General features: G+C 38.1%; 2 protein-coding genes across 2 annotated transcripts; one reads left to right on the top strand and one right to left on the bottom strand.

Moving 5' to 3' along the window:
* Positions 1–11,870: 11,870 nt before the first annotated feature.
* LOC111907147 (UDP-D-apiose/UDP-D-xylose synthase 2-like) lies at positions 11,871–13,689 on the bottom strand. The gene is made up of 7 exons (XM_023902947.3): positions 13,396–13,689; positions 12,969–13,061; positions 12,720–12,827; positions 12,513–12,627; positions 12,285–12,418; positions 12,092–12,193; positions 11,871–12,013 (listed from the first exon to the last, which is right to left on the bottom strand). Exons 1-7 carry the CDS (start codon positions 13,672–13,674, stop codon positions 11,891–11,893), a joined length of 954 nt encoding a protein of 317 aa, XP_023758715.1. The 5' UTR covers positions 13,675–13,689; the 3' UTR covers positions 11,871–11,890.
* A 19,008-nt stretch (positions 13,690–32,697) lies between these two features.
* Positions 32,698–35,220, top strand: LOC111907145 (F-box protein PP2-A15). Its single transcript, XM_023902946.2, has 3 exons — positions 32,698–33,283; positions 33,581–33,699; positions 34,488–35,220. Exons 1-3 carry the CDS (start codon positions 32,972–32,974, stop codon positions 34,948–34,950), a joined length of 894 nt encoding a protein of 297 aa, XP_023758714.1. The 5' UTR covers positions 32,698–32,971; the 3' UTR covers positions 34,951–35,220.
* Positions 35,221–72,089: the final 36,869 nt, after the last annotated feature.

Here is a 72,089-nt window from a genome sequence, read left to right as displayed (position 1 = left end):
CAAATCACACCCTTATGGTTTTATTAATTAATTAAAGTGTATAATTAAAAGTGATTTAATAAACCCATAAAGTTTTGGTTCACATTTAATTAAATTAAAAGTATATTTTTACTAAGTTAAACCACCTAGTATTTTAAAAGTGTAAAATACACCCTATACTATATATAACATTAAAAGTCTAATATTATATATATGTATGAGTAAACAGTCAGTCTTACCGTTAGTAGGCCTCATTCACGAAGCTGGTCTATAAGGGGTGTTTAAGGAAATTGCCTATAAAATGGCGATTGAATGGGTATCCACTCTTACCCACCGCACTCTTGACTAGTGGAGGGTCGTTAGCCGAACGGGTAGGATAGGACAGAAACCTTCCATTATAAGTATAATGAAGTACAAAGTAACTAAATGTTTTTTTTTTAAATTCCCAAATCATAGTTACTTTAGGAAAAATGTGAAATTGTATGCTAACCCATGGAATTACACTTCGTACCCTTGTCAAACGTTAGTGGAGCGTGTGTGGTTAACCGGCACACTAATTTGGGGATGACATTGGTAGCGAAGGGTGACTCGATGTTTGTCATACATCAATGGAGCGTGTGTGGCTAACCGGCACATTGATTAGGTGATTGTAGCATTGGGTGCACCACGTGATTCGTATGGTTATTCACACCTTGTTTGTGATCCTCGGCATCCCAGTCACAAATAGTAGGGCATAATCGAGATTAAACATGCCATTGAAAAGTTCAATGAATCTCAAAAGATCTAGGAGTTTCAATTCATTTAAAACTTAAACTTCTTTTTCGTTTTTCATGGTGGAAATTGGTAAATCGTCATTTACCTACCTTCAAATATTCTGCAACTAGATTACGGCATCCCTCTTCTAGGTTGTAGAGTATTGTGTTGGATCCTAGCTTGGTGTTTCATTTGGGTGTTACATCAAGAATTCTAATCAACATAACTTGAATTTTCTCCCGTTTTGTAGATGTCTGAATCTTACAATGGTCTTCCCAAATCCCATGGAACAAGTTTTCCAAATGAAGATGACGTTCCGAGATACGATCAAGGAAATGAGAGTCATGCTTCACTTCCTCCACCTCCTCTAATTGTTCTCCCTAACCCACAAGTTCAAAGTCTTGAAAAATTCAAGCTCACTCAAGCCCTTTTGGCAAGTAAACACGAAGATGGGAAACCTGTGTGTGCACACGTCTTAGAGATGAAGTCACACATTGATAGGTTAAGCATGTTGGGTGTCAAGATTTCAAGCGAGTTGGCTGCTGACTGGGTTCTTCAGTCACTTCCTGAATCATATAGTGAGTTCGTTAGAGAATACTATATGATGGATTACGACGTGACCCTTATTGATCTCACCTATTTGCTTATAGCTGCTGAATCAGCAATGATTTGGCGTGTTAATCAAGCAAACTTGTCTGGTGAATCAAACTCCCAAACTTCAATGGACACTGGCAACATTGGAAGTGCAGAAAGAACTAAGTCTGTGATTGTCCGATGTGCTGTGCCAAAGGAGTCCATTTGCTTTTATTGCCAAGAGAAGGGGCATTGGAGACGAAGCTGCCCTAACTACCTGAGAGATCTAAGAGATGTGAGAGTCAAGACGTTTGGCTCTACTTCAGGTAAAATCCATTATCTAACTCTTTTAAGTTCCTATTCTAGATTCTTAATACATGATGTGATAAGATTGCATTTTGATGTTTTGTAGGATCGAAGAAAAGAGAGGAAGCTTAAGGGAAGAAGTGAGCTGAATCTGATCGTGAAGAAATGGATTTCGATGGCATTACTTGAAGATTGGATTCTTGAGCTACTACTTGGAGTTAGAATAGATTGTTAAGAAATATGTAATAACATAGTTTTTCAATTGAGTTGAATTGTAAGGACAAAATTTTTCCGCAATAAAATGAATTTTGACTTTATCTTATTTATTTATCCTTGCAATGGCATGTATGAAAGAATTAATGTTTGAATGTTTCTATTATTAGCAATAATGGATTTGATTCTTAATTGTGTTATTTGTGGAAATGTCAAAATTTTACCAAATAGGGAGAGTTTCTCATCACCCAAGTTTCAATTGGACAGAAACTTGGAATCATGCAATGTGCATTGTATGATGAATGAAAAACTTTCACATTTCGGAAACTTAGACTAATTCTTTGTCAAAGTGTCAATTGAAGGACTAGGAGATCGAGTACACTAGGTCGTACGTTGATCAAGTCTACCACAAGAGTGACAAAGATATTCGTCATGATTTACTAAAGTTTAGTAAATATGGTTATACTTATAAGATTAAGTATAATTCTAAGTTGATTGAAAGAGTTTCAATGAATAGTAGAACGAATAAAGAAGAATCAAGTAGGCAGAAAGATAAAAGTTTCTCTATTCTAAGAAGAAGGGAGAGTACCTTTTATTGTGTTTTATGATAAGTCTTTATGATTAAGAACCATGTCTCAATTGATCCTCTAAGTGAGTCTTAGTGCAATTGCATGTCTAAGAAGATGAATCGAGAATTGTAGAAATGGTTAAATCAATACGTCTATCATACTTCGTTCCAATATCAAGTCTTAGAGTCAAGATTGTGACATTGAGTGAAAAAGTCTTAAGTAGGTTTATAACACTCATCAAATGTGGAACTTGGAAAAGTTTTCTTATTCTTGCACATTTGAAATTGGTAAGTTGTACTGTCTTGGATAAGACAAAGACCAACTAGGACCAATTATATGAAGTGTTTTGTCTTGATAAGAACTACACTGACTCTTAAATATTTGCTTTGTTAAGAAATGTTTCTTGACAAGAGAATCTTATATATCAAGGAGTCAGTGGGAGTCTTGATGGTCTTGAAAGGTTTCAAGAACAAATCAAGAATAAACCTTATCGATCATCACTAGCACACGACTTGAGGTTTACAACCTATCGTGCTGACATTATTTTGTTTCTATGCCATTCCAATTGAGTTAATTGTGTATGTGAGTTCTATGAGTTCTCATTTGAATGCATACTAGAGCCTTAGTTGATGGAAAGTACATTGATATGTAAGGACAAATTACTAAACTACTTGGAAGACATGGTGGGCACTCATGTTACCATAGGGCAATAAATCAAGATTAAGAAAGTTCAATCCATATGAGTTTGGATTTGTCGCAAACCTTGGTTTTGGCAAATTCACATGGATAGGAACTCATACACCATAAAATCTAAGTGTCATAAGATTCCCTCCTTCATGAAAATGACTGTGAGGAAATACTTTCACTAAGAGAGGTTTTAAGAAGATAGCAATTGTGAAAATTGTATTCTCACATTCGATTATGGTTACGGCATCCCTTTCCATAGTTCGAATTGTGAGATTTGGCAATTAGTTTGAACATTTGGAACTTAGTAACATAAATTCTAGATTGTTTAAACACACATATGAGCTATCTAAGGCAAAAGTGTATAAGTTTAAGAAGCTTAGATAAAGGCTTATCGAAGCATCTGGTATTAGAAATATGAATTTCAGAAATTCAATAGGCATTGTTTTTCTGGAAGTTCATTTGTTTTCTGAATACATGTCAAGGCTAGTGGGAGCATAAGTGTTGTGCTTATATGATAATCATCATGATAGTGGGAGCATAAGTGTTATGATTATTATGGAAAGTATTGCAAGTTAGCAATATTAATTCTAGAAAAACAAAGATTCAATTTGCAAAGTTGCATGGGTTGAAAAGTTGTTTTGCTACAATTAAGGGAGAGAATATTATACTCCATTTCAAAATCTAAAGCTTAGATTAAGAAATTTTAATAGTTTCAGTCAAAGGATACATTGTGAGTTCTTAAAATTCGATTATGATTACGGCATCCCTCTTCATAGTTCGAATTATGAGAACATGACACATAAAATATTATGGCAAAAGATTGGTAAAGTATCATACCTTTATGTGAGACATTATGCATCGTGTCCCATACACTTCGGGTATAGGATCGATTGCAAATGCTATAATAATTTACCATTCTAAAATTTTCTAAATGTCTAGCGCATTAAGAGGGAAAAAGGACTAGAATTGGTTTTGACTAAAATAATTAAACAACTATCAAAGGATGATCCAAAGTTCGCTGAGGATTGGTCGCATGTGAGTAGTTGGAAGTATGGTATTGGATGGACCATATCGACATTATAATGAATAGATAAGATTCTATTAAGAATGAGTTGTCATATGGCAAATGTGGAAATGTTTCCATATTGGGAGTTGGATATTAAGAATCTATGTCTAGATTAGAAACTTTTATGCAAGAAGCATGTTCAAAGGAATGTACTTTGAATGTGAGACTTCGCGTCTATAGAATTGTCTTGTAACAATTTCTAAGTAAATACTTTGTAATTTCATTAGCCAAGTCTTGGTGACTTTTGTGCTATGACTTTACGAAAGGATCGTTGCGTAAAATGTTAGAATCTAGCATATTCTAGTAGTGAAAGAACCTTGTGTTCTTACACTAACCATGGGGATTGAGGAATTGTGAAATAAGAATCATTGGAAAAGTTTACAATTGTTCTATTTCACAAAGCATGGACCATAGGAAACAAAGTGTGCATGCTTAGAGCATGGGACAATTGTTGTTGTAATTCAAGTAATGAGTTGATTATCTGAAACATTAAACAATAATAATGAGTAATCAATATGGTGGTTAAATAGAAGTGTTTTATTTACTCTCACAAGTTTGAGGCCATATAGGATTAAGTATTATTGTTATGTTTCAATTTGCATGTTTTGACTTCCATAATAACTAGGTTATTCAAACATCCACAGTCGGTCATACGTTGGAAGTAAGTATGAAGGAAGACTGTCATGAATCTGTCTGTAGATTGTCTGAAGTGTTTAGACATGGCACAAGTTTGCTGCAGAGTTCATGAGTGCTTTGATAAGATTAGAGTATTGGATTAAACCCACGCTCACTTGGATCACTTCATGGTTTTATTACGAGTGATTAGTGAGACGATAATATTGTATATTCTTGAAACCGAGACGTGTGAGTTGTTATTTGTTGGTCGGTTACACATTGATAATAAGTAAACGCACCAGTAACTTGGTGTTATAAAACTTATTGTTGTGTGTGATTCGATTAATAAATGCAAGCGAGCATATGAGTCGAAGTTTATCCATTCCTTTTACCCAAAGTAGGATAAAAGCGATATCTATGGGCCTCTCGATGATTTAGTGATGACACCTAAGCGCTTGGCCAAGCCGGGACTAAGTTGATGTGTTCAATTGTAGTCTGTTATCAATCGTCTAAAGTCGGAAGTCGGGAAACAGTATAGAGAGAATGATTGAAATTCATGTCTTTTGTCTATACGATATCTTGAGAATGGAGGAATATATAATCCCTTATCTAGAGGACACGCTATCTGATAAGATCAGAGTTGGCAGCGGCTTTTGAAAGCTACAATTGCTGATCAGGTTCTGAAGTCATACGGAAAATAGTTATTAGACTTATCCAAGTGGGAGACTGTTGGATTAGTGTCTAAGTCCATAACTATTTTGGTATGTACTTGACCCGATTATGAGCATGGTCCTTTTGGGTTGCCTTCACCATAGCAATATGTAGGATGATTTAAGGAGAGAAAGGTTTAAATATGATTTATTAATATATTATGAGAATAATATATTAAAGGAGAAATCATATTGTTTAATTAATATTAGTCAAGAATTAATTGTTAATTAATTTTGTGGCTAAAAGAGATTAATTAAACTTAGGGGACTGAAGTTGTAATTATAAGATAATTATAATTGGGCTATGGATCACCTAATAATATATAGGTTGGACGAATTCTATGGGAAGCCCATTAGAAATCGTCCAAGGGATATGTTTAAGGAGTCCATGGGCTGCTTAGGGCCTAAGCAGTCAAATTAGGGTTTCCTAGTTGTAAACCCTAATAGCCTACATGTATATAAAGGGCCCCTATGCCCCAAAAACGTGGACAAGTCTTCCATTAGGGTTTCTAGTCGTTTTTGGGCAGCCTCTCTTCTTCTCCTCTTCATCCAAGTTGTATATGGTGTTTGTGACTCCATTAGAGGTGCAACACTTGAGGCACTAAGCTATCTAAGGCCAATCCAAGCAAGGAATTGATTGTTATTACTATATAACAATTAAAGGTAATTCTATAAACCCTAATTCAGTTTATAATATGTTAGATCTAAGGTTATTAGTCTTGGATTCAAAGCATGTACAATAGAGAAACCTAGATCCAAGCATTAGGGTTTGTATGAGCACATAGGATTGTTCTTATGCATAAAACCCATCACTACTATCCCAGACAGATGGCATGACATATCAGAAAAAGAGTGAGTCTCATGTATAAAAGGAGGGGCCAATACTACTCTGATCAGGTAATGTTTTTAACATTCAATGCAACCCCTTTTGGGTCAAAGAAATTTAGAGAAAGAAGGGCCAATAATACTCTTATCAGGTAATGTTTTTAACAATTTCTTTGTTCTAATTTTTACTAATATTGTCTCTATTGGTATTAATTACACTTACAGGAAGAACTGGAGGGACTTACTTCTAATTACCCTAATCGCTTCAAAGTTTACTATGTATTAAATCAGGTAGGTATTATTCTTATGATAAACAAATCAATCATAGTAGGTTGTTGTTTGTTGCATTGAATTAAACCTAATAATTTTTGGGTTTATTATAAAATATAAATTAAAATAAAGGGCTTGGTTTTGTATTTGTGAAGCCACCGGAGGGATGGACAGGTGGCGTTGGGTTTGTATGAAAAAAAATGATCCAAGACCATTTACCTGCACCTTCATCTGATATCAAGGTATCTTATTCTAATTCTACTCCTTTCATTCAAACATGTTTTCAAATATTTATTCAACAGTGGTAAAAAAGGCTAAAATACATATTATGTGTTTGTTGTGTGAAAAGATTTTACGATGTGGACCACCACCAATGAACAAGGCGATGGCTGCTCATCTTGAAGCTTTGGGATATGAATCAGATATGATATTCCAATTTTAAATTCAAAACCTCCTATTCAGAATTTGAGATTTGAGATTCTGTTTGTTGGATTTGGGATTTTGTTAGCCAGAAGTGTGATGTTAGTTATGTGATGAATTCAAACTAATCTTATTTGTAAGTAAGTTTATTTATTAGTTTTGGACTTGAGCTTAAAATATTCTAAATTACTTTTTACATGTGTACGCATATTGCCAGCTGGAAGCGGTATGGGTGTTATGTGTGGGATGACTAGAGGCATCAAGATGGCAAGACCCCCCTCTTCCTCCATCATGAATTCCACCACTGGTTTGTTGACTTCCAGTACACCAACACCAACACCAACACCTGCTGAAGGAAACTCCATGTTGAGATCACGTGAGGCTATGCATATGATTCGGGTGAGTTTCAGTTTATGTTATCTTTCACTTTATGTTTTATTATTTTTCACTTTTGAATTTGCATTTGAGTTTCAGTTTGCATTCGAGTTTCAGTTTTCTTCTTTCAGCAACCTTCCAAAATCCCTTTAGCCAAATAAAGAACAACAAGAAGCTTTACGCCCTTGGTTTATGCAGTGTTTTGGTAGGATGGGATAGTGTAAGGAATTGAATCGTTCATTCCCCACAAACAAGTTCAGCAAGTTAAACTACCAAGTTTAAATGAGTCATTTTCTGTTGTCTATTTGTGGTTTTAAACTTAAACTGTTGAGCATTCTTGTTTTTATGAGTAGTTTCATATCATGTTATGTACTTGTTAATCTTGAATCCTATTCTGCAATTATTATGTGTTAATTAAATGCTTTTGTACATTTGTAGATACCTCCCTGGACCATATGACATGTCAGTTTTGGACATTGCATACACAATCTACACAAAGTTTGAAGAATGTCCAAGTGTAATGTCCTCAATATATAAGGTATTTACTTCTCATTTGGATCGAAGTTACATTGGAAATCCTATTCAATTATGGATCTTCCAAGTCTAGCTGTAGGTATATGTTTTTTCTTAATGAATAATGTAATCATATGTATGAATATGAAATAAAGTGTGTTATTTAGTATGTAATAATCATGTATAGGGAGAAAACTTCTATTGATTTGTTTTATCTTTTTCCATGGATCGATTATTTGTATGATATTAAATTTTATGCAATGGATTGTATTTTTTGTATATAGTATCTTATTTTTTGTTATGAGACATTAAATGCAAATTTAATTTGAAAATTAGTAAATCTATAAATAATGTTATTTTTTAACATTTAAAGTTACAATACGCAAAAATATGTGTCATCTTCATTTATGACATGGCCTTTCTTGACAGGGGCTTCCTTGATACGCATTGCGTGTCATTAACACACGCGTCGTAAGGTTACGACGTGCGAATGCGTGTCGTCTTCCTTTATGACAGGGCCTTCCTTGATACGCATTGCGTGTCGTAAACGCGTGTCATAAGTGCGCGTCGTAAATTAGCGTCGTAAATGTGTGTCGTGTATAGACGATGCGCAAAAGCGCGTCGTCTCTCTTTATGACAGGGCCTTCCTTGACGCGCATTTGCGCGTCGTCTGAGCCTTTTACGACGCGCAATGAGCGTCATAAAAGGCTGTTTTTCTAGTAGTGAGGAATTGAAGTGAGGATTGCTTGTTACTACTAGCTAACAAGAAAGCTATTCATCTAACCCTAATATGATTAGATTTCGATTTTATATCCTAGAATTAGGGTTCTTGCTTTGGAAAATTAATTTTTATGTATAAATTGAGAAAAACCTAGATCCAAAGCAAATAGGGTTGCATGTGCACATAAAAATGTTGTAATGCTCAAAACCATTTGGTGGTATCAGAGCTTAGGGTCTTTTTCTGTTATATGTGATGCAATTGTAATTTGTTCAAAGTTGAATCGAAATCGTTTTGCTCACTGTCTGTTGAACTCGACGAGTCCAAAGATAAACTTGACGAGTTGGACCAACTCGATGAGTCCATGCCCTAACTCGACGAGTTGATTCGTCTGTTGGCAGATTTTTTAGATTTCAGACCTAAATAAGATAAGGATCATTACCTTAAATTGTTTTAACTATTTAAAATTGAATTTTTTTTGATATGGTAATGAATATCCTCATCTAATTAAAACATAATGATCAAATTTTAAGATAATGCTCAAAATTATATGATTAGTTTAATTATTTAAAATTTGATCTAGAAGTTTTGAAAAGTTTTAAAATTTGCCCTCAAGTTTTCGCATTCAAAATTTGATTAAAAGTTTTAATTTTGAAATAATAAATTCTAAAACCCTAGTGTTTTAAAAGTTTAAAATACAACCCTTATACTATTATAATATTAAAAGATTGATATGTATATATATGTATAAGATGAATCAGTCTTACCGTTAGTAGGCCTCATTCACTAAGTTGGTCTATAAGGGGTGTTTAAGGAAGCGGCCTATAAAATGACCACCATTGGGTATCCACTCTTATCCACTGCACTCTTGACTATTGGAGGGTCGTTAGCTGAACGGTTAGGATATGACATTAAGTCTCTCATTAATAAGTATAATGATTCACTACAAGAAAAAAGGCCTTTTACGACGCTCATTGCGCGTCGTAAAACGCTCAGACGACGCGCAAATGCGTGTCAAGGAAGGCCCTGTCATAAAGAGAGACGACGCGCTTTTGCGCGTCGTCTATAGACGACGCGCATTTACGACGCGCGGTTACAACACGCAATGCGTATCAAGGAAGGCCCTGTCATAAAGGAAGACGACACGCATTCGCGTGTCGTAACCTTACGACGCGCGTGTTAATGACACGCAATGCGTATCAAGAAAGCCCCTGTCAAGAAAGGCCATGTCATAAATGAAGATGACACACATTTTTGCGTATCGTAATTTTAAATGTTTAAAAAAATATTTTTTTATAGATTTACTAATTTTCAAATTAAATTTGCATTTAATGCATCATAATAGAAAATAAAATATCATATACAAAAAATATGATCCATTTCATAAAATTTAATGTCATACAAAAATAGAATCCATTGCATAATATTTTATTACAAATTTGACATTTTTTTGTTTCCGTACTTTGACAATTTGTGCTGCTGCTGATTCCGGAGCCAATCCGCGACTGCATTCCAGAGCTGATTCAGTGGAAAGAGTATCCCAGACTCCATCACTTGAAATTACAAGCCGCCCACAAGCAGAAGATAGCTGAAGATCATGAATAAATAAAATTTGTTAATAAAAAGAGGAATAAATTGAGTTTAATTACTAAACACCAACATTCAAACCAATTAATGAAAGTTAAAGCATCTAAATAATATAGCATGGGATGCAAATATATCATGCATCGTACAAACAATGAAGATTTTTAGTTTCTGGAAGATTATTGACATCATTGGGATTAAGAGTTTTCTTTGCTTATTCGTTGCACCTCATATGTTTCCATCACATTTGAAGGATTATAATGCTACATAGCTCTATTAAAGATGCTACAATATCTCTCTATTGTTATGCATGAAATCAAGACATATGATCTTCTAATACTAGAAAACAAGAGCTATTCGGAATAATAAAGCTACATACCTGAGTTTGCAAGAGGTATCGCAAGGTGCTGCCGACTCAAAACCAAGCAGCCTTAGGCACTTATCAAGGACTGAACTGAGGATGCACATCTGATAGAAAAAAGATAAAAATATAATTACAAGGATTAATAAAAGTTATTCGGAAGCCAACAATGAGAACCAAATTTATTTAAAAAAAAAAGGAGATAGAGAAAGAGAGAGACTACTTGCATCTAGCCTCTAAAAATGTGCTTTGTGTGACCATCACCCGGATCAGCACCAATCTGGATCTTTTGATCTGAGGCTCTGTTATGTGTCTCGCTTAAGACATCCAGATAATCTGAATGCTTCTTCTCAGTTTGAAACTGCAATAATTGAGATACATTTCATTTAGAGGGGATAGATAAAGAAAATATGAATGACCATCAATTTATCAGTAATCAAAGGGGACGGTTCTCTTCAGCAGAAAGATAGAGCCTTTGATAGATCCTAGTGAATCAGTTACTAAGGAATGTGACATGTAGATTGGATTGGTAAACCAAAAGGTAACAGTGTCACTGCAGGGTTTTGCATTTTCTTGAGACTCAAAAGGGCAGTGATGTCTTATTCTAGGTTGATTGTTAAAAAAATTAATATGGAATACCTAATATGGAAACAGTAAAAAAATTAATAGTAAAAAAGTGGACTCTTATTCTACTAGGTTGATTGTTAAAAAAGTATATACGTCTCCAGGGGTATCAAGAAGTGGCTGCTAATTGGTGGAGCCAACAATTGGCTCGGGAATATGATCTTCTAGGTAAGCATACCTACACAAAAGTTAAATTACTTTTTAGCCCTTGTGGTTAATTGATAACACACACAGATGCAGGATGAAATAAAGAGAAGGAATAACATACCTTTTTTCAAATACAACAAGTGTAGAAGATTCATAACTCTCAAAGTGATGCTTTGAGTTAGGAGGTAGGTAAGCAAACGAGTCTACCTACAGTTCAATGACAAATATTAACTTGTCATTTTCATTCTACATTTAAAATTAATTCTTATTAGGACATTCTACTTTTAAACCTACCAATCTAGCAATTTTTTCAAAGAATATAATTTATAATTTTTTTGTGGAAAGTACATTGTTATTTCTTGAATACAAGATGTTACAAAACTTACCTTTGCAGCCATACATGAATCAATTATTTTCTTAGCTTCAGAAAAAACGTGAAACAAAAAGCTTATGTTCCATATTAATACTAAAAGAAAAAAAGGCTTTGATTATTTGAAGGGAAAAATGCATACATCAATGAGGCCCACACACCCTGCGTATGCAATAAAATGGAATGTTAGGACTTAGGACAGGACCAAACTTTTACTTTCCCAAAATACCCTTTTCACTAACCTTGGTCATCATTTCAGCTAGCTGCCTCACTGTAACTTCATTATTGGGGTTTCCAACATTGAAGATATGACCATTAGCTCTAGCAGGATTCTCCTGTGAAGAAAATAGTCAAGAATGAGATTCATCTTTGATTGAAATTAAGAGTGTTGTAATAACTAATAAGTAACATACAATCATCAAAAGAACAGCTTCAATGGCATCCTTGATATAGACAAAGGTCCTTTGAGATTCACCACCATCAACTAGCTTCAAAGGCTCACGTCTGAGAAGATTCTGTGAAACAAAAGAATCCATTTTTTAAGTCCAGATAACGATTAAATTGAGTAATTAAATAGATAAAATTCAGTGATATGGTGAAACATACATTGCTAAAGCAAGCAAGAACCCTGGGAACACCTTCACTGGGACCATCAATCCCTGGAATGAAATCCATCCTAGGGCCCATCCAGTTGAAAGGTCTAACAATGGTGAATTCAAGGCCATTTTCAGCACCCTCAGCTGCAAAGAAAGCCAAAGTCATGAGAGGAGAATTCCATGGTGATTGGTGAATTCAATCATTTAATGAGAGATGAGAAAAAGAATGTGTTTATACCATAGATTAGCCTCTCGATCAATTGTTTTGCGCATGCATAAGACCACCTTTGTTTCTCAATTGGGCCAAAAATGCAAGGGGATGTATCTTCTTTAAGGATATAGTAAGCAGGATCCTGTAAATTGTTATGATCAAAGAAAAAAAAGGAGTTAATAAGTAAGTATTGATTAAATAATGCAGATACCTACTTTAAATCTGAATTCTTACCTGTCGCAAGGGGCTATCTTGGGGAAGATAGCTACCAATGGTTTTCCCGTATACTTCACAAGTGGAGAAGTGAATGAGCCGCTTGTTATTCTCTGAACAGTACTTAACCTAAAGGATGAAGATAAGATTGACGATTTATAAATCATAGAATTGGTTGAAATTATCGAGTATCAGAAACAGTAGAAGAGTTTATAATATAGAAGAAATGAAAAATATGTCGAATCAACGATACAGAAACGTGAATCATACCACAGGGAGAGCGTCGATGAAATTACTGTAGATCGTATCAAGAGGACGCGTATTGTAGTCCGCCGGTGTGCAGATCGCGGCTAGATTTACTGTCTACATCAACAAAAATAAAATAAAATGAAATCAATCATTCGGACGAATACGTGTTATTGAATACTATCTCCGCAAAGTACTAGCAGCCATCAACATGTTCTAATGGATTCTTTCAGTACTTTACGCTTCAAGCATGGAACACGCACAATATCTTTGACCAGATTCTAGAGGTATTCAAGTAACAGCTTAACGAAATTCACATCCTAAATTCCTCACTCTTACATTGAAGAAGATGAAAATGCAGATCCAAGAGGATTAATAACACAAAATAAAATCAAGGATTGAAAACAAAAAATAAATTAAACAAATCTAGAAATGCAATTGAAGGTTTTACCAGATCGGAGCACTTGATAAGACCTTCGAGGCGCGAATCATTCTTAATGTTGAGGCGGTGGAACTGGATGCGACCAGCCCAAGGAAGGGAATCCGGCCCCTCGAGAAGGTGTTTGATTTTGTCATTGTAAACGTCCACCGCCAAGACAGTGTGCGGCGTCTCCGTCAACAATTTCTCACACAAGTGTGAGCCAATGAATCCACCGGCACCAATCATGCATATTGTGAACGGATTTATCGTATTTCCGTCCAGATCTACCCTCGCCGACGATGCCGCCATGCTAAATCTCCGGGGATGAGTAGCTTTTTGCTAGATTTTCTCTCGATGGACTGTATATGATCGGATATGGCGTCGTCGGTGATGGAGGAAGGTATTTAAAGCAGTGAGAAAAAAGAGGGAGAAAGATTTACGCAGGAGTAGTTCTTCTTCCTTGACGATTTAACCGGAGGAGGAGCAGGATCATAAATCGACAATCTCTATGCTTCTATAACCTTCCTACGCTCCTCCGATTTCTTCTCAATAGCAGTGAAGACATTATCATTACCAGCGACAACGGATCCGTTTGGAAGCGCCTTCGGTTGAGGCACCTGCTGCTTAGGCTGATTCTTCCTGTTCTTCTTAGCGTAAGTAACCTTCTGCCATCCTTGATTGTTGTTGTTGTCTTCAGAAATATTGTTGGATTTGAACTCCATTTCGGGAATTGGATTAGAGAAGAAGATAGGGATAGATTCGGAGAAAGGGAGAGATGATCAGAGCGCTGATTTGGTATTTGATTGAGAGAGAGAGAGAGAGAGAGAGAGAGAGATAAGAACGATTGAAAGAAGGTAGAGGAGAGCATGGCGGGGTTTTTAATTTTTTCAGAATTTCATTTCCCCCTTTCCCCCAGAACGCGCGTTCCATTAAAAAATATAAAGCGACATCCTTAGACGACGCGCATTTTATTATAGGTGCCCTCCGTGTTTTTTTTAGACACTAATTTAAGGGCGCGCAATAATGCGTGTCTTCTATCCTTAAAATTTTTTGAAGAGATGACATTTTTCTAATGTCACTCTCCTTTGCGTAACATAGATCAATGAGCGTCGTATTTTGCGCGTCGTAAAAGGCCTTTTTTCTTGTAGTGATTATAATAAAGTAACTAAATGTTTTTATAAATTCCCAATCTTAGTTACTTTAGAAAAAATGTGAAAATGATGCTAGTCCATGAAATTGCACTTTGTGCCTTGCCAAGTCGATAATGGAGCGTGTATGGTTAACCGGAACACTAAATTGGACTAACAAGAGTGGCAACGGGTAGCTGAAGAATTACCATAGATCAATGGAGCGTGTGTGGTTAAACAGAACATTGATTAGGTGGTAAACGACATCGAGAGTGTCAGGCTAATTTGCATGGTTATTCACACCTTGTTTGTGATCTTCGGTATCCCAGTCACAAACTTGAAGGGCATAATCAAGATTAAGTATGCCATTGAAAAGTTCAATGATTCTTAAAAGAATATAGGAATTTCATTTCATTTAAAACCTAATTCTTGATTTTGTTTTTTGTGGTGGAATTGGTAAATTGTCATGTACCTACCTTCAAATAATTTGCAATTGGATTACGGCATCCCTCTTCCGAATTATGAATAATTGTGTTGGGTCCTAGCCTTAATATTTCATTTGGGTGTTATATTAAAGATTCATTATCTAATCAAAACTTTGTTCCTTTTCTGCTTTCAGATGTCTGGCACAAACAACGCTTTTGGCTCGAACTCCAACTCCTCAAGCTCCTTTTCTCTTATGAAAATTTGTGCAAGGATCGCCTTCGATGGATCCAATTTAAATAATTAGATTCGGAACATTCAAATGGCCTTGCGATACGAGGAGAAAGAATATGTCCTCGACAAAGAACTCAAAGAGATAGATGAAACCAAAGCTAATGTTGAACGAATAGCTGAGTATAGGGCTCACAAAAAGGATGTGACAAAGGTGTCATGTATTACGGTAGTCAGTATGACTCCTAAGCTGCAGCAACTCTACAAAGACTACTGGCCTTACGAGATGTGCCAAGATTTGATGGAAAAGTACCATCAAAGTGTGCGTCAAGAAAGGGACAAGATTGTCATGTCGCTGATAACAACCAAGATGAAAGATGGAGAGTCCATCATGAGCCACTTGCAAAGGATGCAAAGGTATGTGGATCGTTTGTTCAAGTTGAATGTCAACTTTGACGAAGAGTTGGCAGTTGATATAATCCTACACTCTTTACCTCCTTGTTATGATCAGTTCAAAATGACTTATCATATGAACAAGGAGGAAGTCACTTTGAGCAAACTTCAAGGTTTGTTGAGAACTTTTGAAAGTGGACTTAAAGGAAAAGCTATTGAGTCCACCCCCACTGTTGCTGCCTCGGTCCTTGCTATAGGACATGGAAAAGGGAAAAATAGGAAAGCTCCCTCTAAGAGCCACAAGGGAAAGTCCCATGATGGATCTTCTTCAAATGGATCCAAAAGTAAAGCTTGTTCTGCCACTCCCTCATCTGATCCTAAAGAAGCAACGTGCTTCTATTGTCACGAGAAGGGGCATTGGAAACGAAGCTGCCCAAAATACTTGCAGGACATCAAGGATGGGAAGATAAATCCCTCCTTCGCATGTATTTATACTATTCTATCTAATAACTAATCACATGCTAGTTCTTAGGTCCTTGATACAGGATGTAGTTTTCACATTTGTTTTGATTTGCAGGGCTAAGAAGAAATAAGGATGTGGAGCATGGGAAAATGAACCTGATAATGGGCAATAGGAAATTGTCGCCTGTCACCAAAATCGGGATTTATTCTTTAGTGCTTAGTAGTGGGTTAGGATTAGAATTGAATGGTTGTTGCTACTCGTCAGAGATGATAAGGAATATTATTTCTTTTCATGGCTTGTACAGACAAGGTTTTAGATTTTCATTTAATAATGAAGTTGGTTCTATTAATGCTTTCTATAATGGTACTTTTTATTTTGAAGCATTGGCTTATAATGGTGTATATGAAACTGTGATGGTTGTAGATAAATTAGGAAATAATGTGTTGCATATCGATTCGTCTAATGGTTTAGACAAGGCATGCTTGTGGCATTGCCATCTTAGACATGTCAACAAGAAGCGCATAGCCCAACTCCAAAAGGATGGAGTCTTGGAGTCATTTGACCTAAAGTCAGATGACACGTGTGAACCTTGTTTACTTGGAAAGATGACTAAATCATCATTCACTGGCACTTGTAAAAGAGGTGAGGGATTGTTGGATCTCATACATATAGATGTGTGTGGGACCTTTAGATCCACCACAAGGGATGCTAACCGCTTCTATGTAACGGTCACCGACGATTATAGCAAGTATGAATATATCTACTCAATCAAGCACAAGTCAGAAACCTTTGAAAAGTTCAAAGAGTTTAAGCAAGAAGCGGAGAATCAATTGGGCAGGAAGATAAAGATGCTCAGATCCGATAGGGGTGGTGAGTATCTTAGTATCAAGTTCCACGACTATCTTAAGGAATGTGGAATTGTTTCACCATTGACACCACCTAGAACACTACAGCTCAATGGTGTGGCTGAGAGGCAGAATCGAACCTTGTTAGACACGGTTTGTTCTATGATGAGTCGAGCTTCGTTACCTATCTCATTCTGGGGGTATGCCTTAGAGACTGCCGCCCATATCCTTAATCTAGTCCTAACTAAGAAGGTTGCCAAAACACCTCACAAGATGTGGACAGGGAAGGTTCCCTCGTAGGCACATATCAAGTTTTGGGGTTGCGAATCTTTTGTAAGACGAGAGATTCATGACAAGCATGAACCTCGTAATGAGCGATGTATTTTCATTGGCTACCCACATAAATATTTTGGATATCTTTTCTACAGACCTAGTAACAACGTGGTCTTCATAGGAAAGAGAGGGGTTTTCCACGAAAGAGGACTCATATGCCAAGAGGACAGTGGGAGGCAAATTTATCTTGAAGAGCTTCAAGAGTCAAACGTTGAAGGAGCCTCTAACACTAGCACTCAACCTGAGGAAGAGATTCATGTTGAACCGATTGATGAATCATTACCTCTAAGACGTTTCTCTCGAGTTAGGATAGCATCAGATTTTTATGGTTTTCATATTACTACTGAAGGTGATACATTTATCAGTGATAGTACACTGGTAAATTTGGATGATCCTACTAACTACAAGGAAGCCATGGCAGGCCCCGAGTTTGCAAAATGGAAAGAGGCAATGGATAGCTAGATCTAGTCCATGTATGACAATGTACCAGGTCGAAAGACGGTTGGGTGCAAATAGATCCTCAAGAAGAAGATCGACATGGATGGAATGGTGTATATGTTCAAGGAACAGCTGGTTGCGAATAGCTTTACTCAAACCCTGAGGGTTGACTGTGATGAGACCTTCTCACCAACCAGTGGCTAAGATCAACTCTATTAGGGTTATGTTAGTTATCGCTGCATTTCATGATTATGAAGTTTGGCAGATGGATGTCAAAACTGTCTTCCTTAACGAGAAGGTGGCTGAAGATGTTTACATGTGTCAGCCAGAGGGTTTTGTGGATGCTAAATATCCTAATAGAGTATGCAAGATTGATAAATCCATTTATGGATTAAAGCAATCATCTCGCAGATGGAATCTTTTTTTCGATGAGAAAGTCAAAGAGTTTGGATTTTCGATAAGCGAGGATGAGTCATGTGTGTATGTCAAGGCTAGTGGGAGTATAGTTATTTTTCTAGTTTTGTATGTTGATGACATACTGCTCATAGGAAACAACATCCCAACCTTGCAAGAGGTTAAGTCTTGGATTGGGAAGTGTTTCGCTATGAAGGATCTAGGGGAAGCTGCTTATATTCTGGGGATAAGGATTTTGAGAAATAGAAATAGAAGACTAATAGGACTTAGTCAAAGTACTTACTTGGACAAAGTACTGAAAATTTTTAGCTTGGAGAATTCCAAAAAAGGGGAATTGCCAATCCAAAGCAATACCAAGCTGAGTAAGACTCAGAGTCTCGGTACCGATGTCGAGATAGAGGAAATGAGTCAAGTGCCATATGATTCCGCCATTGGCTCGATCATGTATGCTATGACATGTACTCGCCATGATGTGGCTTTTGCGTTGAGCATGGTTAGCCGATATCAAGGGAACCTGGGTAGAGCTCATTGGACATGAGTTAAGAACATTCTTAAGTACCTGCGAAGGACTAAGGACTGGGTCCTTACACTTGGTGAGAGTGATGACTTGAGAGTGATAAGGTATAGTGACACCAGCTTTCAAACTGACTGAGATAACTTTCACTCTCAGTCGGGCTGGGTATTTACCCTAAATGGAGGAGCAGTTACTTGGAAAAGTTCCAAGTGGGAGACCGTGGCTGATTCAACGTGTGAATCAAAGTACATAGCAGCGAGCAAAGCATCAAATGAGGCGATATGGTTGAAGAAGTTCATTGGAGGCCTTGGAGTTGCACCATCCATAAAGAAGCCTATGGAGATTTTCTGTGATAACGAAGGAGCGGTTGCCTTAACCAAGGGATCATGGTAGATCTAGACACATCGACAAAAAATACCTCTTTATCAGACATCAGGTAGAATAGGGACTCCTCATAGTCAAGAGGGTATCGTCATAGGAGAATCAAGCAGATCCCCTCACAAAGGTTCTAAGCAGGGTTAAGCACTTACAGCATGCAAGGAGCATTAGTTTGAAGGACGATATTAGTTTTAGTGATTAGATAGATGTTTAGAAACTTGTAATAGATAAATTTAATTAACATTTGATGGTTAAGTAATTGAGATTTATTTATGAGTAAAGTTTGTTATCTTGTGTCAATTGTTTACTATTGTTTCACTTTTGCATGTTTTACTTCAAGAATAATTAGATTGTTCAAATTATCCACTTTCGATCATACTTTGGGAGTAAGTAATGAGGCAAGATTGCCATGAATTGGTTTGTAGATTTTCTAAGTGCTTAGACATAGCAAAGGCTTGTTGTAATGTTCATGAGTACTTCTGAAATAAGATTTGAGTATTGGATTAAACCCATGCTCATGTGAATAACTTATTGGAATTTATCATGAGTGATTGTGAGACGATAATATTGTATAATCTTTAAACCTAGATATATGAGTTGTTTTTTACAAGTTGGTTGTACATTGATAATGCATAAACGCATTAGTAACTAGATGTTATAAAACATGTTGTTGTGTATGATTTGACGAGTAAATAGTACAAGCATATAAGTCAAAGTTTATCTATTACTTTTATCCTAAAAGGGTAAAAGCGATATCTTGGGCCCCTTGATGATTTTCTGTTGACTTATGTGTCAGGCCCGGTCAGGACTGAATTGATGTGTTCAATTAAGTTCTATGTCAAAAAAATCAGAAGTCGAGAAACAAACTGTTGGACATTAAGAATGATTATGTCCCATGTCTTTTTCCACACGATATCTTGCATAACAGAGGATTATATGATCCCTTATCTAAACTATGCGTCATTGACTAGGTCAAAGTTCGACAACGGCTTTTGAAAGCTATGATTGCTAATCGGATTTTGAAGTCTTACTTGCAGTTATAGTTATTACACTTATCCAAGAGGGAGACTGTTGGATTATGTGCATAAGCCATAACTATAATTGGTATGTACTTGATTTGATAGTAGCATGGTCCTTTTGGGTTGCCTTCACCATAGCAAGTGGACATAATGAGTTTTGGAGTAAGAGGTTATTTAATGGTTTATTAATATATTATAAGAATAAAATATTAATTGAGAAATCATATTAATTAATTAGTATGATCAGAACTTAATTTGGACTTAATTTAGTGATCAAAGGAACTGATTAAAAGAACAGGGATTGGTTTTGCAAATCATTGATAGTTGCAAAATGGGTTGTTGGATCACCTTGGAAGGGTTGAACGAAATCTATAGGAAGCCCATAGAAGATTTTGTCCAAGGGGGCCTTCTGCAAGGTTTCCATGGACTGCTTAAGGGTTAAGCAATCAGATTATGGTTTCCACCTAAGACCCTAGCAACCACAAGTATATAAGGACCCCTTAGCCTCTAGAAATCATCCAATTGATTCCTAAGAAAAAACCCTAGCCGATTTCGCATTCTTCTCCCTCATTCTTTGCTTGTGGTGTTTGTGACTCCATTAGAGGTGCAATGCTTGGGGTACTAGGTTTTCAAAGGTCAAGGAATTGAAGTGAGGATTGCTTGTTACTACTAGCTAACAAGAAAGCTATTCATCTAACCCTAATATGATTAGATTTCAATTTTATATCTTTGAATTAGGGTTCTTGCTTTGGAAATTTAATTTGTATGTATAACTTGAGAAAAACCTAGATCCAAAGCAAATAGGGTTGTATGTGCACATAGGAATGTTGTAATGCTCAAAACCCATCACTTATATCTTCTAGCAGTTAATGACCTGATGAGATTTCACTTCAGAAATATTTAACCCAACAGGTCATGTTCTTACTTGTTAAGACTAAATGAGTAATCCATCTCTTGTGTTGAATTTGATAGCAACGTGAAACACTCAAGTTTGGTAAGTTTCACATTTAATCCTCTTTATCAAAACTTTGCACTTTGGTCCTTTAGCTAGTACGCAGGGCTTACTAGGTGGTACACTTGGCTTACTAGCCCGATATTGATCGCCCGCATATGTGGAGTACGCATGGCGTACAGAGGCTTGGGACAAATCCTAATTTTTTGGGTTTGTCCCCTATTTAAGCATCATAACTCACCTCCTAGACATTTTTAGACTAGCCTCCATATCCTCTACACCCTAATATCGCCGTTAGCCTTTGTTTTGGTGCTTTTGAGCTCTTGTGAAGCATTTTGGTGTGTTCTTATGTATCTCGAAGTGGTAAAAGGAAATTGAAGACTTATTCCTTTGAGTGGAGCTTAGAGATCCGGATTTGGCATCACCATTTCGAGAACTTTGAGGTATAAAGTTTGTATCTTGTCAACTCCTTGAATATATCTACTTTTAGGCTTGTTTATGGCTTATTTTGGTCCCTTTTGGTTGGTCTTTGTGAGAAAATGGTTTTTTCAGAATCTTAGCCCTTAGATCTAGACGTTTTAGGGGTCCCTTATGCATAAAAATGCAAACTTTGTGGTGTATATTGATTCATGTATGAGTTAAGACCTTTGTTAAGCTCTTTTGAGCTGTAGAGCCCCTTTAAGCAATGAATGCATTTAAAGTTTCCAACTTTACGTGATAAGTCATCTTTTGAGACAAGGTCTGAGAGTATGGTGTGGAGGTGGCACACTGGGGAGTACGTCGGGTGTATCCCACTGGTATGATGCGTGTACTAGCCCTAGAAAGAGTACGCTTAGCATATGAGCTGCATACACCCTGCGTACTCAGCATACGGGTTTAGGCTTGACGTTTTTGGTTTTGGGCCATCATTTAGGCTTCCATTGCATGGGCTTTGTTGGGATCATGATGGGCCTTGGGCCTAATTTGAAAGATTGGGCCGTAATTGGGCCTTGGGCGGTAAATTAGAGCTGGATTTCTTAGTAAAAGGATTGGGCCTTGGTTTAGCCCAATACATTAGACTTGTGATTATGGATTGAGATCCAATTAATAATTGGTTGTTATTGATATTGATAGCACGGGGATTTATCGGACCAGTAGCTAGAGATTTGTTCGAGTGATTCAACAGGCTTAGGTGTGTTTTCTCACTATGTTTAGTGGCTCGAAGGCACCAATGCTTGCCCATGGTTGTTATGCTTAGGATGCTAGATTTCTACGTGACTCTTGACTCGATTATGTGTTTCATGTTTATCGGGTGGAGCCCGATGCCGGGTAGAGCCTGATGCTAGACGGGGGCCGGATGTCCATCTCGTATGCTATTTTTATTTGAGATCATTGTATGTGTTATGTGTATGTGTTTACCAGGCAAGGCCCGACGCAGTGCGGGCCCCGATGACTGTATTTTATGCTATTATCTTTTTGATTATCACATGTGCTTGTATGTTTATATGTTTATATGTTTATATGTATGCCGAGAGGGGCCTGATGATTGACAGATCTGTATGTCGAGCAGTGCTCGATGCCGGGCGGGGCCCACTATATGTTGATATGTATGGTATTTCGTCTTTTGGGGAACTCACTAAGCTTTGTGCTTATGGTTTTCGGTTTAAGTTTCAGGTACTTCTCGTTTGAAGGGGAAGATCCTGGGATGATTGCAGAGCACATACCGCCTTATTCCACATTTTGTGATTTAGTCTGATATTTTATGATGTATTGATACACTTTGTTTCACGTTGGATTTTATGATGATGTGTTGGGATTATTGTTTTAATAATTTAAAAATGGAATTTTTGGTCTTATTTTTGGGACGTTACAAGTTGGTATCAGAGTCTTATTTTTAGAGATTCAGCCACACTCTCGGGTGTTCCTCAACTCAAAATGAGGATTTGGTAAGATTTTTCAAAAAGGAAATGTTTTATAAAAGGGTTTTCTAACATAAGAAAAGGTGTGGCGCATGCAATTGACATGATCTCAAGTAAGTTTTTCCCAAAATGCCAATACATGTTATATGATCTGCTTTGATTTGTGAATCTATGAATTGCATGCTAGTCAGGGCTAAGGATCTGCTCAGTATTTGTATGATAGAATTCTAGGAGATATTCCTTTGTATGCCTACTGTATGAGCTTGTAGACTTGCATGCTAGTACTGATCAGTCAGTGATAGGATGGCATGTTAGGGTTATGCCTGATTTTGATTGCTCAATGCCTGAATGTTGGTTGCTTTGTGCTTTTAGGATATTCCATTAGCTTCAACTAACTACTAAATGAATATTTTAAGTTACATATTATTGAGACTAAATAATTTTAGAAGGTTAGGTTTTAACTCTATTGCACAACTCTTGTTTGAGTCCAACCGTTGTAGTGTGAGACCTCTCATTCGAAGATTTATCTAGTTTTGTTGATATATAATGGTGTTCATGAGCTAATTAGAGGGACTTAGTAGGAGTTCCTTCTGCAGCTGATGGGGGAGAGTGGCGTGGTGATTACCCTAAGAAAACCTAGGAAGAGATTTAGTGTTGGGAGCCTTATCTAGATGTGGATTAACTTTATGAATAGGGAATGACATGGAGGATTCAAGGAAATCCTTAAGGAAAGTATGAATAAATGTGGAAGGTAGTATGGGCCCGTACTACTGGAAGTAGAGGATCCATACTGGAATCAAGGAAAACTAAGATGAAACCAAGCTTGTAGAATATGAGACTCCTCGATATGTATCTATGTGTATTCTGATGGTTTGAATGGATGGTTTTCAGTATGGTAACTCTTTGAGGTAGATCGGTTGGTGGTTATGGTGTTGGTGAGGGCTCGGACTCAGGCTCTAGAGTCGGGCAATTGGATGATCAGATGCGGAAGTTCATTTCTTTTGAGATAACCTGCAATATTCTTGAGCAGAATGCTATGATCTTTGGTACAATCAAGTAGGGTATCATGGAGGTGTTGGAGGAGCATTTGAGCTCCTTCCATTCTAAGATGATGGCCTTGATTGGGGCGCGTTCCTTGAAATTTAGGGAGTTCCGGGCATGTGGAGCTTCAGACTACCACGGGAAGAAGAACTCGATAGCGAGCAGGAGATGGTTAGCAGATGTTGCTAACGCCTTCCACACCAGCAGTTGTCCCGAGGGGGCAAAGTTCAGACTTTCTTCCTGTCTTTTGAAAGGCAGAGCTCAAGATTGGTGGGAGGAGGTTGGGCATGCAGTTGATGATGATGTTTTTAATTTGATGACATGGGATATTTTTTGACCAGGTTCCGAGCTGAGTTCGCACCAGTGATTGAGGTGCAGCAGTTGGCACGAGAGTTTCAAGATCTCCACCAGACTACTGAGACGGTGGCTGAGATTACCACGATGTTTCGTAAGAGGGCACTATTGGTTCTGTAGTATGTGGTGGATGAGGAGATAAAGAAGGCGAGGTATCATGAGATGTTGAGGAGTGATATTTGGCAGTTTGTGAACCGATCCAGTTGCATGACACTAAAGGATATGATAACGAGGGCTAGGGAGAGGGATATTGACATTGAGATGGAGAGGAAGAGGAAGACGGATCACGCTCAGGTTTTAGGGAGTTCGGGCAAAAGGTCCAATGTATTTAATTCTAGATTGAAAGGCCAGCAGGGTCGGGGCCGCTGTGGCAAGTGCGGCAAGATGTACGAGGGGGCGTGCAAGGTAGGTGGTTATGGATGCTTCAAGTGCGGCCGAACGGGCCATATTAGCATGGATTGCACTGCTACTACTACCGCCACCACACCAATATTTGATCTGATTTGCTTCCATTGTAATCAGAAGGGCCATAAGAAGGCCCATTGTCGAGGGATCAACGAACAATTCGATTTTGTGGTTCTCGTAATTTAGGGCAACAAAATTTGTGGTTCCGGTATGCAAAATGTTTGATTCGGGATAATTGATGTGTGAGGGAAGAAAGGTAGGCTACCATTGAATTACTCATGGATAGGAAGTTCTTACACCCTGTTTCTCAAGGATCCACCAGAGTCCTTCACAGTTATGAAAGAGTTCAAGGATTGGTTCAATCTTGAACGCAGAGCAAGTTACCGCTAGGTATATGATGTGTGGGATGTCCCCACATCGGAAAGTGTTGGGTGAGGAACTTGTTGTAGTCAGTAGTCCTTTTCGGGAATGCTGAGGAATAGGTCAAGAAGCGTTTGATACGCTCATATTGTCTATCTAGTACTGAAAGATTGGTCAACTCACAGTATGGATCGCTATATATTGAAAATGATGGACAATTGTTGACAGTGTGACAACCGAGGAAAATATGTCACCGAACGTTGTTATGAATTAGTCTAAACGAGCAAATGTAATAATATATGAATGTAATATTTATAGTATACTAATAAATATAGGTAATTATGTCCTTACATCGTCATAAAAATATGAGCCGTTTGACCAAGAGACTAGAAAATAAGTGTGGGAAAAGTCGTGCCGACATATGAACATTTTTACATATTTGGAAAGTACACGATGACATGATTCCAAAAATATAAAATTAATAAAAGTTCGACTTCGGATAAATGAAATGAATTTCATAAAATATAAAGATCAACCACATATAAAAAGTTACAACGTAAAAAGACTTCGATGAGATCGTTTTTTGAGCAAATGTCATAAAAAGGAAAGTGTTCGTTAAAATAAGATTTTTGAGACAAAAATCACCAAAAACGGGATCCGTATAGGGAAGTTATGATTTTATCATGTTAGTATACCCCTACCTTCCAAATCTAAGGGGTAAAAATAGAAGTTGAAATTAGCTAAAATGACCAAAAAGAAAGTTGTTGTATTCGTCGATATCTACGCATGGATATAAAGAATGTCAAAATCGGAGTTTGTATAAGAGAGTTACATAATTTAGAAAATCAATTTCGTTTAGACGCGCGGTAGGCGCTTAGCACGTGACGCGTGCTCTGAGGACACAGATTCTCTAAGGTACGGTCGATGTGGTTCAACAGAAAGATGACACATGCCAGCGCCTAATTGAGCCACCGTGCACTTACGCAACATGCAACCTAGAAATGTGCGGCACACGCCCCCAAAATTAGGCTATAAATAGAGGGTTCGACAAACCCCATTATGCACCCTCTCATATCCTTTGTTTCTGTCTGATCGTGCTCTCTTGTTCCGAGTGTTACTCGAGGTTCCCGATTCCCGTCGCAACACTACTCGTTCGAATCTTGGTATTATGATGAGGTCACAACCCCACTTTTACAAGTTTTTTTTTTAAGTTTTACCCCAGGAGAGGGGTACATGTTATAATGGCATTATTATTTTATCATTTTTCAAACTTTAGTTATATTATAAATAAATTAGACTAAGGATTAAACTTCTAGCCCACATCGTTTGCTTAACAATGTCCAACCCCTCCCAATTATTTTAAAAGAAAACAATTACTATACATAAAAAACAATAAGGGTATTATCACTAGAAAAGTTGAGGCCCACATCTAAACACCACCGTCTCCATCCCTATCTATTTTATTTTAATTAGCCATTGATTTATACTCCTAACTATGTCAATTTGTGAGTAGCTATCTCATTATAATCAATATTTGTTCATAAGTAGCGTTTGTTTTGATGATTCATCGAGGCAATGTAACTATTTTTAGGCCAAACTTCAAAAATGGTCCATCTGGTTTTCGAAAATATCAAGTTTAGTCCCTAAGGTTAGAAACCTCACAGATCGTCCCTGTGGTTTCAAAACTTTTAACATTTGGTCCTTCCGGCTCACTCCATTACCATTTAGGCGTTAAGTCAGGGGCATTTTTGTCATTTCATTACCCAGGGACCATTTATGAGGTTTTCTATTACTTTTTTTTAAATAAATAAATAAATTTAATATGCAAGGGTCTCTCTCTCTCTCTCTCATTTAATCAAACAACTACTGTTTGGATCTTGACCATCTATATATTGTTCCCCAGATGTACCATAAGCTTGAACCTCTGTACGTTGTTTTCCACTGTCTTTTTCGACACTAGAAAGAGGCAAGAACATTTGAAACACAAACATAAAGAAGTTGACACAACCACAACACAAATCCATTGCAAGTAATCCAGCTTCTTTAAAACCATAAATCTTGCAAATTTCGATCGGGGTCTCTACGCAAATGAATTGTTTCTCTCTCTCTCTCTCTCGTTTCTAGATGAAGATTTGAGTAACTGATCCCTCTTTAATGGCAACACTCCATTTTCAAGAGAACCCATTTACATTACCACCAATCGAATTCCAACAGATCACATACATAATCCAAATCAACAGACAAAAGGGGGCTACTTTTTTTTCTTTTGGCTAAGATGGGATTTAATCATCACGGAGAACCCAATAACGAAAAAGCTTTACATATTGTAATCAAGATTTCTGGAAAAAGGGTAAAGAAAAAAAGGGATGCTTTTTTGCTTTTGTTCTTGAGGTGTTTTGGCTGAAAGTTGCGACCTACTGTGGTGGTTGGAGGTTACTACGGCAGCCTTCAGCCTCATTTTTGGTTGGGTTTTGGTCGAAATCAACAGAGAAAACGAATGGGAGTGGTGTTTGGTGGTGATTTTCAGTCGAGAGGAAGAGGTATAAGGTGGTAGTCGGAAAACTCACATCTGCAGCAAATATGATGTCAGCAGATGGCAGAGCTGCGAGTAGCGGTGATGGGTGGCGTGCTGTGGCAGCTCTGTTGCCTCTCCATTGTGTTCTATCGGCGTGAACTCATAGAGAGTGGGGCAAGGAAGATGGCAGGTGGTGATGAAGGTTTCTCAGTGGTGTTGGAGGTTTGGGTTGTCCTCGGGAGGGAAGAAGTTAAAGGGAGGGAGAGTTGTGGTGGTGTTGTTTATGTTCTAGTTGGTACCACCGAGATGAAGAAGAGAAGGTTTGGCCTTTGACTGGTCAACAAGTAAAAGGGTGAAGGCACAGGAGGGTGTTGGGTTTTTTTGTTCCATTAGTTAGAGAGAGAGAGAGAGAGAGAGAGAGAGAGAGAGAGAGAGGTGGGACCCTTGCATATTAAATTTATTTATTTATTTAAAAAAATAATAGAAAACCTCATAAATGGTCACTGGGTAATGAAATGACAAAAAAAAAGCCCTTAACTTAACGGCTAAATGGTAACGGAGTGAGTCGGAAGGACCAAATGTTAAAAGTTTTGAAACCACAGGGACGATCTGTAAAGCTTTTTGAACTTAGGAACTAAACTTGACATTTTTGAAAACCACAGGGACCATTTTTGAAGTTTTGTCTTATTTTTATTCAAAGAGGTTGTTAATTGGCAATCAAAAAATTGTTTCCGTCTAAACTAATACATCAACATGATTTTATTTTTAAGGTAAAATTTAAAACTTTTGCATACTTTTATTTATGGTTCTTGTCATTAATAATTTAATTATGGTTTGATAATTTAGTTAATTGATTTATTATAATCATCGGGTAAATTATGAGAAAAAAAGAACTATTGATTCTTTTTTCAAACAAATAAAACGTGTGTGACCAAAAATTACAGGTTACGATTCTTTTTTCAAACGAGTAGAAGGTGTGTGTGACCCAAAGTTACAGGTTAACGGATGAATACAAGTTGATGTTTATAGTTAGTTGAAAACTTTTGAAAATTGAGATTAACGGAAACAAAAATTTCTTTGTGATTTTTCTTAAATCGTAGCTCCACTCATGTTTAAAACATGTATAAATTAAGACAAATGTTTTTTAATTTATTGACTTTCTCACTATAAAAAAATAATCCATATATTTTTTTAGAAACTTATTTTTTCACCACTTTAAGTTAATAAATTATTTTGCCTAAAAATCATTTTAACGTTCAAAATGAAATCTTAGACACCTTTTACACGGAGAAGGATAAAACACCACGTGGTACTAGAGAAGTAAAAGATGACAAATGACATAAATTATAGTCTTTTATTATAATAAAAAAGATTTTACAAAAAAACTTTGATATTTTTTCTTATTATAAAAAATCTATATAACATGATTCGAAATTTGCCCATTCGTTAATAGCAAGCCGCTTTTACAACTTGTCTAAAGTTATCTTGCTTATTGCTTTAAAATGATCATTATATATTAAATAATAAATACACAATATAATAAATTTGGGGGCCTTATATGCCGAACCTTCTCCTTTTCTTTAAATGTGGGAGAATAACCAAGTCATGGATCTCGTCCATGGTTAATCCTTGTGGCGGGTGGGTTTCGCTTAAACCGGATGGGCCTGTTTCGCTCGTTGTTGGGCTGATCAATTGGGAGGTGACTCTTGGTATCCCAAAGCTTTAATGCATACATTCATGAGAATATGATAGAGATGGTCACGAAACGGTTTTGGGTCGATCTTGGAACAATTTGGTTTGTTTAGGACCAGTATCGGAAAGGTCCGGTGTTTTTCGGTCCAATCTTTCGGTCTTTGCGAGTTTGTGTGCGCCTTTGATTTAATTTTGGAGGCTTTTCGTTTCAGTTTCAGTATTTTTCATTTTCTTGGCTTCGGTTTTGAGTAAAACAATACATTAAAATTAAGTAAAAATGATACATTAAGCTTTAATAAAAGAAAAAAGGGAAGAAGTCGATTAATATGTTATTAAAATTGTGTAATAACACAAAAATTATATTGAACATACACTTTCGATTCTGTTTTTAAGACTCGTCTTCGGTCCGTCTTGAATCGCTCTTGCATCATTCTCGAAAAGATCCTATCTTATTTTCGAGCCAATGCTTAGGGGTGGATTTACTTTGTAGCACGGGCTATCCTCAAAATTGCACGTCACATATAAATTTAATAAAAAACCATCAAAATCCATCATAAATCTGTTAAAAATCCGTTACAAATCCGTTGAAAACTCATCACAAATTTGTCTCGGATCTGTTGCCAATCCATCACAAAGTTAGATAATAGTGAATCGTATATAAATTTGTCAGTTTATTGACGATTTTATGACAGAAATTACCTTTAAAAATGAGTTTTTTTTTTCTAATAGTTAGTATCGTTGTCTTGTATTTATTCATTGAATTTGCTTGATTTCATTTTTTATTTATGCTCATTTCCTCTTTTTCCAAGAATCCATGCACTTCCCTTTACTTCATAGGGCCTTCTTTAAGACAAGATTCGGTCATATGACCCGACCTCCCTGGCTATTCCACCGTTCGGACTCCCTTTCCTCTTTATGCTCCCCGGACGCAAGCCTACCGCGCATTTTCGCCAGACGGTCTTTTCCAGTAGTGTCATCCTCCCCGCTGTTAAGGGTGTTCATTTGGATGGATCGGTTTGATACGATCCAATCAACTAAATCCAAATTGATTTCGATTTTCAAAACATAGATCCGAATAGTCAAAACTAAATTCAAATCCGATCCAATCTAATTCAGTTACAATTCGGTTAGATTGATTTTTATAATTCGGTTTTTCAAAAACCGAAACATTTTAAAATTATATATTATTTATAATATTATCTAATTTTACACAATAAACAAAATCAAATTATTTAGTTGTGATTTGAACTTTATAAACAACTACTAAGAAGATATATATATATATATATATATATATATATATATATATATATATATATATATATATATATATATATATATATATATATATTATAGTTAAATATTTTATGGATAGAAAACTTTTGAGATAAAATACATATTGATGTTTTTTTTATCGGGTGAAACGTTTTAAACCTATCTGAAAAAAATTACAAAATTAATAAATAACTCTCTCTCTCTCTCTCTCTTTCACTCTCTCTCTCTCTCTCTCTCTATATATATATATATATATATATATATATATATATATATATATATATATATATATATATATATATATATATATATATATATAGGTTCCGTAGAAATTAAAAATAAAATAGAGATCTCGAGATTCAACCTCAGTAACGTATTTCACATCTGCCGCTCTAACCCTTCGGCGTACCGGCACGGCAGGTCTGGTGTAATCATAAATGATTAGACAGTGCCACCCATTCCTTTCTCCTCCGCAACCATCCCCACCACCATAACCGCCACCGCCACCACCACTACCACCACCTCTGACACCAGTCGACCCCACCATTGTCACCTCCATTACTTATACCACCGCCACCTCTATCACCACCACCTCTTCTGCGACTAACTATAATAATCATTTATGATTACTTAATCTGTGAACAGACATATATGTATAATCATTTATGATTATGCATATATGTATAAACATGTATAATCCTGTATGATTATACCTCTCTACCATATAATCATTTATGATTAGGCATATGTCGTTGTTGCTGGTATGTTGGAGCATTAGAGTGGGAAATGCGAAATATGTGGCTGAGGTTTAATCTCAAGATCTCTATTTTTTTTTTTAATCTCAAGTGAACCGTCCCCTATATATATATATATATATATATATATATATATATATATATATATATATATATATATATATATATATATATATATAGTAGCCGTTTACCCGCGCAAAGCGATGGGTGCGGATCAACAAAATGACATAAAAAATTTGTTAAACAAAATGACGAACAGATAGAGATTTCTTATACCTGGGCTAGGATTAAACGTAAGACATTTTTGGGCTTATTCGATTTTAATAGAAAGAAAAACAAAGGAGGAGGTAGCGAGCATGAGAGAGAACCAAGGTTTTGCGGTCAATGGCAAGGCATTCATGATAGACGAATGCTAGATCAATGTGCCTCTTCCAGTTTATATGAAATGTTTTATAACATGTACATCGTATTAGACCGATTCAAATGGATATGAAGAACACTTGGTCAAACTTTGACCCATTCAAAACTCTTATCATCATCTTATTTGACTTTTTTATTATTATTGACAGATTCAGTATTTAGCGATTCAATTGGATATGAGGAACACTTGGTCAAAGTTTGACCCATTTAAAATCTTATCATCATCATCTTATTTGATTTTTTCATAAATGTTGATCGGATAAGATTTAGTATTTACCGATTCTAACGATATGAGAAACACTTGGTCAAACTTTGACCCATTCAAAATCTTATCATCATCATCTTATTTGATTTTTTCATAAATATTGACCGGATAAGATTTAGTATTTAACGATTTAATTAGATATGAGGAATAGTTGGTCAAACTTTGACCCATTCAAAATATTATCACCATCATCTTATTTGACTTTTTTATATTTAACCTATTCAATTTGAAGATAAGCTTAAAAGACCTATTCAAAATCAGTTTTTGACCGAATAAGATTTATTATTCTCCGATGCATAAAATTATTGTATATGATGCTTAAAAGCTTGTACCTCTTAAAATTCAGCAAAATCTTGTAAATGCTTTTTAAGGTGTATATATATATATATAAACAATAAATGTTTATTCGGTTTTTTTGGACTATTCGGATTTATTTTATAAATCAGAACCAATCTGAAATCCAAAATAATAATTCGGTTTTGTTGAAAAAACCAATCCAAAAATCAGCATATACGAACCAAATAGTCCAATTGATTAATTCGGTTTTATCCGAATAATAAATAACCTTATCTGCTGACTGTATTGACGTGCTCCCCTGGTTGTTGCGTCTGGTTAGACTATAGACTAAAGAACCCCTAAAAAATTAAAAAAAATAATCTCTGATTTTTTTTTTTATCAATCAAACGGTGCCACAAGATTTTAGGCTATTCTAATACTTTTCCAAACCTACCCCTTTTACGATCTAAGATATTTTTCAAGACAAGTCCAAACCAATATATCTATTCATGTTTTTTTCTGGACCGAATCTTGATAAATGGATAGACAATTACACACCCACCTCCATGAAGAAGACGACCCGAGATGTGAGACTCGTGTTGCCATTATCCAATAACGTGTGGGCCCATCTTCAAAAACAAAATCAAAACACAGACTTTCATTATCACTGCAAAATTAAAGAATCCATTCAACCAGAAAGGGAGAAAGCTGCAAACGATCACCCTGCGAAGATCCAAAAAAACTCCCTTTTTCACTGCTACTAGTCGAACACCCTATCTCCACTTCTCCATCAACTCCCAAAATGAGTTGATACACCAACATGGGTTCATCGTTGTCTAATTTGACTGAGTGGGGTCCGATCGCCGGCGACGGACCGGGACTCGGTGACATACCCGAGAGCTGCGTGGCGTGTGTTTTTTTGTATCTTACGCCGCCGGAGATATGTAATCTAGCTCGCCTCAACCGTGCTTTCCGTGACGCAGCGTCGTCGGACGCCGTGTGGGAATCGAAGCTTCCACATAACTATCAAGATCTGCTGGACCTATTGCCTCCTGAGAGCTACCAAAACTTGTGTAAGAAAGACGTGTTTGCTCTCCTTTCTCGCCCTGTCCCATTCGACGACGGCAACAAGGTAAGCTGTCAATTTTTTTCTTTTTCAATTTCGTAATCTTTTGGGGTTTTTTGTTCAAATTCCCAATTAGGGTTTTGTTAGGCAATTGGGATTGAATCTGATTAGGTAACTTTACTTGAAATCTAGTTGTAAACATGGATTCATGTTCGAAGTAAAACTTTTTTTCTTAATTACTACTGCTCATCGACTAAGATTGATGATATATGATAATGTGAGCAGTGCTTAGATAGTAAGTTGTTCCTTTTGCTTTTATGGACGAGTCTTGAATTTAACCCTTTGAGATATGGGATGTTGAAGGTAGCATGGTTGGATAAGGTTACTGGAAGAGTTTGCTTGTCGATCTCCACCAAAGCAATGTCAATAACAGGAATTGAAGATCGAAGATATTGGAATTGGGTTTCTACTGAAGAATCCAGGTTGAATTCATGCTTCTGTAATTCACATTTGTTTAAAAGGATTAAATACAATAAATCACAACCTTGTGCTTAGGAAAATCTACCGAATTATAACATAGTCATCCAAATACAGTTAAATATTCATTGCTATAATTGGGTAGATTTTTCAAAGTTTAATTTCCTAAATCCTAATAGGAAAAATAATGAAACTACAATACTATAAGCTGTTGGATTTTTCAAGTTACAATGCCTTTATATGAAAAAACAAAAAACAAAAGAGTAAATTACTGAAATCGTTCCTATGGTTTGGTAAAAATTACACGTTTGGTCCCTAACTTTTTTTTGCACTCGGATCGTCCCTATGGTTTGATTTTGTTGCGTTTTTTGTCCCTATGGTTTGGTCAAAATTGCACGTTTGGTCCCTAACTTTATGTATGTAAGGGACGAAAAACGCAACAAAATCAAACCACAGGGACGAAAAACGCAACAAAATCTAACTATAGGGACGATCCGAGTGCAAAAAAAAAGTTAGGGACCAAACATGCAATTTTGACCAAACCATAGGGACGATTTCAGTAATTTACTCAAAACAAAAATACAATGTCAATAATAAAGAAATGAAAGTAGGATGCTATAACGAACAAATGAATAGAAGTAAATTGCTATTTTTAGCATTTAGCTCATGTTTAAAATAAAGCGAGGTAATGCCCTAATAGGGAAACCAATGAAAGTATGTTGCTATTTCTTGCATTATAATTAACGCTATTTAACATTAAGGAGAACGGATTGATTCTTCTAGTGTTTCACAGGTTCAATACCGTAGCATATTTACAACAAATATGGTGGTTTGAAGTCGATGGTTCCATAAAATTCCCACTCCCACCCGATATTTACACATTATCATTTAGAATACATTTGGGAAGATTTTCAAAAAGATTAGGGCGTCGTGTATGCTATTTTGAACACACTCATGGGTGGGATATAAAGCCCGTAAGATTTGATCTATCCACATCCAACGGTCAAGAATCATCGACCGAATGTTTTTTAGATGATTGTGTCGCAGATGAGCCAAATGGTTGCCATAAAAGGGGTTGTTGGATACATTATAAAGTAGGCGAGTTTATTGTAACCGAGTCAAATCCTGCAATCGAAATTAGGTTTTCAATGAAGCAAATAGATTGCACGCACTCGAAAGGTGGAATTTGTGTAGATAATGTGTCTATAATACCGAGTAATCTTGAAGCGTGTAGAAGGAGAAGGGCGTTGAAGTAATTTGCTAGTCGGCCATTCTATACTTTTTTTTACATATGATATGACAGTGTGTGACAACTCAGGGGTTGCTTTTGCTTTTACGCTAGGGATTGCAAAAATTTGTGATGTTGTTTGTAGCTTTTTTGTGAATACATGTATTAGTTAGGAAATATAATGGTTGTTATAATGGAGGATGTCATCTTGAATGTTCTTTTTTTTTGTGATGTTTGTGTCCTTGATGTTTGTGAATAATTGTTCAGAATGTATTTATGATCCGATTTAGCTTCTACACATCTAGTCGAATTTTTCTCTACCATTTTTTCATGTATCACAAAGGGGATGTGAAACAAAAACATAATGTAATAGATCTTCCTACACAAATTGGTTGGACAAAGGTGTGACATAGACTTCGTGTTTGATATTTTTGTCTGTTTAAAAAGACGTAAATATCCTCTTCATATTAGTTTTTTAACATAACCCTAGAATGATTGTTTAGACCTTGATAATTGAATTTCTAGGGTTTCAATTGTAATAGCCCATATATTATATAGAGTTATGTAACATATTTACATATTATATATGATGCTTTTGTGTTGCATGACAATATGGAACAACTCGAAGCAAGTATAGCAATTTTTTAGCAAAAACTAATTCATAGATGGGTTATTTGTATACATTTAGAGGGGTATTAAATGTTAGTCATGAAAGTGTACCTTACGTTTTAGAATTTAGAGTAAACCTTCATCCACAGTACAACATTTACAGCATGATATACAACTCACCATACCATTCTCGTTTTTTTACCCTTTTTTATTACGCTTATGTCCTTGGGCTCACTTGTTTTTTTATGGGTATTTTTTTTTATCTCTAGTTCCCGATCTGCCGACATTTTTTGCAATTGGGGGTAGGGATATGGTAGGGGTAGGGGTAGGGTACGGTAGGCAGATGTAATGTATAAAGGTGGGTTAGAGTCATAACTGAACCTAGGCTACTATGGGTGTAAAACAACACTTGAATCTCGAATATGAGGATGGTGTGCTCTTTTTATTTTATTTTTCGAAAGAGATGGGTATGATGTGTTTAAATACTATCACAAAAGACCAAGAAAGGTATGTTTGACTTTTTTATAATGTTATTTTTTTTACTATAAAAGTGTGGTTTTTTGTTATATAATTTAATTTAAATAAAAATTTTAATTTTAAAAAATATATATATATATAAACTTTATTACTTAAAAATTAAAAACCATTATATTGCATTACTTCAAAAATAAAAAAATGAAATTAAAAAAATCCTAAAAACTTAGCAATATATATATATATATATATATATATATATATATATATATATATATATATATATATATATATATATATATATATATATATATATATATATATATATATATATATATATCTTAAACCTATAAACTTAAAAAAACATACACTAAACTAAACGGTTAAAAACTTAAACATATTGAGCATTTCAAAACATATTACAAACTTATGTCACAATCTTTTTGTTTCCGAAGCTCTCTTTCGGAAGCAAGTTGCAAAGTTTTGTCTATTCTATCTTTTATACTCTTCATATTAGCCTCTTATTTCTTTCAACTCATCTGAATCTGACGTTTTGCCTTTGTCTTTGTTTTTTTTGCTTTGTTTCTCGTATTGGTCAGAAAGGTGGTTAAACTTGAATGGGTTCATCATCGTTGAGGTCGAAACCAACATAAACATCGAATGTAATGTGGTCAAATTTGAATGTTCTTGAGCGTTTTGAACCACTGTCGATATGCTTATCAGATGATTTGCTTGCTTTCCATTTTCTGTTATCTTTCACAAAATTCCAAATGTCAAGAAACTTGAAAGTCGTCTTGCTTTCTTTATGATACACAATTAATGCTTTCTGCAAATCACATCATCATTTTCTTCGCTTTTTCATTGAATCCAAATCATTAAATAACATGAATTCTTTGTTCACATTCCCCCATTTCGAGTACACTTAGTGTTTTGAACGATAATCACCAAGATTCATTTCTTTGTGGAACCTATGTCTAACTCACATTCAATACCGGTCACATTTTTGGTTTTTTCTATAATTGCATCTTCAGAAATATTGATCCATTATTGCGTAAATACTCACAATTCTTTGGGTTATCATCCTTTAGCCGCCACCTTCTCTTTTCTTTCACTTAGTGCTCGAGTGGGTTGAGTTTCTTGAACGAATTCGGGTTCGAAATCAGAAATGAGTATTTATGGTCGTGATAGTGTTTGTTGAACAAACTCAGGCTGAGAGAAAAAAAAATCAAACATATTAAAATTATAATCGAGTTGTGGTTGTGTTTGTCATTGTGGTTGTGAGAATTTTTGTGGAAAACATGGTAGCATATCGACATAATGATAATACGGTGACAAATAAAGTGGTTGATCATACAAAGGTCTTCGGGCGGTTGTGTGTCTTAGTGTATATTTTTTGGTTGTTTCGATTGTTAGGAAAAGACATCTTGAAAGTTTTTCAAAAAAAAGATGGTGAAAGATAAAGAAATTTTAGTGAGGTTTAGTAAAAAAGATATATATATATATATATATATATATATATATATATATATATATATATATATATATATATAATTAGGTTCATATATATATATATATAAACTCTATATATATTATGTGAATATATGATTAATTGTCAACCAATCAAATAATAAGGGGCATTATAGTAATTTTTCTTGACTAATTAATTAGCCAAATTAATTAAATAATCTAAATTAGCTTATTATTTAAATTTCAAAAATAAGATCATATATTTATTAAATAAAAGTGTGAAATTCTACTATTACCATCGACACTTATCCATCCATAGCTCATTTTTCGAATTCATCTTCGAACATTATTAAATACGACGTGGTGAATTTTGTGAGGCATTTTGAAGAGTTTGGATCACTATCTCATGGGTGTAACTCGTCCTTCATCACGCTTGCTCCTAAGTCTAAGGACCCACTGTCATTAAATGATTTTCGTCCGATAAGCCTGATTAGATGTCTAAGTAAGATTATAAGCAAGTTACTTTCCACTCGTATGAAGACTGTCATTGGTGGGATAATCGATGATGTCCAGTCGGCATATGTGGAAGGGCGGTGTATACTTGACGGCCCCTTTGTGGTTAATGAGATTTGTTCATGGGCTAAGTGGATCCGGAAAAAAGTCATCCTCTTCAAGGTAGACTTTGACAAAGCATTCGACTCACTGAATTGGGAATATTTAGATTTGGTTCTTGCACAGATGGGATTCGGGAACAAATGGAGGATGTGGATTCAAGGCTGTTTGATCTCGTCTAGGGCATCTGTTATCATTAACGGCTCTCCAACGAAAGAATTCTCTATAACCAAAGGAGTTAGACAGGGGGATCCTCTCTCACCATACTTATTTATTATTGCCATGGAGGGTTTAAACGTAGCACTTAAATCTGCTTGTGAGAAAGGGATTTTCAAAGGGATACAAATCCCTAGAAATGGACCAACCATATCTCACTTATTCTATGCGGACGATGCATTGTTTATCGGCGAGTGGTCTCGAGATAATCTTAAAAACCTTGCGCGAATTCTAAGATGTTTTCATATAGCCTCGGGCCTTAAGGTAAACTTTCATAAATCAAGAGTTTTTGGTATTGGCGCTACTATGCAAGAAACAAAAAATTGGGCTAGCTTGCTGGGTTGTGAAGCTGGTGTTCTCCCTTTCGACTACCTCGGGGTTCCGGTGGGAGCCAATATGAATCTCATAAGAAATTGGAAGCCCATAATTATGAAATTCCAATCCAAACTTTCTCTATGGAAGGCCAAAACCCTCTCATTTGGTGGTAGATTAACGTTAATAAAGTCAGTTCTGGGTAATTTGCCCACCTACTACTTATCATTATTTAAGGCCCCGAAAGGTGTAATAGACGAGATGGAGAAAATTAGACGAACTTTCTTATGGGGTGGCTGTGATGATCGAAATAAGATACACTGGGTATCTTGGGATAATGTCAGGGCGGACAAAAGTGACAGTGGATTGGGTGTAGGATCGATACAATCTTTAAACTATGGGTTACTTGTGAAATGGTGGTGGCGGTTAAAAAACGAAAAAAACTCTCTTTGGGCCCGGATAATCCATGGGATCCACAATCTGTCAAATAAGCCCTTCGATTACTTATCTCGACAGACGGGCAGTGGGGTGTGGATCAACATTTGGCATATTAAAGAGGACCTGTTAAAGTACGGTCTGGGAGTTCACGACTTGTTCAAACAAGTGATAAAGGGCGGAAAGGAAACATTATTCTGGTATGACCCATGGGCAGGTTCTGGGATCTTAAAAGACAAATTTCCTCACATGTTTGAGCTTGAAACTAGGAAAAGGTGTTCTGTTGCTGACCGAATTTCAGGAGCAACCATCTCTTGGAATTGGAAATATCACCCCCCCTGATGTTGGACTAGGTCCGGATGTGCAAGCACTAACTAGTGACATCTCTAGTATTCATTTAACTCTGGGAGGTTATCAATGTAGGTCTCTGTTAACAGGTGATGGTTCTTACACAGTAAGATCAATTAGGAAGGTTATTGACAAACTTCCTACCTCTATTACGGGCACAACGATAATACAGTGGTATAAGGTGGTCCTAATAAAGGTGTCATGTTTCGTATGGAGAGTTGTTCAAGGTAGAATACCCGTAGCAACTGCTCTGGAGAGGCGAGGTATTAAGGTGAATTCATTGTGGTGCAACGTATGTATTGGTCAACAGGAAAGTGTAGATCATGTTCTCATCGACTGCCCGTTCGCGTCCAGAATTAGAAGCAATATCATGAGTTGGTGTGGTGTAACGATGGATCACAGGTTAATAAGGAACACTGGAGATATTCTTCACGTTATATCGGCATGGGGGAGTTGTCCGAAGAGGAGGAAACGGCTAGCTATCATATGCCAAGGAATGTTATGGAGTCTATGGCGGTTCCGGAACAAACGATTATTTCTGAAGGAAGGAATCTCGCTGGTGCAAGGGACTAAATGTATTAAAACAATGGTTTTTTATTGGCTTAAACATAGGGGTAAAAAAGTAATATGTAATTGGGATGATTGGTTAGTGTCCCCTTTTATTGGCTTGTAATCGTTATCTTTGTACGTTGGTTGGGGCCCTCTTCTAGTCACTTGCTAGTTGAGGCTTTTCCCTCATTTAATATAATTGTCGTTTCCAAAAAAAATCTTCTTCTTACACCGTTCCCTACGCCAAATCTGAAATCGAAAGAGGCTAACGGTCGAGATAAACATTATGTTGAAAGTATTTGATCGATTACTTGAATGATTAGTTTTTTTTGTATTATTGATTTTGTTCGGTAAAAATTGTTTTGGTCGACAATTCCAAGTTCTAGGGTTTTGTTCCTCTATGTCATCTCCATTAACAAGGTAGTGTTTTGTTTTTACTTTTTTTTTTCTTTAATTTTCATTTGTTCTTTACTTGAAGATGATCAATTTTCCATTTAATGTCATGCTTTTGAATCCCCTTATTGTTTGTTTGATTCCAGCAAAAAGAAGGAACTTTGAAGATTCCAATTACCGTCCTCCATTTTTCAAAATACACAGAGCTCAACATTTTATCTATTTTTTCTTCTTTTTCTTCTGGTCACAAAAAAATTGAGAATAATGGCTCAATCAACTTCTTCTCACTCCTTCACTACTCGAATATGGTGAGATCGCCTCTCCCCATCTCTTATTTAGCGTTGGCAATCCTTTCAATGAACCACATGTAATTTTCCAATTAGATGTCTCATATTGCTTTAGAAAAGTCTTCTTCATCGGCACTTGCTTTTCCAACATGTGATTTATCTCATGTAGTGTCATATTGTTACACACAGGAACCCCTTCGTAAGGTATGTTTTGAGGTTTATTTATTTCCTATTCTTTAGTTTCCTTATTCCTAGGTCAGCCTACTTTCTGATGATAATAAGAAAAATTAATAATTCTTTTTTTTCTTCTTTCAACTGGCTAAAAAATATTTTCTATCACCATGCATATACAAGTATTTATATTAAAAAAAATTAATGAGTTCAGCCTAATAAAAATCGCATAATCTTAAATGTATCTTTGACCTTTGATTGCACTTATCTTAGTCTTATTAGAGCTTGTTATACGCTAATATGTAACGCCCGTGTTTCGAGGCTAAGGATTGATGCGATGATGTAATAGTCTAGGTCAATCATTGTAACCTATTTTACAGTAATAAAGATTAATTATTTGAATATCATGTGATTATATACTTGTTGGTAAAGATATAATAAAAATAAGCGTCAAAAATAAAATGTTGGATAAGCCCGATATCTATGAAGAAAGTTGTAGTGGTCGTAACAAGGATTCCAGAGATATAAAGAACGCTGAAATCCGAGTTATAACGAAGAAGTTATGACATGTCGAAGTTTCGCGACAGAACCGATACAACACTGCGTAACGTAAATAGTGAATTTATGATAGAATGCTTTTTAGCCTTAATGATCTAAATTAAAGTCGTAGTGTTCGTTAAATCGAGAGCGTACATAAAAAGAACGCCAAAATCTGATTTCGTATAAGGAAATTATGATTTTTTTAAGTTCCGGTTTAGTAGTATGCAACCCGGAGTTCGAATATTAGATCGAACGATTTCTAGCCGATAGAATCTAAACTTTCTCACTTCAGATCTAAACTTTTCAGATCTAGAATATATATATATATATATATATATATATATATATATATATATATATATATATATATATATATATATATATATATATATATACACACACACATACATTTGAAATCTAGGCTGAATGAAAGATTTAAACTTTTTCAGCTCTAGACTGTATATGTGTTTTATATCTACAAATATGTTGGGTAGAACATGGGTAGATGAAATAGTTGATGTGTGGTAAAATGATGAGATGCCTCGATGTTTATGATGATCTAGTCATCTAGCGGAGTATAAATGACGACCACAGACTATTCTTGGCAGTCCAGTGGAACGCTAGCAGACTCACAACCTGTAGGTTTTTTTGAACTAAGTGTTCACTAGATGTACTCCATCCCTCCGTTGTTGCCTTATTTGACATGTATTGCTGAGGAATACCCTAAGCAATGTTGTCACCCCGAAAAAAATCATTAGGCTAAGTCCCTTAGAATAGATGCTTTAGGACGTAAAGTGAGGATAACGGGAACGGGTAATCGGGTTAATGATTTGATGAAAACAAATAATGAACTTATTATTGTGGGTTGAAAACCCTATATGCTCACCAGGCTCCCAGCCTGAACGACTCAGTTTCTTGTATTACAGGTAGTGGCAAAAGCATAGTTGGATAATCTGACGAAGATTATGGATTTATAGGCCAGTAGAAAATAAATAGAATGTTGTAAGGCTTATATTGTTTTGAGGCCAATTCTGTTTTGTGGCCTATGATGTTTTGTTTATGCTTTTGATTTGTATTGACGATGACATCCTGAGTTTTGTAATGTAATGAAAATACATATCTTCAAGAAATACTTTGATAATTTTTTTATCGTATTTTGTTTTTGGGGACAAATTCCGCAACACTTTTCTTTGAAAGATTACTTTGATTTTATTATAAAAGCATAAACGAAATAAGTCTTTTATGGCCGTAAAAATGGGGATGTCACAGTTGGTATCATATCATTAGTTTAAGCGAACTAGGAATTTGTAGGATTTCTAGACTTAAACTTAGAATGCTAAGCGATGATTGTGAGATGAGTGTCTTCCATATTTTAGACACGAGCACTAGTTTATTTTAGGAAAGATGCCTAAAATGTTTTTATGTGCTAAATGCTTTATGTTTGCGTTGTACGCTATGATTTGTTCGAATCTATGGTCTGTTACCGACCAGATCTGGAAACCTTAGGTGTTTAGGATTCTAAGCGTTCGATTACGATATTAGAACTAGCACGTAACGTTTCGGAATGATAAGGAGACTTTAAACGTCTATCGTGAATAAAGATCTAAATTCACCTAATTTGGTGTATAGATCGAAATGGAAAGAACCCGAAGTGGAGTTGGAAACGCAAATGGAAACCGGAATCAATGACCTCAACCCCAAGTGATTGAGCAGGTGCCGATAGTAGAATCTGTACCTAAGCCAGTCGCAATGGCTGGAGTACAAGCCATGATTTAGGCTATGATGACTGAACAAAGGGAAGAAATGAGAAAACTATTGCTGAATAACAGATATGAACCTTCGATGCCTGTTGAACAACCAGAAGTGAATGACGGACAATCAGAGGAAGGGAATTACAGTCGCACTGTCAGTTAAGTGGAACCCCAGTGATCAGGAGGAACAACCATGATGAAGGAGTTGAGAGGAACGAATGCAAGTATAAGAACTTAATGACTTGCAAGCCATCAACTTTCACGGGGAAGGAAGATCGATTTGGAGTCATGAACTGGATATCGGAGATGGAATTGGCCTTCATAACATGTGGTTGCAAAGGCAAGCTACAAACCACATTTGTAGTGCGTCAGTTCAGAGTTGGCGTTGTTCGCTGGTGGAACACCCTAAACCCCAATGAGCCCCTACAACTGACTTGGGCTGAGTTTTTGGTACATTTTAAGCGTAGATACTGCTTGGCCCAAAATCTGCTTGAGCTTGAGAGCTGTCACACCCCAAAACCAAGAACGGCGGAAACGTTCAGGGGTGGAGGACGTCATGTGAAGTATCATAACAGTGTAAAGTAGTAAACAAGCAACAACATCATCCATTGCATTAAAAGTAAAGTTTTAATACATGTGTGTTCTTTCATTGTAATAAGACACCAAAATATGTAATCAAAATAAAAGACGAGTCTTGTCTGTGCTCCGTCTTCTTAAAACCTGGTCATCGTACCTGTCTACTGGTGACCTGAGAATACAAGTTATTTTGAAAGCGAGTATCAGCATAAAGCTGGTGAATTCATAAGTATTTAAGTGTCATTACTCTGTTTTGGAAAGCTGTTATGAATGCCATGTAAAGTTTTGATTGAAACATTTGATATAAGTGTGAAAACCCTAGAAAATCCTATATTTCCTACTAGTATAAAAGTAGTCTTCTACCAAGACCTGAATGTTTTGAATGTAGTCTTCTACCAAGACCTGAATGTTTTGAATGTAGTCTTCTACCAAGACCTGAATGTTTTGAAAGTAGTCTTCTACCAAGACCTGAATGTTTTGAATGTAGTCTTCTACTAAGACCTGAATGTTTTGAATGTAGTCTTCTACCAAGACCTGAATGTAACAAAGATGGTTTTTCCCTCGTATGACCACTCTTAACAATTTAAATACTCTACCGCATCTTTTATGTGAATGTATCACAAAATAAAAGTAATAGGAAAAATATAGCAATATAAGTATTATCCTTTTGTATTAGGATAAACCTGACATCGCGACTGCCGAAAAGTATTAACCTTGAACCTCCGTAGCTGTTCATTTTCCTCTTTAGCTAACAGCAGGTCGTAGGAATGGTTAGTCCCGTAAAGGTACCCCTAATATAAGTATTAACCGTAGGCATCCGTAGATGTTCATTATCCTCTGTATCCAACATCAGGGTGTAGGAATGGTTAGTCCCGTAAAGGTACTCCTAGTATAAGTATTAACCGTAGGCATCCGTAGATGTTCATTATCCTCTGTATCCAACAGCAGGGTGTAGGAATGGTTAGTCCCGTAAAGGTACTCCTAGTATAAGTATTAACTGTAGGCATCCGTAGATGTTCATTACCTCTGTTGCTAAGAGGTGGGTTCTGGAATGGTTAGTCGCGTATAGTATCCTTTTGTACTAGGATAGACAGAACTACTCTACACGTATAATATGTAATAGTAACTCATCATATAGTTTCTAGGTACAAGTATCCATGTAAGTGTATCCATGTAAGAGGATCCATGTAAGTGTATCTCATCATATAGCATTTAGTATAGACTCATGAATGAACTGACTCTGGTGTGATTCCTTGTAATAGGAATAATGTTTTGTATCCCCTAAACTATCCTTATAATAGTTTACTGTAATATATTTATGGTCCAAGAAGGTTTATACACCCTTGCTACTCAAGAGTGTGGGAAACTGAATGAAGAATGAAAGCTGTCATATCAATACACATATATATGAACATAAGTGTATAGATATAGATTTGACCAAGGATATGAAAAAGGTTTTGTAAAACATTTAAGAGTTTTGAATAATAAATAACAATGACTTGATGTCATTTTATAAACATTTCAAAAGTAATTCATTTGATAACAAAACATTTTTAAGACAGAAAACCATTTCATGTATCACATTTTGAAGCATGTGAAATCAGTTGGATGAAAACACAATTATGAATCACATATGATTGATTCTATAGCATGTTGTTTTCTACCTGTATTCTCCCCCATTAAAGCATTTTAAAATCATTTAAAACATCGATTAAGGGGTATGAACTCACCTGTAGATGGTGGTTTGGATGAACTGAACAATGTAGGATTGCTAAGTGTCAAGTGAAGACTTGTACACACTCAAAGATCCTAGTTAACATATAATCACACATATATGTATCCAATTAGTCTTTACTACTAATTGACAATGTTAAGACATCCTAGAACATGCTAAACACCTTATATAAGTGCTATAAGCCCTAAGGATTGCATCTAAGTTGTTATAGGACAAAGCTATTGGGTTTAGGGTTCCAAAGAAGCCCTTTCTTGAGTTTACTCCCCAAGGACCATAACACCATGAGTTTACGGTCGTAAACTCTTGAGTTTACGGTCGTAATCTCCTAAGATTTTGATCATTTGATGTTTTGAAGCCTTACATGTCCCTTAGAAGTATTTCTACTTGATGGTTTAGTCTTTGGAAGAGATTAGGGCACCCTTTACCTCCTTTGAGGAGTTGATGGCCCTAAGACCAAATATTTTTGTGTTTGAGGTCGTAATCTCCTAGGGACCATGGTATTTTTGTGCTTTCTAGTCCCATACATATGAAGGTATGAGTATAGACTAGTTTCACAAGGAAAGGAAGGGACTAGGGCACACTTTTGGCCCTTAAAGAAAGGTTTACGGTCCAAGGTGTTCTTGGGCCGTAAACTCTTTGATCTTGATGTCTCCTTGTGATTTCTTGATGCTAAGACACATAACAAGCCCTATGACACTCTTAGATAGAAGGACTTACGATTTGAAATGAAAAGCTGAAGATCCTTGAGAGAGAATCGGGTTTTTCTCTAGTTGGAAATGGAATAAATGAATAAATATGGCTAAGGACCATATATATACCCCTTGGGTTTTGGACCGCAAACTCCATGTTTGGGTCATATATTTGCAATTTCCTTGAGTATGAAAGTTTATTGTTGCACAGTAAACCCTAGGACATCCCCTCTCCTGGCATCTCCTAAAGTGTTAATCATAGAATACTCAAACTTACCCCAAATAGTCTGAAAATTAACAGTAACTGTTCTGACTTCTATTGACTTGGTATGTAGTACAGAATGGAAATTTCGGGTTATCACAAGAACCAAAACTGACATTGAATAAAGGAAGCATGTCCATTGATGAATACACCAATGCCTTCACTGACAAAATGGAGTTTGCTTTGCGCATCGTTCCAGATGAGCTGACAAAAGTTGATAAGTATGCAAAGGGAATTCCATGGGAGTACGTTGTGCTAGTCCACCAGGAACCTACTCTGGAGGCAGCTATCTGGGCTGCCAAGTCTGTTGAGGAGATGATCAAGGGGAGAGCCACCAGCAAGGTTGAGGTTGGCGAAAAGAGGAAGTTTGAGGGATCTGCAAGGTCCAACAAGAAGAACAAGTATTGTTCAAAGAAATCTGGAGTAGGAAATGAAGCAAAGTGGTGCGAGAAGTATAAAAAGAAACACTCGGGAAAATGTAGCGAGGAGGTGACTTGCTACAAATGTGGAAGGACAGGGCATTATGCCAACCAGTGTACATCCAACAAGAGTGTGTGCTATGGATGCAATGAAGAAGGGCACATTGCTAAGGATTGCCTGAAGAAGGAGGCAGCAAGGCCCAATGTTCCACCAAAGCCAAAAGCCAGAGCTTTCCAGATGACCTTGGAAGCCACTAAGGATACATTGGACGTTGCCTCAGGTACCTTTCTTGTAATTGAATTTCCTGCCAATATATTGTTTGATTCTGGATCAAATTACTCCTTTATATCACATAAATTTGGTGGAAGACTAGCATTGCCTATAGAAAAACTTGATAATACTCTAGTTGTAGAGGTTTCTATTGGCAAATTCATACATGTTAGCGATTGCATTAAGAATATCATCATCGACTTAAATGGAAACGGGTTCCATGAGGAGTTGTTGCCTATTGAGCTGAATGGTTTCGACATCATACTGGGAATGGGTTGGCTTGGCGCCAATGATGCAGAAATATTGTGCAAGAAGAAGATAGTAAGGGTAAACTCGCCTGTAAAAGGGTCATTTGTAACGCTCTAAAAATTTCAATCAATTTAAAATTTTCAAAAACAACCCATTTTCATAAAGTTATTACAAAAAGGTTTTCAATACAATTATTATCAGAGTCTTCCCAGAACCACATCATAAAACACAAACATGAGGAGCGGTACGATCACGCCTTTGCCTTGCCACGGTCTCCTAAAGAACATGAAAAACATTAAAACACAACTGTAAGCCCGGAAGCTTATTGAGATACCCCCAAAATACCAACCACATATACCATACACGCCCAACATGCCATATCATAACAGAACACAAAACAACCATGCACTTCGGGTCTACTGGGTGACTGGTCCGCCGCACCGGCCTTCAGTCCACCTAGTCCACCCTCCGAGTCTAGCCATATCCATCGAGTCTACAGTGTGATTGGTCCGCCCGCACCGGGCCTTCAATCCACCTGGTCCACTCTCTGAGTCTACAGTATGATTGGTCCGCCCGCACTGGGCCTTCAGTCGGCCTGGTCCACTATCCGAGCCTCGGCACATCTGGTCCGCCCTCTTGGGGCCTACAGCCTATCCGGACCGCTCGCTGGGCCTTCGGGATAACCAGTCCGCCCTGGGTATGTTGGCCTACAGCACAAAGCAGGACCCGCCTCAACCCAACCCCAATCCAACAACCATGTGCACATAAACATTCAATCATATAACAATTCACATCCAATCAAACCGATCTAGCAGATCACATAGCATAACATCATCCTAACCAGGATACCGACCTAACCGGTCACTAGCATATACCATCCTAACTACCAGGATGCAAAGATAGCAAGCAATAACATAACAACGATACCCGGATTATAATCCGATAAAGGGCTGACCTTGGTGCCGTAGACCCTGTCGATATAGTGAGGATGACTCACCTCGCAACTGCCGACTGAAAGATAAGACCAAGATGCTCCGACCACTGACACGATCTCCACCACTAGCCAACACCAACACTGAACTCAAAACAAATGCCAACAATTACTAAAATGCCCCTGGAAGTCAACTGGTCAACCCTTGGTCAAAGTCAAAGTCAAAGTCAACCCCTGACTGACTCTACTCGCCGAGTCAACCCGATGACTCGGCGAGTCCCCATCCTCAGATTTTCCCCAAACCGCGACTCAACTCGCCGAGTCACCCCGAGACTCGCCGAGTCCAATAACTCCGAGTCCCCTCGCACTCAACTCACCGAGCCCTCCCTTGACTCACCGATTCACGACGTTAGGACCTCACAACCAGACTCGCCGAGTCCAAGAACAGACTCGTCGAGTCCAAGGCTATCTTCAACCAACTCACCGAGTTGTTCTTCCAACTCGTCAAGTTCCTGCCCATCTTCAAGCAACTCGTCGAGTACACCTTTGTGACTCGCCGAGTACCCCTAGTTCTTAACCCATACAGAAGCTTTCCAGGCCATGCAGATGATCCAAACCATAGATCTACCCTTCTACAACCCATCCATCACGTAAAGTGGCAAACTTTACGTGAATCCAAAGAGATCTAAGCATATAAAACTCTAGGGTTAGGGTTTGGGACAAAAGGACTTCACCGACAACTCTTGCGCATAGCCTTTATGGCTTTCTAGATTATTAACAACCTAGATCTAAGGTAGCAACCTCAGATCTTACACCAAACTTGAGATGGACCGGCCTCATTTATGCCCCAAAATCCCCACAAATGATAGATCTAGATGCACAAAAGCTCAATCAGCAGATTATTACCTCAAATGAAAGCTCCAACTGAAGAATAAGTTGAATATCTGCAAAGCCCCTTGCTCTAACCTTCTTGCTCTTCGATTTCTCCCCAAGATTTCCTCCACAAAGGCTCCAATCTCTCACAAGGAAAGCTGACACGAATCTAGTGCTTCTGGAACTCAAGGGGAAGGTAAAGAGGCTGGGGGAGAGGATATCATGTTCTTTATATAGGGATCAACCCCCGAATTAGGGTTTTCTTCACTCAACACCAACTCGCCGAGTCCAGCCACAGACTCGCCGAGTTGGCCACTAAACACGCGACCAGAATCGCGACCCTACTCGCCGAGTCCACCCATGGACTCGCCGAGTACCCCCTTCCACATTTACACTTTGAACCCTGAACTTGTACTTTTGAACTCGGGATGTTACAATTCTCCCCCACTTAAATTAGGCTTCGTCCTCGAAGCCTGCAGCAACACAACTCCAGAACTACTCTCGCAATGCACCACTTGGCATTAACCAGACCAGGCTCCTCAAAACACTACCATGAACCACCGGAATCCCGATCTGAGACCAACTTTATCCACTCCATGTTGACAGGATGACACATCCTTCAGCCCCAGAGCAACTCCCATGAGTTCTCCTCCGAAATCTCATGCCCATGCAGAACTGGCTCTAGCATCCTCGGGTTGGGAAATCCCGATACACTGACGACACCTCCAAACATCCCACAGGATGAATTACTACTACATACACAATTCCTTGATCAAAATCAAGCTGGGAATCCAAGACTCCATCCCTGCATCCCTTCCGAGCCTCTTGGCTCTACACCCTCGGAATTCCTTCCGTGACCTCAGCAGACATCCAATCCGGATGTGATTCCATACCACTGTGTTGGGTCAAAATTTGGTTTATACTTTACTTTTCTGGGCATTGTATTTTTGTGTAATAATTGTGGAGTTTTCGGTCTAGTTTACGGCTGAGTTTACGGCCGTAAACACCTTACGGCCGTAAACTCATTTACGGCCCATATGTTTCCGGCCCATATCCAACATGTATAAATAGAGGTGTTAGGGTGAGGAGTAAAGATTGATGATTTGAAAAACAAGAAGCAGTTTACGGCCAGAGAGAAACAGAGAGAGAATTTGTGTGTGTGAATCTTTTGTATCCGGATCATAATTCTAATCAATTCATACATAGATTCATCATATTCTTCTTCTTCTTCTCTTCTATTTTATTTTACATCATCCGTTTGATTGGGATTCCGCACCATCAAACGGATCTGACTGATACACGGGTAGTTTAGGGACTTACGATTGGTATCAGAGCCAAGTTGTATCAGTAAAAAGGTTTTATTTTGTTTGGAATCGAATATTCTGTGTTTACGGTCCAAGCTTACGGCCGTAAACACCAAGTTCTTGGGCCGTAAACTCCATTTGGGGCATTATTTGATCTTATTTTCGAAATATTTTTGCGTTTTTGGATAGATCTCACAAAAATAAGGGGGGTTTGTTCTTTGTGTTTTTCATAAAAAGAGGTTTTTGATCGAGTTTTGGAGCTTCAAAGTCGAATTTTCACGTAACCGGAAACTGTTTACGGCCGGAGCTTACGGCCGGAAACTGTTTACGGCCGGAAACTATTTACGGCCGGCGGCGGCATTGGTGTTTGCGGCTAGGGTTTCCGAGCTTGCGGCTCAGGGTTTGCGGTCGGCTTGTCTGCGGAGATCTCGGCCCGGCAGCGGCTTGCGACTAGGCGGCTTACGGATCTCGGCTTGGTGAATCGCGGCTCGGTAGCTCGGCTCGGTGGAAGAGGGCTCAACTCAGCAGCTCGCGTTAGCGCCTTAAAAATCGAAAGGGTTTTGCGGGTTGCCGGGGTTCGAACCTTCACAAGGCAGCCACTTAACCAAGTCGACCAACTGATTGCTTGTTCCATTCCTTCGAAAATTAAAATATAACCCGTTTTTCTCGGTACCAATTTCACATTTTTAACACTTTTTACCCCAAAACTCAATTTCTTTTAATTTTAAATTCCTCTTTCATATAAAAAAAAATTAATAAATAATAATAATAATAAATTGTTTTTATTTTTTTCTTTATTTTTTACTTTTATTTTAAATTTTGATTTTGACTTTCAAGTTTGACCTTTGATTTTAAAACTTGACTTTTTCGTTTAACCTTTAAAATTTCAAATTCTACTTTTCGGTTTGACTTTTCAAGTTTAGACTTTTGAGTTTAATTTTTAAAATTTGACTTTTAAGGTTGACTTAAAAAAACAAAAAAAAAAAAAAAGAAGGCATTTTAAATTTGACGTTTGCTTCTAGTTGTTTTTTAATTAATTGATTTTAAAGTCTACAAGGGGTTTGAAAACATGAAAGAAAGTCGTCAGGATATGTTAAGACAAAATTTCAACTTTTTCGATTTTATCCCTGGAGAAACCTTGGAAGCTCAGTTGCAGCGATTTACTACACTTACTACTGAGATGAATATAGCCGGGATCTTCTTGACTAAGTCCGAGATAAACAAAAAGTTGCTAAATTCACTTCCGAAATCGTGGGATATGAACGTGGCTATCATCAAGAAGACAAAAGATCTCAATTGTCTTAGTATTGTTGAAGTAATTGAAGAGCTTGACACTTTAAAGAGTTCTGTAAAGCTTCCGGTCAATGAAGTGTCATGTTCTCATTCATGTGAAGTTTCATCTTCTCAGTCATGTGAAGATACGATTAAAGTTCTTCGAGAACAAATTGATGTATTTAAAAGAGAAGTTGAGGACTTGAGATATGAAGGATATCAACTCAGGAAAGGACAGAAACCCCTGAAGGCTGAATTAGAAGCTAAAACCAAGGACTTTAGGAAACTTCAGGAAGACTACAGTAACAAATGTGAAAACTATGATTATGTAGTCAAACAAAATGCTGAGCTAGTGGCTGAAGTTGAATCTTTGAAAGGAAAGTTTGAAACTGCCAAACTTGATGTTAGAAAATATGATTTCTCAAGTGAGGTGGTTGCAAATATGATAGACCAAAGCATGCAGTTTAAAAGGAATCAACACAAGGGTCTAGGGTATGATAGTGTACCTCCTCCTTACAATCATAACTACACATCCATCCCTATGAAACAAGAAGAAATTGACAGGGAGGCACATCTTAAATACGGAAAACCAGCTGGATTTGTGTCAGGAGGAGTTATTAATGTTGAAAATACTGATGCTTCTGTTACATGTGCAGGTAAAGTAGCAGAGGATGAGAACAAGGAGAGTTCTTCTAAACAAACAAACGACCCCCTGAACTCTGAATCTGTTGCTTCTAATCAACCTCCCATTGGTAAATATAGGCCACCATTTCAAGCTAAACAGAGTGCCTGTTGCAACTGTGCGTGTGGGAAAAGTAAGGGACAAGGCAAGGATATGCCACCAGGGGCAGGAATAGACAACTCCCCAGTGAAGAAGAGGACATGTTTTCACTGTGGAACACCTGGACACATTGCCAAAAATTGTCCTAATCGCGCGTATGTTCCCTACTACGCACAAGGATGGCAGAACACGCCAAGAGGGAGATACTCCAAAAGAAACCCCTCAAGGTCACGCTCAAACATTGATGACTGGAATGCCAAGAAGGCCAAGAATTCAAATCCCAAGGCCAAGAATCCGAATCCCAAGGGCAAAGAGGGAATGCTGACCAAGAAGTCCAATCCAAGAGATGCCCCAACAAAACCAAGATCGGCTAGGTCAAAGTCATCTCGAAGATCGGCTTCAAGTGCCAAATCAAGTACCGAGGCACCCATCGGATCGAAAAAGAAATGGGTTAAACCCAACTACAAATGGGTTCCGAAGGCTCAAACTCCCAAATCTCCTAATGCTTCTAACGTTTCTACATCTTCTGTTTGTGATAAGCAGGACATGTCATGGGAGAGAGTATCGTGCAAGGATGACAAAGGTCGACCCAGTTTCAAAATGGACTGGGTTCCAAAGACCAACTGATCTCGCTTTGTGTCGGAGCAGCTATGGAGGCATATCATCACAGTTTGTTGGTAATGACTGCTCCTGGCATATGATTGGGGACATCTCTCAACTGTACAACATTCAGACCTTTGTTTGAGAGTATGTGTCCTTTTGCGGGAAAGGAAGAAAAGAAGGGATCACATGGGGTTAGTGCTTAACGACATGAAGAATTTTCGGATCTGTTCTGAGATTACGTGTGCTGTTCTCAGACCTTTTGGATGCAAATTCAATCGGTGACTTACGGTTTGCGTTTTCTTCTCTATACCCTGAGTTTTTCTGAAGCTGATTCACTTTAAAGACTAATTTTTGTTTTAGGATAGTTTAAATTTGCGCATTTACTTTCATTTCTCTCCTATGCACAAATTTAGGGGGAGAAATAAAAACAAAACAAAAATTAGAAAATTTAAAAAAAAAATCCAAAAACATTAGAAAATCAGAAAAAGAAAATGTTGGTTATGAAATCTGCTTGAGGGAGATGTTCTGGGAAGTGATATTATCAAGTGATAACAGGCAACCTGAGTCTGCGTAACGTACCCGAAGTTGAAGGGTCTATGCTCTGACTTGATGCGTCGGTAGGCACGAAAAATTTTGAATGGACATGACTAGGCAGAGTTGAACTTAGGAAATTTATAGACTTGACAAATCTTGACCTAGTTAGATACGTTCAGCCTGACAATACGACGCTCGGATAGGTTGAGCAGGGAGATATATATGGGAATCTACTCGTCACATTAATTGAACCCGTACTTGGAACCGTGGCTTAACTTTTCCTCGATGTGCGGATTCTGTCCTTAATTCCGGTTGGATGGGGCGACTGGTAAATTCCGATAAATTAGGTCTGTAGAATATCATTTTCTTTCTTTCTTTCTGTTAGTCATATGTTGTCTCCTTTGCGTGACCTCTAATCCGACCTGGTACACAACATATGCAACTCCATTTCTCTGTAGGAAATATATATATGTGCTTGAAATATATGTGTGAAATACTTCTCATCTGTTAGCCATATGCTGTCTCCTTTGCGCGACTTCTAATCCGACCTGGTACACAGCATATGCAACCTTCTTCTTCTCAACCCCTCTGAAGTAGTTAGCAATAGAATTCTGTATCTCTTCTCTCTCTGAATGGTTGTCTGCTCACCCGGTGTAAGGAGTACTCTGGAAGTTCTTGATGGCTGGGGCATATCAGGAAGCGGGAAACACGTTCCAATACACCTAAAAATTGAACTCATACAGATTGTCTGTAGATCTCGCTGCTCAATTTAGGTGGACAACAATATCCCTGGTCGTCGTCAGATGAATGGACCTTAAGATATAGTATCCAAGAAATTAGGATCAGATATAATTTTTAGGAACTTTAGTTCACCTTGTCTTGTATCAAATAGTATGTCCTAAATTTGTCACAATTTTTCGTGTTTAAGTGGACGACAATATCGACGATCGACCAGACAAAGATGTGAATATGAAAGGTACCGACAAGTGGATAAAGGTTGTCTAAAAACTTTGATCCCAAATCACTCTTAAAGTTAGATATTATTTTTATTTTTGTTAAATTTGTCATAGTTTCTTCTAATTTAAATATTGGGGGAAAATTAAAAATTAAAAATAATGAAAATTAAAAAAAAAAAATAAAAAAATCAAAAAATCAAAAAAAAAAAAAATTAAAAATCCAAAAATAGTGTTATTTCTGTTTTATTTCTTGTTTAGAAAAATCAAAAATCCAAAAATATTTTTCTTTCTGTTTTAATTTGTGTGCTAAGTTTTCTTTTAGTTTTGTTTTGTCTTGAAAAGTGATTTCAGGTATAGATAAGACTCATGAAGTTTGTGTTGAAGATTTCTGAGCCAAAGCCTCGTCCGTGAGCATCGAAGAATTCTCATTCGAAGGAGCAAGAAATGAAGATCATTCTTTCAACATTCAATTTTTCAACCCCAGAAGCAAGGTGAAGCTGCAATTGAAGATTATGTGACGGATTGCATTGAAGCCTCCTCAATCAGTCTGCTGCTATCGTTGTACCTGCTGAAGTGATCTAGAAGTACAGTTCTCTCTGATGTTCTCTTTGAAGATTCTCAAGCTGAAAGCGCCATCTTTCGAGAATCGGTACAAGAAACCTCCTCACCCAATGTGCGTTCAATGCCAAATTCTGAAGAAAACCTCAAATGCTCAAGATGAAGCCATTCATTGAAGATTCATATGTTCATCCTGATGCTGTGAAGAAATCGAAGGTTAATGATGAAGCCAAGTTCCCAATGAAGATTATCAAGAAAGTTAGCTACTTTTTAGGGGGAGCTTGTTGGGTCATTAAGAAAAGAAAGCTATAAACCAAGGGGGAGATTGTTGGGTCAAAATTGGTTTATACTTTACTTTTCTAGGCATTGTATTTTTGTGTAATAATTGTGGAGTTTTCGGTCTAGTTTACGGCTGAGTTTACGGCCGTAAACACCTTACGGCCGTAAACTCATTTACGGCCCATATGTTTCCGGCCCATATCCAACATGTATAAATAGAGGTGTTAGGGTGAGGAGTAAAGATTGATGATTTGAAAAACAAGAAGCAGTTTACGGCCAGAGAGAAACAGAGAGAGAATTTGTGTGTGTGAATCTTTTGTATCCGGATCATAATTCTAATCAATTCATACATAGATTCATCATATTCTTCTTCTTCTTCTCTTCTATTTTATTTTACATCATCCGTTTGATTGGGATTCCGCACCATCAAACGGATCTGACTGATACACGGGCAGTTTAGGGACTTACACACTGCCGCAAACACGCTGCTCAATGACCATAATTGGAACACCCCAATCATAACTCCGCTCTACTGCTTTCACTTCTGTGAACTCACATTCCCTCTCGGAGCTACATTCTTTTCCCTTTCCTTACCAAGGAAAACCACTTGGCTGCCTTGACACTACCACAAGTGCCACGGTGCTCACCCAATACTACACCATTTCCTTATAGCATAACCGCTATCTCCTGCACCACACATGATCTGAATCCACTCGCAGGGACTCTCGAGTCCATGCACTACCTTCCACTAAACCTGATCAATACCCGGGGCCAGACCTTCTGATGCTATCACATCGCGACATACTCATTCCATATCCTCATACAGGTCTACCAACACATGCAGAGTCTTCAGCATGACTGGACCGCCTTACCAGGCCTTCAGCCCATCTGGACCACTCTCAGAACCTTCAACAGGTCTCGACCGCCCTCTACGGCCTTCAGCCTGTCTGGACCGTTCTCCGAGCCTTCGGCCGGACTGGTACGCCCACCGGCCTTTAGTTTATCCGGACCGCTCAACCAACATTCATCATCTCACGTTATCCCTCCAGAAACTCTCCCATGCATACTGTTCTAGTCCTCTAGGGGTTCCGAACTCTATCTCTATTCTACATACTCAATCCCGACCTGATCCCAGTCCTTCCACAATCAATCACCCTTGGTCTGCATCCCGCCCCGTCTGTCTGACACTTGCTCATACCAGACTACGCTCGACTGACAGAACCACTGTTGAATCTCAACAGCTAAACAACCTCTCATGCTTATCGATCTTCCGGAGAATTTTACAATTCTCCCCCACTTAGAGCAATGACTATCAACCACCGGTCGCCATCACCGACCTCCCTTATCAACCTTACACAACACAACCCTTACACGCGAACTGATTCCCACTAGAACAAGCAACCTTCACAAAATCACATATCAGCATTGATCCTCTCAGACTCGAAGGAAACCCGACCTCCAGCTAACCACTTCTCAGACTGCAGATGTTCCCCGACTTTGGTAGGTTCCCAGCATATGGCTTTGCTGGTGTAGTGGTAATTTGAGTAGTAGTGGGGGCAGTAGTGGCATGGACTGCCACAATCTGTTGTTTCTTGGAAGGTTCCTGTGAAGGTTGAGTCTTCCTTTTGTTCTAGAATATCTTCTTCTTCTTCTTCTTCTTGTTGGTATTGTCGTTGTTGTTGTTGCTTCCTCTGGGTTGCTTCGGTGCAGTAGTTGCAAAGTCTTGGCATACCCCATGGTCTACGAGAGCTTGTGCCAACTGTTTGGCACTATCGAAAGTGATTGGTTTGGAAGCTAGAACACTTCCTCGAATCTGGGGTGACAGTCCCCGGATAAACCTTTCGATCTTCTTGCTCTCTAGAACAACTATTCTTGGGTAAAGGATTGCCAAATCACTGAACCTGTTGGTATAGGTCGTGATGTCTGAGCCTACCATGGTAAGGCCCCAAAGTTCCTGTTCGAGCTTTTGCAGTTCGCCCTGTGGACAATACTCCTGCAGTAAGATTTGTTTTAGGTTCTCCCAGCCCATAGAGTTAGCCACTACTAGTGTTAGTGATTTGACATGGCCATTCCACCATGTCAGAGCTCTCTCAGAGAAAGTACGTGCAGCGAACTTCACTTTGTTCCCTTCCGGACAAGAACAAATCTCGAAAACTGCTTCAGTTTTCTCTATCCACTGTGATAGAGTCATTATCCCTCCAGTCCCATTAAAAGTAATGGGTTTGCTATTCATGAAATCCTTGTATGTACAATCCCCCAAACGACCTGGACATTGGCCATTCATAGAACTATTCACTCCCCCACCAGAACCATTGTTACTCATTTGGGCCATTGCAGCTGTTACTGCAGCCGTTACAACGGCTATCAATGCGACATTTTCCATTAATGGAGGCGGTGGTGGTGGAGGCATCGTTCCCGGCCTGGGTCTTAGGTTTGGACAAGGAGGCATCGCGCTGCCGAGAAATAAAATAAAAGATTATAAGTTCTGGTGGTTGAGAGTTGAATGATAATGAGTTAACTATCTTTAATAGTTTGAGAATTTGGTTTGACCAACACAAGGTTTTGAGTTTGATACACCAATGGAGTTTGAATAACAATAAACAAACTCATGAACTCGAATGAAATGCATAGAATTAACACACAAAAGAGGTATGTCCTATATATATTAAACATATGATTGTGTTACATCCGAAGTTAGAAAATTGTGACCTTTCTAAAGATCTCCAGTTACAGGAAGTTAAAGAAGGTAAGAATTTTAGCCGATGGTCCTATTCTATATCAAAATTTTGGGATTCGGCAAGCACTACTTGCGACGTAGGTTGCGCTTGGAGCTTGACTCCACATCCGATTGCTTTGCTTCCATAAGATGCCTATCAAAGGCGGCTTGTTGTTCCCTCATCTCGGAGAGGGCTGCAATCATTTGTGCTTGGAATACGTCGGTTTGGAGTTGGGCATTATCCTGTGCTCTGTCCAGCCTACGGATGTCAGAAGTGTGAACCTGTACTTCCACGTTGACTTCATGAATCTGGTTCGCTTGAACCCCGGATTGATAGGACTGGTTGGCTAGCTTGCCCACCATTACTGGGAGTGCTCGATCGGCTGAACCTCCGCCGCGGACATCGTAGAAGTCTCGACACATGCCGTAGGGAGGACGTATCCCTTGTTGCTGGCTCCAATGGTGGAGGTGACTTCCCCAAACGGGAGTCGGTCCCTGGAAGTTCCTCCTAATAGCGGGAGGTCGAGCGGCTGGAGGGTCGACTACTTCTGGTTCTGAGTCCGTCCCAGAGTCATCCCCTCCTTCCAACTCGATAGGTTCTTCATCCTCTTCGGGATCTTCTTCGATCCATCCCCCGTTACCTTGGTTAGGGTAGTAGGGGTCGCCGGGGTGATGAAATCCAACCATTGAGTCTATACGTGAATAGGGTTATAGGAATTGAACAAAATTTGAAACATGTAAAACTAAGCATGTCGATTAAACTTATTGCATATACCAAATATCCTATAGTATTTAAATTTATATGTTTGATACTAGTGTTTATTTTTGGTAAGTTTTGACTTGTTGCTCACTACGACCATTCCTCGAGATACATTAGTCTAATCTCGGATAAATATAGTTGATCAGGCTATATTCGTCCCAAATCCGATTACATATTTCGAGGTCTAATCGTAGTGTCCAACTTATCTTAATACTTCTTGTATAGTTCTAACCATGAAAATATATTGTTGTATTTGTACTTTTACGACCCAAAATAATCTAGATTAAATGAAACAAGGCTTTAGGTGTAAAAAAAAACGTTTTGTCAGAGAGTTTTAGTCCCTTATGCATTTATAGTTTGTATATCTTATGTGGTTCGATATACTTAGTTCACTATAAACAATGCTCTGATACCAATCTGTCACACCCCCAAACCAGAAAACCGGAATCGTTGGAGGGCGGATGATTTCATGCAGTATCGTACCAATTGAATACATAGTAAAGAAAGCAATACAATCATCACATATATAATTTAAAAGTTTACATTGTTTAAAGGTACTTGTTTCAAAAGAAAATTACAATATGATGTTTAAAATGAAATTAAACTAACGCCATAGCGTCCCTTCTTCAAAAGCTATAGTTTTACCTGTATTACTGAATCCCTGAGAAATACAAGTGATTTTGAAAGAGTAGATCAGCATTTAAGCTGGTGAGTTCATAAGTATTTAGTGACAATGTTTATATGAAAAAGAATGAAAATGGTTTGTTCATGTTAAATGTTCCACGAAAATCCCATATTTTCTACTATAGTAGATGGTAGTTTGAATTTTCCAAAACTGTGATTTCAATAATGCTATTCATGCCTAAAATAGCAGTTTTATGTGTAAATCGTTAAGGCATTTGATAAACCCCGTAAATCAATGTGTTTTTAATACTCCATGTGAGTTTTATAACCATGCTATTTGACCAGGATGCCTATATCAATGTTCTTCAAGCGTTGGAAAGTTATGACATTTGTCACCCCAGGCCTGCCGGCCTAGTTGTAGCTAACAAATTAGTTGCGGGATTGTCAATCCCGTATAGATCTATACACAAGTATCACGCTCCCCTACAAGGGATTAGGGTATATAATGCAGGACTTAAAATGCATACTCGAAAGTACGTGAAATGTCTCACAAAATTTAGTATAAAACCGATTTACGTATGAAAAATGTCCATTTATTCTGGTGTAAGAAAATATCTCTTTGATATAGTGTTTCTAGTGTGTAAATGTTCCTAATTTTCTCGTAAACTATACCGATTATAGTTTTTAAAAGTGTGTGTTTCATTCGTATAGTAAACCCTAGTGTAATGCTCACTCATTATGTAAAGTATAACACGTAAAGTGACTTGACTGATCACATATACCTAATGTAAAAATGGAGCATTTGATTTGTATATATATATATATATATATATATATATATGTATGTATATATATATATATATATATATATATATATATATATATATATATATATATATAAACATGTTTTATTTCCACAAGACAAGGTGTTATTGAAAATATATATTTCATACGAGAATACTCATGTAGTAGTTTATGAATCACATATGATTACTTAGATAAAAAGTGTATATAGTGAATCATTAAGTTATACACGATAATAACCGCGTGTTTTACTTTCATTCCCCCCCCCCCCCCCCCCCTAATATTGTATAAAAAGCATTTATCAAAAATTTAAAAGCGTAGTTTATAGGGGTATGAACTCACTTGAAAGATCAAAGAAGGCGAGATGTAAAACCGAGCAGAACTTTGACTCGAAAAAGCGGATTTTCTCGGGAATCTTGGGAGCACAAACGACCTTCGGGGCTTGAGTATGGAAACCGGGGCTTCGGGATATCACGTGCACGGAAAACGAGGAAAAAAGGCAAGAAAGATGAGAGGAAATGAGCATTTTCCCCGGAACCCTCGCATCCCTTTTATAGGGGCTGGGAACCGCCTCGGTACGCTGGGAGTACGCGGTTACGCTGGGCGTACGCATGCGTCATGCGTGACCGCATCCTCGACTGCCTCGGAGCTCCGATGGGATGGGGCATTGCCTCGCATAGGGGGCGACGTGGACGATCCGAGGCCTAGTCCTCGAGTACGCTGGGCGTAACTCGGATTGGCCCGATGACTCCTCCTTCGGATAATACCGAAATTTGATTTAAATTTTTATTTTTATTATTTAGTAAACTTCAAAAATTCATATCTTCTTCATACGAACTCCATTTTCGACGTTATTTATATCCACGCGTAGGTGAGACTACGCTCTACAACTTTCGTTTAGACTCCGTCGGCAAAATTTGAAATTATTTTTATTATTTATTTATTAAAAGGTCGGGGTAAGAAAAGTTTGTTAGAAATCCATAACTTCTTTATCCGATGTCTGTTTTTTTCCAGACTTTTTACCGTTGAAAAACCATTGTCGAGACCTTCGATTCTCATTTAGGTAATTCCAGCCAAAAGTCACTTGATCTCTGTTTCGAGTTTTTAGTTGTGTATCGCTATGCCGAACTTGGAAAAATCATAACTTCCTTATACGAAGTCAGATTTGGACGTTCTTTTTATGTACGATCACGGTTTAATGATATCTAACATAGTAGGTAACCAAATAGAGACTTTTGTACATTTTTATTTTCAAAGTTAATTTCATTATTTTCGAAAGTGGTTACAATACTTGGCTTTTTAAGTTATTACATAGAATCGAAATATCGGGTTGTCACAGATCTCTTCCAATCACGCAGAAGAAGCAACATATGACTGACAGATAGAAAGCAAGAAAATAATTTCCTACATACCTACTTTATTAGAACCCCCCAGTCGCCCTATCAAAACCAGAATTAAGGACATAAGTCGATACATCAAGGAAAAGTTAAGCCACGGTTCTAGATTCGTATTAATTTAATGTATCCAGTGGGTTCCCGTGTTTATCTCACTGCTCAATCTACCCGAGCGTCGTATGGCCAGTCCAAACAATCCTATCTAATTCCACACTGTCAAATCCTTTGTGCCTACCAGCACATTGAATACAAAGTCTAGACAATTCAGATTTAGTCCTTTACACATGTTTTAGACTGCCCGTTATCACTTTCTTGATATCACTTCCCAACACATCACCTGCAAGAACATTCCATTAACAACATATTTTTGGATTTTCTGATTTTCTAATGTTTTTGGATTTTTTTTAAACTTTTCTAATTTTTGTTTTATTTTCATTTCTCCCCCTAAATTTGTGCATAGGAGAGAAACGAAAGTAAATGCGCAAATTTAAACTATCCTAAAACAAAAATTTGTCTTTGAAGCTAATCAACTTAAGAAAAATGCAGGAGCATCGAGAAGAAAAATCAAATCGTAAGTCACCGATTGAATTTGCATCCAGAAGGTCTGAGAGCAGCACACATAATCTCAGAACAGATCCGAAAATTCTTTATGTTATTAAGCACAAACCCCATATGATCCTTTCCTTTCTTCCTTTCTTTCCTTTCCCGAAAAGGACACATACTCTCGAACAAAGTTCTGAATGTTGTACATTTGAGAGATGTCCCCTATCATTTGCTTGGAACAACTACTATCAACAAACCGAAGTCTGATGATATGTCTCCATAGCTGATCCAACACAGAACATGATTAGTTGGTCTTTGGAACCCAGTCCATTTTGAAACTGGGTTGACCTTTGTCATCAATGCACAGTACTTTCTCCCATGACATATCCTGTTTATCACAAACAAAAGATGTAGAAATATTAGAAGCATTAGATGATTTGGGAGATTGAACCTTCGGTACCCATCTGTTGTCGGGTTTAACCCATTTCTTATTGGATTGAATGGGTGCCTTGGTAATTTCTTTTGAGCTTGATGTCGGCCGTTGAGATGGCTTTGACTTAACCGGTCTTGGCTTCACTAGAGCATCTCTTGGATTGGGCTTCCTTGCCAGCATACCCTTCTTGACTTTGGGATTTTGATTCTTGGCCTTTGGAGTTTGATGCTTGCCCTTCTGCATATTCCAGTCACCATTGCGTGATTGTGACCTCGAAGGGTTCCTTTTGGAAGGTCTCCCTCTTGGCACATTTTTCCATCCTTGTGAGTAATAGGGAACGTATGCACGATTATGACAATTTCGGGCAATGTGTCCTGGTGTTCCACAGTGAAAACATGTCGTTTTCTTCACTGGGAAGTTGTTTCTTCCTGCCCCTAGTGGCGTGCCCTTGACTTGTCTCTTATTGTTCCCACAAGCACGCTTGCAACATGCACTCTGTTTAGCTTGAATTGGTGGCCTGTATTTACCAACAACAGGTTTTTTAGAAGTAACCGAGTTAGAAGCAACATATTTAGAGTTCAAGGGGTCATTTGTTTTTTCAGTAGTTTTCTCCTTATTCTCATCCTCTACTGTTTTACCTGCACAGGAAGTAGAATCATTAGTATCTTTCATCTCAACACCCTGAGTTGCCTGTTCAGCAGCTGGTTTACCGTATACCATAAATGGTTTTCCGTCAATCTCTTCCTGAGTCAAAGGATTAATGTGACAACCTGAAATTTCTACCTTGTACAAACCCTACATTTAATTGAAGTCAAAATTACTTCTGCTAACTTTTAGCACTGTTTAGAGTCCGTATGGCCATTCTGAGCTTAATGCATCAAAGGAATAAGTGAATGAGAGTGTCAGATGAACTTGTAACCTGTCAAACAAGCCTTAAGCCCTCAAAAGAGGAGTTTACATCCAAGGCCTTGGAGTTTACGGCCGTAAACTCAAGGTGGCCGTAAACCCCTTGTATAGATATGACACTTAGTCATTTTCCTTTCATTCTTCACACTTCTAGCTTGAGAATTCGAGATTCTCTCCTAAGGATCTTCAAGTTTTTTTTTTCCAATCTTCACTAGTGTAAGAAAACTCTTCCATCTTTGTGTTGATTACATCACTTCTGCTTGATTCACCTTTGAATCCGCCTACAATTTCATCTTTTATGCTTAGATCTTCAAGATCCTCAAGAACACTAAGAACACTTGTGTGTTTTGGGCCGAAAACTCCCCTTTTTAGCCTTCAATCTGTAAGTCCTTAACCCCTTTGCATGTTTCACTACTAGAAAAACATCCTTGAATGACGCACAAACAATGACACGCAATGATTTACGATACGCAAAAGCGGGGGCTCTAAAAATAATGTCATCTCATAAAAAATTTGAAGGATAGAGGACACGCGTTTCTGTGTGCCCTAAAATTAGTGTCCAAAAAAAACACGGAGGGCGCATATGATAAAATATGTTTCGTGTGCGCACGTCGCTTTATATTTTTTTTTAAATAAACACGCGTTTTAGAAGCTCGCGGGGGAAATGAAATTCCAAAAATTTGAAAAGCCGCCATGCTCTCTCTCTCTCTCTCTCTCAAATACCAAAAAAGCCCTTCAATCGGAGAGCCACGATGTCTCCCTCACCGTCACAGCTCTTTTCTCCCACAACAACATCACACCATCACCAAATCTCTGATCTCCAACCGATGTCTCCACCCATTCTCTGCCACCGCTCTAATTCGCTCAGTCAAATATCCGAAAAACAAACGACGCTGCACTTCTCCTTTCTCCCATACCAGTCGGCAGAAATCAAGGATTCTCATGCCTAAAATTCTATATAGGGCTACAAAATCGACTATTGTTGGAACTAGGGTTCCAGTTCTTAGTGAAATCGAAGGTTTTTTGGTCACCAGGCCATGAAGTTGAAATCAAAGGGGTACGGTTGTTGGAACCACGACTATTGTTGGAACGAGGGTTTCGGTTCATAAACCCTCCATCTACTTCTCTCGATCTTCAGTTCCTCAAGTACTTTCTCAACCTCTCAATCAATGGAAGAGCTGTATCACAACGATAAATTTAGAGTGATTTCCATATCAAGTAGAACAACAGCTCTGTGGCAGCCCGATATTTCAACTCTTTGTAATGACCAAAAGGGTCAAGTATTGTAACCACTTTTGAGTAATAAAATTTACTTTCATAATAAAATGTACAAATAGTTCTATTTAATTTCCTTCTATGTTTAAATGTCTTTGAACCATGATCGTACGTGAAAAGAACGCCCAAATCCGACTTCATATAGCGAAGTTATGATTTTTCCAAGTTCGGCTTAGCAACAGACATCTAAAAACTCGAATCGGAGATCGAGCGACTTTTGGCCGGAATGACCTAAACGAGAATCGAAGGTCTCGACAATGGTATTCCAGCGGTAAAAAGTCTGGCAAAAACCGACATCAGATAAAGAAGTTATGAATTTTCAAAGAAATTCCTTAAACACGATGAGTTTAAAATAAATAATAAAAAAATAATTTCGGAATTTGCCGACGGAGTCTAAACGAAAGTTGTAGAGCGTAGTCTCACCTACGCGTGGATATAAAGACCATCGAAAACGGAGTTCATATGAAGAAGATATGAATTTTTGAAGTTTATTAAATAAATTATATATTTATTTAGTTCAAAAATCGGACCTTCTCCGAAGAGGAGTCAGCGTCCTCATCCACGCCCTGCGTACCCGAGAGACTTGGCCTCTGAGCGTCCGACCCGTCCGAAGCGTCCGACCCGTCCGACCCGCCGTCCCATCCGACCCGTCCCATCCGAAGCCGAGGCAGTCGAGGCTTCGGTCATGCATGACGTACGCGTACGCGCTGCGTACGAGCGTACGCCCCGCGTACCGAGGCAGTTCAGCCTTCCTATAAATAGGATGCGAGGGCTTCCGAGAAAAGGGCTCATTTCTCTCCTCTCTCTCTCACAATCTTGCCTCGTTTTCCGTGCCCGTTCAAACCCGAAGCTCTGGTCTTTTTGCTCAAGTCCCGAGGGTCGATTTTACTCCCGAGATTCCCGAGAATCCCAAGGAAAATCCGTTTCCCGAGACGAAACTCTGCCCGGTTTTCCATCTCGCTATCTTCAAACTTTCAAGTGAGTTCATACCCCTTAATTTACCTTTTAAATATTTTATAAATTCTTTTATATGCTTTCAAGGGGGGGATTACAAGTAAAACACACGAGTAATATCGTGTGTTACATAAAGAAACTCTTTTATATGCTGTTATATATCCAAATCACATGCGATTTATAAACCTTTAAGGAACTTTCATTTATATAACATATGTTAAAATGGCATTCTATCTTTTGAAATATAAATTTGTTGTAATGCATGTATAAACTAAACTTTTCTTAGATTATTCTTGTCTATCTTGGACTCTACACCAAAAATCTATGCTTTCATAAACAAGTGATTCCTTTTCTAGGTATTTCTAAACAAACAAGACACACTTTTAGAAAACTATAATAGGTATGGTTTTACGAACAAATTTCTAACTCTTATGTACTAGAAACATGAATTTCAAGAAGTTTACTTTCGTATACAAGAACAAACGTAACATTTTAACAAGTAGATCTGTTTTTATACCACGGTTTTGTGAGACACTAACTTCATGTACGTTCGAGTACACATTTCAAGTCCTGTATTATATACCAGAATCCCTTGGAGGGGGAGCGTGGTGTTTGTGTATAGATCTATACGGGCTTGACAACCCGCGCCCTGACTGTTAGCTGCAGTCCACCGTTTGGGGTGACAAACGTCATAACATTCCAACGACTGAAGAACGTTGTGTATAGGCATTCCGAGTCGATAGTATGGTTATAAAACTCACAAGGGGTATTAAAAATGCATTAATTTACAAGGTTTTCAAACTCATTGGTTATTTTACACTTACATACATTTTAGAAACAAACATTGGTCTTGAGTGAAGGCTACTATTATACTAGTAGAAAATATAGGATTTTCTAAACACAAACAAACAAGGACAAAACATTTCATTTCATTCAAACATTGTCATTTAAATACTTATGAAACTCACCAGCTTAAATGCTGATCTACTCTTTCAAAATTACTTATATGTCCCAGGAAATCAGTAAATTTCAGGTATTCATTTTGCTTTTGATGAAGGGATGCTGCGGCGCCAGTTTAATCTCGTATTTTGACATCATATTGTAATTGGTTTTGAACATGTAACTTTTGACAAATGTAAACTTTCAATTATATATATGATGGTTGTATTGCTTTCTTTACTATGTATCCATTTGTTACGTTACCACATGAAGTCATCCGCCCCCGAACGTTTCCGCCGTTCAGGTTTGGGGGTGTGACAGATTGGTATCAGAGCAATGTTTATAGTGAACTAAGTATATCGAACCACATAAGATATACAAACTATAAATGCTTAAGGGACTAATACTCTCTGACAAAACAAATTTTCTTTTTACGCGTAAGCAGCTTTGCGTTCAACTTAAAATTGATAGTTCATTTAAGTACAATTACATGTACACCACAAATTATTGTCATGTTATACAACTATACAAGTATATAGACAAGTTGACACTACGATTGAGACTCGATATATGTAATCAGGTTTTGGACAAATATAGCGTGATCAACTATATTTGCCCGAGATTGGACCAACGTATATCGAGGAATGATCGTAGTAAGCAACAAGTCAAACCTTACCAAACCATTTCTAGAATCAAACACAAGAATTTAAATACTATAGGAGTATTTGCTATCTAAACTAGTTTAACTTACATGTTTTGCACGTTTCAACTTTATTCCATTCTTATAACCCTATTTCTCGTACAGTCAAATGGCTGGATTTCACCACCCTGGCGACCCCTACTTTCCCAACCAAGGCAACGGAGGATGGATCGAAGATGATCCCGAAGAGGACGAGGAACCCATAGAAGTGGGTGATGACTCCGGTACCGACTCAGAGCCGGAAGTTATCGATCCACCACCCATTCAACCTCCCGTCTTCGTAAGGAACTTTCAAGGACCGACTCCCGTCTGGGGAAGTCACCTCCACCATTGGAGCCAACAGCAAAACCTACGCCCTCCCTACGGCATGTGCCGGGACTTCTACGATGTCCGGGGCGGAGGTTCAGCTGATCGAGCACTCCCGGTAATGGTGGGTAAGTTAGCCAATCAGTCCTATCAGTCTGGAGTTCAAGCTAGTCGACTCCGGGATGTCAACGTGGAAGTGCAGGTTCACACATCTGACATCCGTAGGCTGGACAAGATACAAGACAATGCTCAACTCCAAACCGAAGCATTTCAAGCGCAAATGATTGCAGCCCTCGCTGAACTGAGGGAACAACAAGCCGCTTTTGATAGGCGTCTAATGGAGTCGAAGCAATCAGATGTGGAGTCAAGCTCCAAGCGCAACCTACGACGCAAGTAGTGCTTGTCAAGGACTCAAATTTTGTTATAGTTTAGGACCTCGGCTAAAAGTCTTTAAATTTCTCGAACTTTGTAACCGGAGACCCTTATAGGGGTCAAATTTTCATGATCGTTGTAACAACTTTTATGATAATATAAGTGACACTATTACTACTATGTTAAGTATTTCGATCAAAACCTTGAATGGTCTTTGGGAAGCCAAATACTTGTTTCATACCTTCAGTCTTACAAATAACTTTCATTCTTCTATTTTAAGACTCATACTATCATCTGTTGTTGATCTATAGCGATTTAGTTCATGAGACACATACATTTTCTATTCTATGAAATTCTTATCCTTGTATTTTCAACCTATAGTTGAAGGATGCCTCCACGTAGGAATCCAAGGCGAAACAACGGTGAGGAAGCACCTGTACCACCACCACCTCCACCACCTCAATTTGATGCTGTTATGTTTCAAGCAGCAGTCACCGCAGCGGTGGCAGCTACCATGTCACAGATCAATAACTCGAGTACTAATGGCTCGGGATCTGGCACACACCTATCCAACCATGGCGAGAGTCATGGACCACCTCGAGAATGCACCTATAAGGACTTCACTAATGCCAAGCCCCGGATGTTTTATGGAACTGGTGGTGTAATGGCCCTGAGGCAGTGGATTGAAAGGACGGAGGCAGTCTTTGAAATATGCTCCTGTCCCGAGCACAGCAAAGTCAAATTTGCAACTTTCACCCTTCTTGATAAAGCTTTAACTTGGTGGAATGGCCACGTTAAAGTACTTACCCTAATCGTGGCAAAATCCATAAGCTGGGAGAGACTGAAGGCCATGATGATGAGAGAATACTGCCCACGGGGAGAGATTCAAAAGCTTGAACACGAGCTATGGACTCTCGGAATGGTTGGTACCGACATCGCTACTTATACCAACAGATTCTGCGAGCTGGCAATCCTTTGTCCAGATATGATTGCTCCCGAGAGCAAGAAAATAGAAAGTTACATCTGGGGACTGACGCCCCAAATGCGATCAAGCGTGTTAGCTTCTAAACGTGACACCTTTGAAAGTGCTAAAGAACTGGCACAATCTCTGATTGACTACGGAGGTCATCAGAACTCAACCACTTCTGCACCAGCACCACAGAAAGGAAACAACAACAACAACAACAACAACTACAACAACAACAACAACAACAACAATGGCAGAAAGAGAGTGTGGAATAAAGGGAAGGGTGGGTCTTCCCAAGAATCCGCAAAGAAACAACTGGTTTCAGTGAATGCTGCCACTGTACCTACTGCAGCTCCTACAAATACCTACCCAACAAAGCCTTATGTAGGTAACCTCCCAAAGTGTACCAAATGCAATTACCACCACTATGGACCTTGTCGGGAAATGCAGTGCGCCAACTGCAACAGGAAGGGACACACAGCCCATTTCTGCAAAGACCCTGCAAAACCTATCACTCAAGTTCCCGGTGCGGGTGTAGGGCAGACTTGCTACGGTTGTGGCGATGTGGGCCACTACAAGAGGAACTGTCCTAAGGCAGCAGGCACCGGAGGTGTGGGACGAGTTTTGGCAATAGGCCACGACGAAGCTGTAGCTGACCCAACTATAGTTGCTGGTACGTTCCTTCTCGATAATTCATACGCATGCATATTATTTGATAGTGGAGCGGAGAGAAGCTTCGTGAGTCAAAACTTTATTCATTTACTTAAACCTAAACCTAGCAAGTTAGAAAAATCATTCACTGTAGAGATGGCCAATGGAAAAACCGAAAACACTAATTGCATATACATGGGCTGTACGTTAACTGTAGACGACCATTCTTTCCCAATCAATCTCATGCCGGTCCAAATTAAAAGTTTCGACGTCATAGTCGGCATGGATTGGTTGAGTCTTCTTCGCGCCGACATCATGTGCTTTGAGAAAGCAGTTCGTCTTAATCTCCCTAACAACGAAACCTTAGTTATCTACGGCGACAAATCTAGTACAAACCTTCGCATCATTTCGTGCATCCAAGCTCGAAAGTGCTTGCGGAAGGATTGTCGAGCATTCCTAGCACACATCGTGGATACAAGTCAAGAACTGAAGGACATCAAGAGCATCTCGGTAGTACGCGACTTTCCCGATATCTTTCTAGAAGAACTACCAGGATTACCACCGCAACGCCAAGTCGAGTTCAGAATCGACTTAGTTCCAGGAGCTACCCCAATAGCGAAGTCGCCTTACCGTCTCGCACCAGCAGAGATGCAGGAACTTTCCAGTCAACTTAATGAACTCCTTCAAAAAGGATTCATAAGACCAAGTTTCTCACCTTGGGGAGCACCGGTCTTGTTTGTAAAGAAGAAAGACGGATCGTTCCGTATGTGCATCGACTACAGAGAGCTGAACAAACTTACTGTCAAGAACCGCTATCCTCTACCCCGCATTGACGACCTATTCGATCAACTTCAAGGAGCGAACTACTTCTCAAAGATAGACCTACGATCCGGATATCACCAATTACGAGTTCTAGAGGGGGACATTCCAAAGACAGCTTTCCGAACTCGTTATGGACACTACGAATTTGTAGTGATGCCGTTCGGATTAACCAATGCACTAGCGGTATTTATGGACCTAATGAATAGGGTATGCCGCCCTTACTTGGATCAGTTTGTCATCGTCTTTATCGATGATATACTTATCTACTCTCGAAGTGAGGAAGAGCATAGTCAGCACCTACGAAAAGTCCTAGAAACACTGCGAACGGAGAAACTCTATGCGAAGTTCTCTAAATGCGAATTTTGGATTCGAAGAGTCGAATTTTTAGGCCACGTTGTTAGCGAGAAAGGTATACACGTGGACCCCTCCAAAATTAAGGCTATTGAGAACTGGTCGGCACCAAAGACCCCTACATAAATTCGTCAATTTCTAGGTTTACCTGGCTACTATCGCAGATTCATAAAGAAATTTTCGAGCATTGCGAAACCTCTTACTACATTAACCCAGAAAGGTGTGGCCTTTGACTGGGAAGCGAAACAAGAGAAGGCATTCCAGACACTAAAGCAGGCCTTGTGCACCGCACCGATACTATCCCTCCCCGAAGGGATAGAAGACTTCGTAGTGTATTGCGATGCGTCAAATCAAGGACTTGGTTGTGTTCTTATGCAGAGAGGGAAGGTTATCGCTTATGCCTCCCGGCAGCTTAAGACACACGAAGTGAACTATACGACACACGATCTCGAGTTAGGAGCAGTGGTATTTGCTCTGAAGATCTGGAGGCACTACTTATACGGGACAAAGAGTACTATTTTCACCGATCACAAGAGCCTTCAACACATTTTCGATCAAAAGGAACTCAACATGCGACAACGACGATGGGTTGAGTTACTGAATGACTATGAATGCGAAATTCGTTATCATCCTGGCAAGGCCAACGTAGTAGCTGACGCCCTCAGTCGAAAGGAATACACTGGTCGGAGGGTCAAATCTCTGACCATGACTATCCATTCCCACTTATCCACACAAATTAAGGAGGCACAAATGGAAGCTTTGCAACCTGAAAATGTGGCAGGTGAATCCCTGCGAGGAATGGAGAAGAATCTAGAAGTCAAGGGTGGCGGAGCCTACTATCTCATGGACCGAATCTGGACCCCGAAACATGGTGGTTTCAAAAACGTAGTCATGACCGAGGCTCACAACTCAAGATATTCCGTTCACCCGGGTTCAGATAAAATATATCTGGATCTTAAGAAGCTGTACTGGTGGCCTAACATGAAAGCAGAAATTGCTACCTTCGTGAGTAAATGTCTTACTTGCGCTAAGGTTAAGGTTGAGTATCAGAAACCGTCAGGATTACTACAACAACCAGAGATACCAGAATGGAAATGGGAGCGGATTACTATGGACTTCATAACCAAGTTACCCAAGACAACAAGTGGACTCGATACCATATGGGTCATTGTTGACAGATTGACCAAATCCGCA

Source organism: Lactuca sativa, chromosome 2 (genome assembly GCF_002870075.4).
Source record: "Lactuca sativa cultivar Salinas chromosome 2, Lsat_Salinas_v11, whole genome shotgun sequence".
NCBI classification, from domain to species: Eukaryota; Viridiplantae; Streptophyta; class Magnoliopsida; order Asterales; family Asteraceae; genus Lactuca; species Lactuca sativa.
The sequence above is the reverse complement of the archived record's forward strand: the minus strand, read 5'-3'. Positions and strand labels throughout refer to the sequence as shown.

Bases quoted from the DNA above. Each gene is read 5' to 3' on its own strand.
- LOC111907147 (XM_023902947.3), bottom strand. From the start codon at position 13,674: ATGGCGGCATCGTCGGCGAGGGTAGATCTGGACGGAAATACGATAAAT. The intron at 12,828-12,968 runs GTATGATTCACG...TTCATCCTTTAG, and splicing joins TCATCGACGCTCTCCCTGTG to GTTAAGTACTGTTCAGAGAA. The intron at 12,419-12,512 runs GTATAAACACAT...CTTTCTTTGCAG, and splicing joins GATCGAGAGGCTAATCTATG to CTGAGGGTGCTGAAAATGGC.
- LOC111907145 (XM_023902946.2), top strand. From the start codon at position 32,972: ATGGGTTCATCGTTGTCTAATTTGACTGAGTGGGGTCCGATCGCCGGC. The intron at 33,284-33,580 runs GTAAGCTGTCAA...GGGATGTTGAAG, and splicing joins CATTCGACGACGGCAACAAG to GTAGCATGGTTGGATAAGGT. The intron at 33,700-34,487 runs GTTGAATTCATG...AGTGTTTCACAG, and splicing joins GTTTCTACTGAAGAATCCAG to GTTCAATACCGTAGCATATT.